The 71,864-nt window shown below is 40.8% G+C and overlaps 3 protein-coding genes, 1 long non-coding RNA gene and 2 pseudogenes across 5 annotated transcripts; 4 read left to right on the top strand and 2 right to left on the bottom strand.

Moving 5' to 3' along the window:
- Positions 1-5,581: 5,581 nt before the first annotated feature.
- LOC146630486 (inositol polyphosphate-4-phosphatase type I A-like) lies at positions 5,582-12,380 on the bottom strand. Its single transcript, XM_085356941.1, has 5 exons — positions 12,258-12,380; positions 11,800-11,885; positions 9,362-9,545; positions 9,086-9,296; positions 5,582-8,038 (listed from the first exon to the last, which is right to left on the bottom strand). Exons 1-4 carry the CDS (start codon positions 12,378-12,380, stop codon positions 9,243-9,245), a joined length of 447 nt encoding a protein of 148 aa, XP_085213067.1. The 3' UTR covers positions 5,582-8,038; positions 9,086-9,242.
- Positions 12,381-14,239: 1,859 nt separating this feature from the next.
- On the top strand, positions 14,240-26,576 carry LOC146630487 (inositol polyphosphate-4-phosphatase type I A-like). Of its 2 annotated transcripts, XR_014906281.1 has the most exons (3): positions 14,240-14,484; positions 14,550-14,760; positions 24,105-26,576. XR_014906281.1 is itself a non-coding variant. In XM_085356942.1 (2 exons), the coding sequence occupies exons 1-2, from the start codon at positions 14,272-14,274 to the stop codon at positions 14,601-14,603; spliced, it is 267 nt and encodes an 88-aa protein (XP_085213068.1). In that variant the 5' UTR covers positions 14,240-14,271; the 3' UTR covers positions 14,604-14,896. The 2 variants fall into 2 exon arrangements, 1 of the variants encoding a protein (XP_085213068.1); XM_085356942.1 differs by lacking the exon at positions 24,105-26,576 and having other exon boundaries at positions 14,550-14,896.
- An 11,180-nt stretch (positions 26,577-37,756) lies between these two features.
- On the top strand, positions 37,757-40,973 carry LOC146630488 (uncharacterized; annotated as a pseudogene).
- Positions 40,974-46,386: 5,413 nt separating this feature from the next.
- LOC146630489 (uncharacterized) lies at positions 46,387-49,051 on the top strand (annotated as a pseudogene).
- A 1,383-nt stretch (positions 49,052-50,434) lies between these two features.
- Positions 50,435-51,996, top strand: LOC146630490 (uncharacterized). The gene is made up of 2 exons (XM_085355887.1): positions 50,435-50,477; positions 51,245-51,996. The coding sequence occupies exons 1-2, from the start codon at positions 50,435-50,437 to the stop codon at positions 51,994-51,996; spliced, it is 795 nt and encodes a 264-aa protein (XP_085212013.1).
- A 16,284-nt stretch (positions 51,997-68,280) lies between these two features.
- On the bottom strand, positions 68,281-71,697 carry LOC146630491 (uncharacterized). Its single transcript, XR_014906255.1, has 3 exons — positions 71,637-71,697; positions 71,361-71,571; positions 68,281-70,318 (listed from the first exon to the last, which is right to left on the bottom strand). It is a non-coding gene; the product is annotated as an uncharacterized LOC146630491 (long non-coding RNA).
- Positions 71,698-71,864: the final 167 nt, after the last annotated feature.

The following is a 71,864-nucleotide window of genomic DNA, read 5'->3' on the forward strand; positions in this document are numbered from 1 at the left end:
AAGTAAAAACACACAGTCCAAGGCCAGAGCCAGCTATGCCACAAAGCCAGTTGCACTCCACACGTTGTTCACTTCAACAGGGGTAGCAATTGTCCTCTGAGACCCACCACCCTGTAAGTAGAAAGCCTGCACAGAGCGACAAAATAAGACAATTCACTATATAATTCACAGCCCATCTATCCCAAACATATCAGATCATTAGAGGTTTTGTCACATTACATACCTGCACTGAGAGACAAAATAACACAGCAGTGTTTGTAATGTGGGCTATAAGTAGACTAGCATATCAGTGCAATCAATTACACCTGCCTCCAATTAGTCCAGCCCTTTTACAGTCATTGACTGGGTGAGAAAACATGAGCAAATCAACCCAAGAGACAAGCAGGAAGACTCTCTGAAGGCTCCTGTGGCTGCACAGGCAGTCTTACAATTACGAGGTTGGAGAGTTGTTGTTTCAAAATGTTCACACTGATTTCACATGCTCATTAACTCACAACCAGCTGACCATATATATTTCTGCTGCTGAGCTGCTTTTTGATGGAGATTTTCTGAATTTATTTTGCTACCATAAGAGCAGACTCCATGCTGAAAGCATGTGCACTGTCACTTGCAATGAGTGGCACTAATGACGCTAAATTTAATTACAGGTCATGGACAGCCTTCATAAATGCTCATATTACTCACCCACACTGAATTCCAGCACAGGTTCATCTGGGTCCTGACTATTTCCTGCAAAGTAACACAAACGTCATCAGAACATTAAGTCAGAGAAACAACATTTGGAGCTTTTGTACATGATAAATTATACTGCAGTAGTAAAACAAAGTCAAGCAGCAGTACATTTATTAAAATCACCTTCAGCTGTAATATTTAAACTGATTTAGTGTCAATTTAGATTATGTTTAGATTAAAATGAAACTAGTACCCTTGTAATGTCTTTTTAAATTAGAGGTAAATATTTGTATATTTTTTACATAATATAATTATATTTACTGGATTTTCTCTCTATTGTAGTTTAGTATTATAGTTATTACTTGTTTTTTATTGACTTGTCTTGTTTTTACAATGATTTGCTCTGAATGCAGCCTTTAAAGAAAAGACTATCTGTTCAGTAACTATCCATCAGACTGGGTCCATGTTACCAGCCAAATGGGTAATACTTAAAGTAAGTTTTGAATTACGTATATTTGGGTGTTTAGGTGACACTTTTGCAAAAAAAAAAATATATAATTAGATTTAAAAGAACTAAACATGTATGTATTTAAAAACAATAAGTGTGTTAGAATTACTACAGCAACAGCTTGTAGCTCACTGTACTATTTTTGAGCACAACTTTGGTGCTTTTGCCTCATTTTTAAATCAGTGATCCCAGTAGCACAGTCTAAGCAGAGACCTCAGTGCTTGGCAAACAATCAATAGAATCAATATAATTATTAAAAAGAAACAAAATAAATGCCAACCATATAAAAAAAAACATAAACTTAAGGAAAAAACTAAACTTGATTTTGTGTCTTTAGGCTATTGTTAACAGCAAGCATGAGGTTAGTGCATATGTATTATTATTGGAAAGATTACTGCAAAGAAAAAAAGGTTGAACCAGGAGGGGGCGATATTGCTCTTCTTACCATGAGTTACATGCAGGCTATTACTTACCATGTCACTCACATTTATTTCACAAAACAGCTGAACCCACTTAATTCGATTTAATTGTATTTATGCAGAGCTGAATCACAACAACAGTCTCCTCGAGGTGGTATAGATTGTAAGGTAGAAAGTCTACAATTAAAAAGAAAAAACCTCAATACAGTGGGAAGGAACAACTCACTTTTAACAGGAAGCACCCTCTGGCAGAACCACGGTCAGGGAGGGGCAGCCCGCTGCGACCCTTTGGGGATGAGGAGACGAAAAAGGGGACAAAAGACACACTGTGGACGAGAGCCAGAGATGAACAAGAACTAATTATTGAATGCAGAGAGGTGTATAAACACATGGTGGGAATCCCCCAGCAGGGTAGTCCCAGGGTAACTAAGGGAGGATTCATGGTCACCTGATTCAGCCCTAGCTATATGCGTTGGCAAAAAGGTAACTTTGAAACTTAATCTTAAAAGTAGAGATAGTGTCCGTCTCCTGCATTCAAACTGGGAGCTGGTTCCACAGAAGGATGATCCCCTTCTACTTCTAAATATCCTAAAAACCACAAGGAAGCCCACAGTCTGAGAGCAAACTATCAAACTACGAGGTCTTTAAAATAAGATGATTATTCAAGACCTCATGTGTGATGGGAAGGATTCTGAATTTGATGCTGGACCCACAAATCATAAAAGAGAAACACTAACTCACACACACCAGAAAGTGCCAAGAATTATAATTATATGTAATTTAGTTTTGCGTTCCTTTATAATGCTTTCAACTATACAAATAAGACACTTCATGGGGGCGCCTGAGCCTTGTAGACACAACAAATACTGAACAAACCTCATGCGCCCTGTTGTTGACAAAACGATAAAAATGAATGTGTACTTCTGTCTTATTTAGGTCATTTTTGTAGTTTTTGTAGACAGACTACTGTAATTTCTCAATAAAATGTCGCTTATTATCGCTCACTCTCAAGAACAAAAACGTGAGTAATTTCCCAGTAGCTCACCATATTTGGGATCTTCTAACATCCACACTTCATGTTTAAACGGTGGTGCGGAGGCGGTGTACCGTCGCAGGCCGGATGTAGCATTCAGCGCGGTGTGCCTTTTTTTCAGTTGCTAAGCAACAGATTTGTCCCGCCCCTTTCGTTATGACGGGGCGGGCCAGTCCTTTGACTGGTGACGTTACAAAGAAACGTCAGGTGACGTTACAAAGAAACCTTAAACCGACCTTATATATAGACCTGGCTGTTCAGTTGAAACGCATTCACACAGCGGGACAGCAGCGCTTTAAACGTTCAAACACGGAGTTTAACACAAAACAACATTTTAGACATAAAAAACAAAAAAGTGAAATGGCAAGCTCGAACTGTAACACAATGACAAATGATGAAACAGTTCAGACCAATGGGGATAATTCTACAGTACATGCTTTGGTATCCCTCTTGGATAACTTGGTCAGTAGTTTTTCGAACAAGCAGTTGTTAGAGCTTACCGCAGGCTATCCGGATTGCGTCACCGCTAAGCGGCTTGTAGGTTTTGTAGAGGACGTAATGGACCTGTGTGAACAGTCACTAGCAGTATCACCGCTGAGGTCTTCCCAGAACTCCCCTGTACATGAAAACTGTTCTGTCCACACCACTACTGGCAAAACGGTTTTGTCACGTGTGAAATTTTTGGACGATTCTGCTGAGCAGGAGTTTGATACAGCACAGAATATAGATGCTAACAGCCAAGAAACAGCTAACACAGAAGAAAGCTGTCAAAATGCTGACCAACACAGTGCTGCAAAACCAGAAAACAATCCAATTCCAGTTCCCCAGCAGCAGAAATCCTGTGTTGAACATGAAGCCAGCATCCCACCGTTAACAAACGTAAGTCAAACAGAGTCATATAAAAAGATACAGCATCACAGATCTTCTGTAGACTGTGAGCCACCTGAAAAAACAGACTTTGAAAGATGGTTAGAGACATTAATTCAGGCTGTGCTTTCAAAGCTTGGTAAACTTTTAAAGTGCCCTCATTCTCACCAAAAACGTTTGTTGGATCTACTCTTGGACAAATTCAAGGGGATGGATTTGCATTTAGACCGAAAAGTGCAGAATTATTTTGACTGCATTGCTAATGCGATTTTCACTGATATTTGTGACAAATTACATAAATTGTCACTAATATCATTGGAAATGGGGAGGAGTGGGGAGGAGGATTCAATGAATTTAATGGAACAACCAATATTTAATATCATAACTACTTCAGTATTCCAAGAACACCTGTTGGCAATAACAGTTACTGATAGACTGGAATCATATGAAAAGAAAGAAAGATGCAGATTTTCAGTGGAAATCTTTGTGGAAGGACTGATTTCCCAGGTTTCAAAAAAATCAGGCACAGTCTTCAGCATTGAAAGTGCTGAAGCTATCTCCAACCGGCTTACCATGAAAATCTGGACTGAAATCAGGGCCAGATACGACAAAATCCCACCAGAGAAGTTCAAGAAACTCAGCGAGAGGGTTTTCAAATCCCTCTGTAAAAGATGGAAGCATGCATCTTTGGTGACATTCTGGCAATTAAACTTCCAAGATCTTGATGAAGATATTGTTAAAACTTTCAAAAGAAAGATATTCACAGAACCAAGTTGCATATCTAAGTGCTTCTCATCGGTGCGGGCATTTTTTGGGAGGTGTAAGGGAAGAAACAAAGTTTCCACTTTATAGTGACATCGTGATATCAACAGCAAAATATTTTCTAAAACTCACTGGACACTTTAAATGAGCTAGTTTTACATTTAGATCAGATCAAGTCATTTTTGAAATCCCCAGGAATGGTCGCGGCAGATGGCCACCCCGCCCTGAGCCTGGTTCTGTCGAAGGTTTCTTCCTCTTAAAAGGGAGTTTTTCCTTCCCACTGTCGCCTCGTGCTTGCTCAGAGGGGTTTGTTCTTTTGGGGTTTTCTTTTTAATACTGTAAGTTGTTACCTTACAGTGTGAAGCACCTTGAAAACACCATTGTTTCCTTTGGTGCTATACAGATTGAAGTGACTTGCACTGATAACATAACTAAGCTGGGACTTTAATTTAACATCAATAAAATTATAAAAATATTACATCTTGATTTCTGCTTGTTTTCATTGTCTGTGACTTAATGAATACAAATGTGTAATTTAACAGATTCTTTCTTTATGTTAGTCTGACCGGTGATTCCACGTTGGCCTTAGGTGTTGGCGCGGATACGCTGCAGCCCCTGAGCCATTAATGGCCCAGCACACTACAGTAAAAACAAAACAACAGCCATCTGTCCAACTAGGAAAGGAAAATAATAAACTGCCTCCTTGGAGGCAACCTGACTCAAAACAGTTGCAGTCCAACTCAGACCGACTGCAATCACTCTCAGGCAGATTGATGAAGATCTGCAAATAACTGTTGTCTAATTTATAAACGCAGACAGATTGCCAACACGTCTGTTCACAATAGAGGACTGTACTTACATGGTTGCAAACTGGTTGTTATCTTGCTTATATGAAAACATTACTTTGGAGCAATGAAACTCAAACACATTCATTTTTAAAATGCCTCAAAATGAAATTTTGAAATATTTGGCTTTATGCTTTGAAAGTGCCGTTGTGAGTGGGAGTGTGAAATCCTTACTTGATGTGTTCCCTTTGCCTTTACTGTTTTCAGTTTTATTTGTCATATGCAAGTTAGCACAGGGTCAACATTGCAATGAAATGTGTTTGACGAGCAGCAGTCACTCAGCAGCATGGTACAGTAGAAGAAAATATAATAAAATATAATAAAATAAAATAAAAAATAGAAAAATAGTAAAGAGCAAAATATTAGAAAGACGTGGTAAAAGAGAAAAGATGACTAAATATATATATATATATGTATCTATAAATATATGTACACTAGTGATTAAATAAGAAAATCTTGAAAAGAAATATGACGGGAGGTCAGATGGGATATTGCACAGGAATGAGCAGCAGAAAATTACAGTATTACTCAGACTTTTAATAGTCATATTGTCAGTTTTGGCCGACGGTCATGGGTCACTTCCACTAAAATAGCACGAGACTGGAGTAAAATGTACTTTATTAATGAGAACACATGGTGATACAGCAAAGAATCCAACCCTTCTGAAAAGCAAATGGCTTCCTGTTATACTCTACCTGATTCAGGTGAGCATCTGGAATAGACCAAGTCTGGGGGTCAGCAAACCAAAGGGAAACAAAACCCTCCCCATAAGAAAACCACTACAATATAACCAACACGTTCTCACTCCCAAAGCGTAACATTTTACGCTAGGTGACAAATCGTCACCATATTACGTTTTTGGCTACCCACCACGTTCCTGAATGACGACCTCGGAAAAAAGAGGAAATATGAGAACTGTCTGGACTGAATCTACACATGTTTGCTCTTTTTCTTCAAATCGCTTAGAAACACGCTATTTAACATCATTAAAGTCCTGGTTAAGGTCAGGAATAAGGTTATGGTCAGGGCTAGGGATAAGGTTAGGTTTAGGGCTGGAATACAGGGCTGGAACGTCTATTACCGCGGGAGCGTCATTGAACTGGATTCCAGCCATAGCCCGCAGCGTACCATAAGAACGCCGAAGGTCTCCTTTCACGTTCCTCAGGAACGCCGCGGGACGTGACAAAACGTCGACATGTTACGCCTCGGGAGTGAGAACGGGCTGATATAACACATCATAGACATATGAAGATTTGTAACAAGTCCTATAAATAACTCCATAACATATAAACTTCAGTCTCTTCTATATACATTAAAACAGCGGTCCCCAACCTTTTTTGCGCCACGGACCGGTTTATGCCCGACAATATTTTCACGGACCGGCCTTTAAGGTGTCACAGATAAATACAACAAAATAAAACTAGTACCGGTACCGGAAAAAAAGAAGATTTATTCATAACACACGTGAAAGACCCAGGAAAACAGAGTTAACGATAAAAACGATAACAAAATAACGATAAAAAACGATAAAAACTCTGAAAACCATACATTTCACACCCGAGCCTCATCTCTCGACCAAACGACGGTCCGTGGCCCGGCGGTTGGGGACCGCTGCATTAAAACACCTTAACCACAGTTAGGTTTCAGCCCTCGCTGACTCAGAACAAAGTAAGACAATCAGAGTTCGATTGGTTTTTACTTGTGCAGGGGAAGCCTGGTCGGATTCTCAGAGTTGCAAGCTCTACACCCAAACTCAGACAACTCCAACTCCAGCCTCCACTCGCAGCCTTTTATTGAATGAAAACAGTTACACAACCGCCCATTGTAAACCCCATATGTTGTGTGGTAAAAGCTAAGGCACTGTGTGTGTGTGTGTGTGTGTGTGTGTGTGTGTGTGTGTGTGTGTGTGTGTGTGTGTGTGTGTGTGAGAGAGAGTGTATGTGTGTCTGTATACGTGACTTCCTGCTTACAAACGTTTTAACCGCATCTCTAGTCATAAAAGGGTCATCTCCCCTCAACCTCGTATATGGCTTAACCTCTCTAACAGTCCACCATTTACATGGTGAGCCCATAAAGGGCAGGAAGTGAACATTCCTTACCAAATAAGGAAACCAGAATCTTATATAGATTGTGCCTGCAGTTGAAAACTATAGCTAGTAACATCCCCAACATCCTACATGTGGGGGAGGAACAGAAAATATCTGAACATACAGTTCAAGACAAGGTCCAAGCACAATAATGACAACTTTTAACAAAATCACTCCAACACACACTCCCCTAGCCTGGCACATTGGTTTTCTCCAGGAGCTCATAAGCAGGTGATTGAGCTGCTTTTACTCTTTACAAAGTGAGTACTGTTAACACTTCTCTTTTTACATATACAACTAATTTAGGTTACAGACAAATGATTAAATGTGAACAGCTCTAACACAGGTTCTTTTCCTGACACAGGTAGGATGGCCAGTCCCCCTGTCTCTTCACCTTTAACGAGTCACTTAAATAACAACCCAAAAAGCCTAATAAAGAATCACAATCAACCAGTGTGTGTTTTTCTTCATTACGGTTTTTAAATACAAATCAGTCAGTCAATTAATAAAAATACAAGTAAGGGTAATGGAACCCCTGGTCTCCATTACACACATAAATACCATAAAGACACTAAGTCGTAGAGCTCTGAACTCCTTGCTTCTATGATATTTACACTTCTTCTTGGCCTTCTCCTTCACTCTGAGTCACTCCAGGATAAACGCATCAGCTCAGACATACAATAATTAAAATATGTGTAGGTGACCGTTTGGCAGAAGACGATGTCGAGGCGGTACTGCAGTGACACGTCCGTGGCTATCGTCGGGGCGGTGTCCTGCATCAGAAGGAAGTCAATAGACTTCTTGGCTTTGTTGCTCATCATGGCGCTGTAGTCTGTGGGCGTGGCCTGCAAAAAGTGTAAATAAACCATCAGAGACCAAACACAAATATGCCTTCCAACCACTAGTTTAGACAACATCTTGCAAAGAGTGTGTATTTCAGAGTGCAGTTGTTTTTAAATTTGACAGAAACAGAAATAAAGACGGAAGAGAAGGACAACAGGGAAAGCAGAAGCACCGACACACTGAAATCTTTTAGGGTCAAGCTCCAGAACTAGCCACAAATCCTGCTGGAAAGAACCTAAAAATACTTAAAAATACTTGCAGAGATCGAATGGAGCCGTTAACTCAAAAGCCTGGTGTCAGGCATGTTCTTTAATAAATAAGAAACGAGCTGATATGTTACAGACCCCAGTCTTTACGTAAAGAAAAAGCTGACATTTAGAGCGGTCTCGCAGCAGATTTTAAAACAGTGACACTGATTTGTGGGGTTTTTGGGCACAAATTTGAACCTTTTTGTTTTATCCATGTCCTTGAACACAGCTCGTGACTTGGGCGCTTTCATATGTACCGATTCATTTAGGTTTGTGCACTGAGGCCAGATTTAGGTATTAAAAACGAGTCAGTCATAACACTTCTTACATTAGTTAAAAAGCTGAGCTTACACTAAACCAACATTTAAATTTCCCCTTGTGGGACTAATAAAGGTATATCATATCATATCATATCATATCATTACTAAAGTATTGCTGCAACATTGTAAAGACAAAGATGACACACAGACCAGACATAAAACACTGAACACTTTTTAAAGACGAGTCATTTAAGAGTATTTTCTCATAGAATAAAGTCGGCTGATATGGTGAAGGAAAAATCTGCTCACGAATCCTCCAACTTCTTAAAAGTAAGGAGTGACCTGAGCTGGAAATCAACATGAGAGGGATGACTCAAGAAGAAGAAGAAGCAACAAGAAAAGAAAAACAGAGTTCAGAGTGTAGTTAAGATATCAAGCTGTATCCACAATGTGTGCCAAGAAACTAAGCTTGTCTGTTGTCATGCTAAAGAAATAAAAAATCTGGAATCAGAAAACAGCCAATAACTGCTGATCAACTCACCCACTCCTCTTCGTGCCAGTCCACGTGCAGTGACGACTGGCTGTTGTGACCGCTGTACTTTGCTCTCAGCGTATCCTGGTCATTGCGGAGCACTACTTGTTCAGACTCAGCGGAAGGAGAAGCTTTGGTTGCGATGTACTCGTACTGCGTTCAGGGCCTAAATAGCTGAAGCTAGCAGCTTGCAGCCGCACACTGCCACCAGCTGACGGGTCTGAAAGGAAGAGGGTATGAATGAAATATGAAGCGTCCCCACGTAACGTCAAACACTTTTAGTACCTTGTCAACCAGACTGGCGAGCGTCCACTCCAGTCCGCTGGCCGATTGGTCTTTGGCAGCTTGAGACAGCCTCTCTGCGTAATAGCTGACCTGAGTCTTCAGCGTGTTGACGTAGGCGATGATCTCTTTGGCTCGGACAGTGTCCTGGGGTATGTGGATGATGACTGAGCTGGAGAGGGCACTACTGCAGGGAACAAAGACACACCGACACATCTGTATCCGAGCTGGGACTGAGGACACTCACCAGCCACTTTATTAGGTACATATGTTCAAAAGCTTGTGGCAGCAATTTAGTGCATTTAGTCAAATAAAGACAATAGAGTGGCCTGCAGGTGTATATTTTTGTAATGTTTCTGTCTTATGCCTGAAATATGCTTCAGCAGGAAATATACGCTGTAACTGGAAACAACAGCATGATGGACCGGTTTAGTGTTAAGAGGTGTTACATCTGAAGTTAGAACGTAAATTTCCTGCAGAAATCTAAATCAAGCTTCAGAGGTACTGTTCCAAAAATATAGGGAGGGACGTTACCCACCAGATGTAAAAACAAACACTGTCTGCATGCACATGCCTGCTCTCAATGAGCCTAATCGTGGCTTAGAAAAAACAACGAGGAGCCGACTTCGATAAATGCGATACCACTCGCTTCACAAATTCAGACCATCTGTGTACAGTGGCGTGTCTAGAAAATTTTTGTTGGGGGGGCCAGGTAGGGGCACAGATTTGGAGAAGGGTGGCAGATTTAATTGGCAGATAATGTTTTAAAAAAAAATTCTACCAACCCTTAACCATAATTCAATAATCCTATAAACCTAATAACCAAATGCACTTTTAACTCTTATTAGAATGAGATTTTAACCACTACGGTGCAAAGTTTTTAGATACTGCGTTGATAAAGTACAAGAGATACAATCAGTGCTTTGTCAGTGTTTACTCAGCAGTCAAGGACAGCAATATTTGCATAGTATTTTTACTGACATGTAGTGCACATATGTTTTGGGCAAAAACATTTTTGAAAATTAAAATACGAACATTTGTAACAAACAATTGACAAATTAGCCAATGCCAATGCAAAACTTTATCTGCCTGTTAAAAAAAGAAGATAATCTTCTCACAAACTGGTGTTTGATTTTGAAACAGGAAAAAAGTGGAGAAACAACTGAAAAGACTAACATTTGAATGAAACCTGAAAGCAAGTAAATACTTTCTATGCTGCCTTATGGTAAACTTTGGTAATATTGATAAAGAACAACACTGGCTGATGATAAAATACAGTCAGCTGGCATGGTGACACTGCCAGTATTAACCTGCAGGGCTGGACTGGGACAAAAAAATTGGGCATTTTTACTACAGACCGACCCACCAGGTAGTAAAGCCATAAAGACTTTGACTGAAAACAAACCCTGTTGTGACAGTGATGTACAGTCTTGTTGGTATATGTATGATTTCTATACATTTTACGTCAGATAAAAACTTTGGTTGTAAGATTTAGATAATTATTTAATAAAAACTAGGTATTTTAAATGAGAATAAGAAAGAAAAGTATTTCTTTGTGCCCACCTTTCCCTGTTAATGCCCTACCTGGCCCCCTGGCAAAACTTTGCTAGACCCGCCCCTGCACAGTTACCAGCTGTCTGCTACATAAAAAAGGATCCTGGTGTTATTTGTCTCTCAGAAACAGTTCATAACTTCCCTTCAACTCATTCATGTCACCTAAAAGGTAAACCTGTTTCTCCATCACCTGTTCAGCTCTGATGGTTCAGTAAGGACATCTCCTGGTTTCATCTTCATGTTTCCCTCTCACCACATATCTAAACAGACATCATGACCAGCAGCTTTACAGCTGTGGCTCCAGCAAACATCAGCTGATACTAGAAATTAATATTAAATACATTCTAACAACAGCTGATCAAGCTTAAACGTGCTGCTGTTGTTTAGCGCAACATCTGCTGGTTTCCTCTTTCTGGCGCAAAGTGGGCGATAAACAAGAGAGAAAAGCCGATCAGCTGATCATTGATCAGTTTCATGATTGAAGTAGCAACAGGAGAGGGAGGGGGAGAGAATGAGAGAAGAGGCAGCTGTGCAGCATAAAGACAGAATAAATCCAGCTTTGTGTCTTTTTTCCATTCTAGCTAAAGTTCGGGACAAACTGCGTCTCTTCTCAGCTCAATACGAAACGTGTAATATTTTCTCTGAATGAGGGACCATTCCATTTTTTTAAGGAGCCGTTGGCAACTCTACTAACCTTATGAATAAAATAAAGTTCACTATCAGTAACATCATAGCACCCACCCAGCTGTATAAAAACTCCGTCAAACTGGCTAGAACGCAGTATGAGTTATTGCAACTGACAGTAAAAAGTCAGCAACATCAAAATAAACTCCACCTAAACTTGGTTTATATCTGACCCAGATAGACTGCAGGTCATAACTTCTTACCTGAAGTTCAGTTCACCTGACACTCGGACTGGTGGCTGCTTCGGGTCTCTCCTCCTGCCTCCCCTTCCCTCATCCACCTGTTGCCTCTGTGGAAGCCCCGTCATAGCCACCACCAAACAACGGAGTTATTTCTACACATCGACCTGCATCTGGCCAATCCACCACCTCTCATTGTTCATGCCATTACAAAAAAAATAAAAAATAAGTCACTGGGGATATGCCCGGTATGCCCGATGGCCAGTCCAGCTATGTTAACCTGCAACCAAATCTGCAGCTCCATACAGCAATGTTACGACTTAGATTATATCTTATAACGCATAACTCTTATGTTAGCTGCCCTCAGTAGCATACTGTCTGAAATAGTCCACAGCTGCAATAATTCTTTAAGTGTTATTTTTTTCCTTGGTATTCTAATTTCACCGAAGTTTACTAAACTCAACAAACTTGATATTACTTACCGGGACATTTATTCTGTCCTCATTTTCTTTCACCGAAAAATTGTTTCCTGCAGTGCCATCTTTCGCGCTTGGCTCTCCTACCTTTGCTAACGTGATGCGCATAGCGCAGAAGCGATGCTGCATTCACTTACACTCGGATATCTGAGCGTCACCGTGAAAACATAATCGGATATTTGATTGAATTTTATTGTTTTGCCTTTGGGGTGGCCAGTCTGGTTTGGGGGGTGGCCTGTGCCCCCCCAGGCCACCCCGCTGGACACGCCATTGTTACCGGGGCACGATCACCGGGGACCCGTTTTTCCAGCACACACGCCCGATACCACGTGACAACAAATACGTCATTTCCTGTTGACTAAAAAAAAAAAAAAAGCACCCTCTCACGGTCCTAGGGACCAAAAAATTGTCCCGCCCGATCAGCGGGCGAAGCCGCTGCTGCACGCCGGAAATGAGGCTTCATTTCCCGCAGGTCTATCTAAGCAGCCCGCTGTTTTCCAGCCCGGGGTCAAATGTGGAGCAAGGGCGCCACCCGGTGGACAAATAAAAAAATTACAACTCTAAGGCCCGTCCTGCAAAATGAAAATGAACGCTAAACATCAACGATCCCTTTGACCGTAATTAATTTGCAGTGAAAAATAGCGTTTATAATGGGTTTCAATGGGGCACAAATCGACCACTAAGCACAATAGTGTAAGTTTGTCTGTAGCTTAGCCACTGAAGCTAATTGAAGGAAGTCAGACTTGAATTTTGAAATAAAATCATATCAAACTTTTTTTTTGGAGAATTTGGCTATAGTCCATTCAACACTGTGCAAATGGCATGTAATCAAAATTTGAAAATAGCCACAAATCGACCCAAGACCCTCCAGGGGTTTTAAGTACACGCAATATTTTCACTCTCACATTTTACTCTGTACTGGAAGACTTGTTCATTTTCAAGATTCATTCATCCATCCATTTTCTTCCACTTTATCCGAAGCCGGGTCGCGTGGGCAGCAGCCCAAGCAGAGAAGCCCAGACCTCTCTCTCCCCAGCTACCTCCTCCAGCTTATCCGGGGGAACACCAAGGCGTTCCCAGGCCAGCCGAGAGATATAATCTCTCCAGCGTGTCCTGGGTCTGCCCGGAAAACCTCGCCCAGGAGGTATCCAGGGGGCATCCTTGTCAGTTGCCCGAACCACCTCATCTGGCTCCTTTCGATGTGGAGGAGCAGCAGCTCTTCAAGATTCTCTCAAATAATTTTTCACCATATAAACTAAGGTTTTTTTATTTAGGCGTCATAGTTCTGAAGAGAGATATGTGTTTTTTAATAGGTGGACATTTCTGCCAGCAGGTTGGGGATTAAAAAGGTCGATCATGCTTGGCTAATTTGAGCAACTGTGCCAACTTTACAAAACTATACGTTTTTATACCACAACTCCCCGTTCAGCCTTAAATGCCAGAAGAAGAAGACTAGTCTCCCTAAATCTGACTCTGTTTATTACCGGAATCTGGAAAATACTGTAAGAAAGCTACATAAAGTATCAGCATTGAGTAACAATTTAAATTCACGTCCTCAGCAACAGCATTTAACAGTATTTCCATGTACTTCTTACCTTTGCAATTAACTGCAGGTTAAACGGCCCGGTGACTTGCAGCCACGATTAGGCTCATTGAGAGCAGGCATGTGCATGCAGACAGTGTTTGTTTTTACATCTGGTGGGTAACGTCCCTCCCTATATTTTTGGAACAGTACCTCTGAAGCTTGATTTAGATTTCTGCAGGAAATTTACGTTCTAACTTCAGATGTAACACCTCTTAACACTAAACCGGTCCATCATGCTGTTGTTTCCAGTTACAGCGTATATTTCCTGCTGAAGCATATTTCAGGCATAAGACAGAAACATTACAAAAATATACACCTGCAGGCCACTCTATTGTCTTTATTTGACTAAATGCACTAAATTGCTGCCACAAGCTTTTGAACACATGTACCTAATAAAGTGGCTGGTGAGTGTCCTCAGTCCCAGCTCGGATACAGATGTGTCGGTGTGTCTTTGTTCCCTGCAGTAGTGCCCTCTCCAGCTCAGTCATCATCCACATACCCCAGGACACTGTCCGAGCCAAAGAGATCATCGCCTACGTCAACACGCTGAAGACTCAGGTCAGCTATTACGCAGAGAGGCTGTCTCAAGCTGCCAAAGACCAATCGGCCAGCGGACTGGAGTGGACGCTCGCCAGTCTGGTTGACAAGGTACTAAAAGTGTTTGACGTTACGTGGGGACGCTTCATATTTCATTCATACCCTCTTCCTTTCAGACCCGTCAGCTGGTGGCAGTGTGCGGCTGCAAGCTGCTAGCTTCAGCTATTTAGGCCCTGAACGCAGTACGAGTACATCGCAACCAAAGCTTCTCCTTCCGCTGAGTCTGAACAAGTAGTGCTCCGCAATGACCAGGATACGCTGAGAGCAAAGTACAGCGGTCACAACAGCCAGTCGTCACTGCACGTGGACTGGCACGAAGAGGAGTGGGTGAGTTGATCAGCAGTTATTGGCTGTTTTCTGATTCCAGATTTTTTATTTCTTTAGCATGACAACAGACAAGCTTAGTTTCTTGGCACACATTGTGGATACAGCTTGATATCTTAACTGAAGGAAATTGCCGTCCCGGGTTTCCTCCGTGGCGTGAGCGATAAGCAGAGTTTTGTCCTTTCCTTCTAAGATTCCTAATTATTTAAAGTAACACTCAGGTATGCCATTCAGCGTGTTAGTACGAGCTCGGGAGCAGCTTGGGAGAACAAGAAAACAGAGACTGCTTTAGGTTGCCTTCCCAATCGACTCAAAGGTTTATTTGATACACAGCAGTTTATATAGAGGAAAAAAAGGTTCGTGTGTCAGCTTTCCCAGTTCAAACCGGTACAGACTAAATAAGGAAACGTCTTCCTGCCTTCTGAGCAAAGTATCCCTTGTGTAGTTTATCAGTTCAGCTATAATTTATGATCATCCCAGCAAAATACACAGAATACAGAGTTCTTTCATTAGTGAATTCTGAAACAAACCACCTGGCCTTTAACGAGCCTTTTTCTAAGAGATAAGGAAGGGAGGATGGGAGTAAGGAAGTGGTCTCGTCTCTGTGGTGTTTTCGACCTTGGGGTACCAGCTTGTGAGTCCTACACATTAATTCTTGGGTCACAGAGAAAGAGAAAAACAACTAGTAGATGGGCCATATTGAGTAACAGTTTTCCTGTATAAAACAATATCCTGTAAATGCTTACCGTGGTATCAAAATATCATAACAGTTCTCCCCTTTTATCATGAAATGATAACATAGTATAAAGACAGAATGTAATAACATAATATAAAGATAAATCATAAATGTGAAACAAATCATAAATGTAACTAGTCCTTCGAGTGAGCTTAATATCAAAATTTTAAAAAGAAGAAAAGAAAGAGAAGAAAACGTCATCCTCTTCTTGAACAATCGAGTAATTCACAATCTAATGCTCAATACATACATCAGGATCATCATCGATGACATCTGACACATAATCTGGGTCAATTTGTGCCAATTGCAAATACATTGAAGTAGCTGTACTAGTAGCTATACGGGTCATCATTGAACGTACACAGGGTACCACACAACAGACAATAATCATCAAAAACATGCTGCAACGGTTACAAAGGCTACAATTAGTTCCTTCCATCTTCCAAACGTGTCCTGTAGCCACTTATGTAGCCACTGACCGTGACCTGTATTGGCAATTAGTTCTATCTTCAATGCTTCAAGTTTATTCATAGCTTGTGTGAATGAACCGTTAGGGGCGGTATTATTGGGAATGAAAGTACAGCATACATCAACGGTTACTAGACCACAGGTACCGGTCCAATTAACAGGTAAAGCTAATCTAAGAGTATTATTGCACAACCAATAAGCATGTGGGATTGGTCTGGTCAGGCGCGTGACCATGTGTGATTTAACTAACTCCCCCCAGTCAGTATCATTTAAGACACCGTCTGGGGGAACAATGATCGAGTCTCTGCTCGAACTTGAACTGTGTGTGTGTTCCTCCAGATATGATACAACTTCAGCCATAGAGACAGCTAGCCATGTCTCATTACAGCGTGCACCTGGGGAGTCAGAGAAGAATGTATAGTTATCCTTTGTATAATCTATGTGTGTGTCTGGGCCAGTTAACTTTAGTCTGCGCAGACATATCATACTAGTATTAAAATGGAGAGGGATCTGTCCTAAGGGCAGTGAGGGTTTTAACCTATTCTTAGGGCGTTTCATTGGGGCGCAGGTCCCTGCGGTGTCATTAGATAACTTCAATAATTCGCCTAATGGAGTCTCAGGGTTAGTTGGTGTGTGTGTGTGTCTAAGTAGGCAGTCGAGAGGGCTCAGAGTCAACTGTAAAGTGTCTTTAAAGAGAGCATTATCTCCGCCGATTTTCTCTAGTCCCTCAGTGAGGGGGAAACCGGATATGGGGTATCCTACTATTACCTGTTCTGGATTAGCCTTTGAACAGACATAACAGTTACTGTTTCCTAAGTCACGAGCGGCTGTTCTGGCATTTTCATACCAGGAGTTGACTCCTGTTCTAGAGGGCGCATAAGATGGTTTATTAGTGGCGTCTATGTTGCTATTTACTGATTTTAGGGAACGTAATGAGTGCATTAAGTAGGTGTCTTGCAAAATAGAGCATGAGGTATAGTCAGCAAAATATGACCTGCAGAAATGTGAACATGGTTGCAGTTTACAATACAAAATAGCAAAGAGAAATCCTAAGGTTACTGCGATAGATGTGATAAATAACCTAAATATATAAGAAAAACAGTTCTTCAGTCGTCTCCTGGCCTGGTCCCAGGTTCGAGAGACATAGAATAAGCGTCGTATGATGACAATGGGCATTTCATTTTCTCCATTATCAGGATGGAATGAGTCTAGCTTTATCAGGTTAGACATCATGTGGTACTTTTGGCTTTCTGTTCCTGCTGGATGTTTGAGTACCTTGTTGTTGTTCTTTCAGGCATTGTGTGTTAATCAGTGATTGTGTGTGTATGTACATTGGATCCTGGCGCTGGCTCGCCGGAGATGTCGTCTGCTTGATCCGACGCCTGAGATGGTCCGATTGGGCTGGTCTTAACCCTGCTGGCATGAATCCACTGAGGTTGTCCGTCCGTAAGGATGCTGGTTCTTCGTCACTGCCAGTACAGTCTGGGGCTGGAACACGCGCGGCCTCCCAGAGAGTCCTTGGTTTTAGTGGCTTCTCCAACATGCATCTCCTTGTCTCCACTGGTGGAACTGTGGAGGGGAAAAGCTGAGAGAGACAAACTTTCTGATAGTTATTATTCAGTTTTTCTACCAGGTTGTGAACATCAGTGGACAATGCAATATACATCACCTTCTACTAGCGGTGCCCCTCTGGAAGCTGACCATGGTGTTGGAAATAGTCTTATTTCAAATGGAAATAATTTGGTTACTGTAGATTGAGTCATTCTAATCTCACACAGGACTTGAGTAAGTAATTTGACCCAGGTCATTAAAGTTTTAGTACACTTTTGAATTACTTCTAATGTGAATGAAGATCCTCTATCACTGTTAATCTGGTGAGGTATTCCGAATCTGGGTATTATTTCATTGCTCAACTTTTGACAGACTACTTCTGCAGTTTCTTTTGAGGTTGGATAAGCTTCTACTCATTTACTAAATTGATCCACTATTACCAGTAAGTACTTGATGCTTCCTTGCGCTGGCATGTGTGTAAAATCAATTTGTAATGTATGAAATGGAAAATCTGGTTGTGGTAAATGCTGATGTTTTGCTTTTGAGCTACCTACATTAGTTCGTGCACATGTTAAACAGGTTGCTAATATGCTTTTTACTGCATGTGATGTTTTCTCAATTACAAATCTTGATTTTATTGCCCCTATTACCCCTCTTTGTCCGACATGACTCACACAGTGAAAATGTCGGGCAAGGACTGGCATCAGGGAATATGGGAGGGCAATCAAACCCTTAAGATTTTGTATAGGCCATCTCTGTCATCTAAGGTACAGTCATTATTCTCCCAATAGGTGTAATCACATGCACAGGCTTGCTCTTGTATGAATTTTAAATCAACATTTGTGTCTAAATAGTCTGGGAGTGTAACAAGTGGCAGCTGTAGGGGCACAGATAATACTTCCTGCGGAGGTGGGAGCTGTGATGCAGCTGCAGCCTTGGCTGTCACGTCTGCTAAGGCATTACCTGTTGCTTCGTCTGTGTCAGCTGTACTGTGTCCTTTCGTTTTTACAACTGCAACGGCCGATGGCAGCTGTATAGCCTGAAAAAGTCTTTGAACAAAATCAGAATTTAGCAATTTATTTTCCATCAGCAGATCTAAATCCTCTCTGTCTCCACAATGTGCCAAAGTCATGCACAACGCCAAATGCATAGCGGTTGTCTACGTAAATTGTCACATGCTTATCCAAATGTAGCTCACAGGCGCGTATTAAAGCCATGAGCTCTGCTTTTTGTGCTGAGTGAAATGGTAATGAGTGAGCCTCTAGTATGATGTCAGGCACTGTTACCACTGAATAGCCACAAAGAAATGAGTTGTCATTCGGCCTTGAACAGGACCCGTCCACATAAACCGTGGCTGAGTCTGGGATAGGTGTCTGCTCTAAATCTGGACGTGGTGCTGTCGATTCCTGTATACGTGTCATGCAGTCATGATCGTCAAGCCTGTCTGAGCCATCCTGTCGGTCAGAAGAACACAGCATAGGATCAATAAATGTGCTGGCGAATCAGGTGTGCTGCTCGCTTTTATAGTGAGATTTGCATATGTTGTTTAGTTATGTTTGCTACAATGGTCGTGACCTGGTGATTGGTGTGTAGAATAGTGTCATGTGAGAGTGTGAGCTTCTCGCAGTCCCTTATCATGATAGAGCAAGCTGCTACTGCCCTCAGGCAGGCCGGCAGTCCCTGAACAATTCAGGCAGCACCTTTGAGTGGCGGAGGTCAGCACTCCCTGTAATGCATTGAAAGAGGCAGTCATTTCTGTGGACCACAGTATTCGAGGAGGCTTGTCTTTTTTACAACAGTCACGCAGAATGTGGTCATGAAAAGAACAGTCTGGTATCCACTGTCTGCAATAGTTCACCATGCCCAGGAAGGACAACATTTCCTTCTGTGTAGTGGGACGAGGGACAGAGGTCACAGCTTTGACCCTGTCTGCAGTCATGGAACGTTTTCCGTGAGACAGTGTGAATCCCAAATATTGAACAGAAGTCTGACAGTACTGCATTTTCTTTGCTGATGCTTTGTGGCCAGTCTTTTGGAGGTGCTGGAGAAGCATGTGTGTAGCAGTTTGACATAGTTTTTCACTCGGAGCACAGAGGAGGAGGTCATCCACATGTGGATCAGGGTGCAGCCCTGGAGGAGTGAAGCACCATTGAGAAAGCAGCAGAGCTGTCTATCATGCCTTGGGGCAAACGAGTCCAAGTGTACTGCTTATTTCTATGTGTGAATACAAATAACGGCTGTGTGTCTTACTGAGAAAAAGGAGCGGAGCATAAATCCACCACGGTAAAATGTGTATGCAAAGCATGTCAATATGCTGTGAACATCTGAAACGAGAGGTGGCAGAGGAATGTTGACTGCATTAATTTGCCTTAAGTCTTGTATGAAACGCCATACGCCAGGTTTGTTAGGCTTTGGCACAGGATTGACAGGAGTGTGGGCTTTATTGCTCCTGTAGTCAATAAATCTCCTGTCATGACATCTAGGGCTGCGGCTTTTTCGGCAGAAATGGGATGTTGCTTGACATATACTGGCTTGTTGTGTTTTAATAGGTGTACGTGATAAAGTGTACAGTCAATAAATCCTATATCATTCTCACTTTTAGACCACAATGTCATATTCTGGTATTCAGCTGGCAATGTAACTGCAGAAATAGTACAGTGGATAGGTTAGGTTAGATCTATGTGACGACATATTTCGTAACCTATGTCTGAGTTATGTAACAAAATCACTGTTTGACCTTCACTTGTGTGAGCAGTTATCATGTTGTTGAAAAGTGTGAGAGAAACAAAAGTGTGGCTCCCAGTCATGGGATTACCTGGTAGTGGCGTCTGTACACGTTTTTTTGGCACAGTGTGTGACATAGAGTACCGGACAAAAAGGATGTTGAGTTCATTCTCTGCTGAGGGTCCAGCTGACACAGAGGATGTTCCTTCTCCATCATGTCGGTACATAGGGCAGAGAAAACATAAGCTGTTATCAGTGTCAGCAAACATTTCACACTTTGTGTTAAATTAAATACACAAATTCATTTTTGCTTTGGGTGTCTGCGGCTGCTGGAAAACTGAGCTAAATTTGCACCTCTAGCTTGTCCAACAGTGCATAAAGCGTTTTATGAATACTAGGATAGATTCATCAGGCTTCTGTTTACACATAGTTACTGCATTTAAGTCAATTTTGTCTCTGGACATTGTTAGCAGGAATTTCTTTAGATTCTTAAAGAAATTGGTGATTTTGTCATTATTTACCCACAAAAACTCTGCAGTTGTGGATGCTTTATCATGCTTTGGGTCTGTTTGTTTACTACCGCGAGTGTTGGCGTGAGGACCTTTGTCATTCCGGCTTTGTTTTTCCTTTTTTCCTTTTAGATAAGTCTTTATTAAAGTTCGGGTAACAGGTATTTCTTTAGCTACCTCTAAACCTCTAGCTACGATATCGTGGCGTTTCATGTGGGTGTCTATTGTGGACACTGCCTGATGCAAAAGTTTTTCTTCATAGTCGTCTAAATTGTTTTTCATAAGTTCCTCACATTCTTCTTTCAAAAGTTTTTCTCTTTTTTTTTATGTTCTGCTAATTCTTCCTTGCGGCGTATATATTGTTTTTCCTGATCCTGTTTAAAGAGATGGCTGAGACCCGTTGCATGTGATTCAGGTTTTTTGTCACTGTCTTTTAAGCTGGTTGGATCAAAGCGCTGACGTTGTTTGCATGCGGCTGCGGCAGCAACTATTAATTCAGTCTCATCTTCGTAAGGCGGTGGGGCTGTGGGCTGAATGGCTGAACATGCAAGACTAGTTTTTCCTGCGGTAGGTTTATGTTCTTTGCTAGAGCCTGCACTAGTTTTATTTAATGTTAAAGTATCTACGCCTGGTTCCGGTCCTTTTTTCCATAGCGGTAACATTTGATGCATCACGTCGCGGCATTCTATCATATTTTCTACAGGACTTTTTAAGCAGACTACTTTTCTTATCACAAATGATATTCAACATTTCTACTGACCTGGTTTCTGGCGATAATCGTTCGGGATAAGGCTCCAGAAATAAATTAGAATGCATTGAACTTCTTAAGTTGTAAACAAAGTCAGTCACATAAGCACTCCCGCATGTTCTGGATACGTGATCATGGACGTCTTCACCGATTCGCGGACGTAGGTTACACGTAACCGGAAATGGGAGTTGTACTGAGCCGTTATTTGAGACTTTATTTTGTATTTTATTAATTTTTGGTTTTACAGGTACTTTAGATTTTTTATCGGACCTGTCTGTGGTCTTTGAATAATTCTGACTCATGTTCAGTGATTTCCAGAGGGGTTTACACGCTAGGAGGATTTAGGTTAGTATTTTCGCTGCGGCACAGCTGAGGTCACTTTAAATTTATTGCTAGCAATTTTTTGTTTGTGTGAGCAACTCTCACTTAGCGAGCAACTTCTCGCTTAACGAGCAACTTCTCGTAAAACAACAGGCAACTTCCTGTGTCTTTCTGCTTTTAATTTACTGCTTTTAACCCTTGTATGGTAATCGGGTCTGTGAGACCCGTTTTCAGTTTTCTTTCGTTTTTTTTTTTTTTGTTTTTTTTTAACAAAATTAAATTTAATTATTTACTAGCTTTCTGTGAGTGAGCAACTTCTCACTTTTTAACGTACGTTTCAAGACAACAGGCAACTTCCTGTGTCACTCTTTGGTGAGCAACTTCTCACTTAACGAGAAGTATTTAAGACAACAGGCAACTTCCTATGTCACTTTTTCTGAGTGAGCAACTTCTCACTTTTTAACGTACGTTTCAAGACAACAGGCAACTTCCTGTGTCCACCAACACCACACAAGGGTTAATTTACTTTATTCGGGGACTGAGGAAGTCGTCAGTGTATCTCTCTGGATCACTAAGTGAAACTTCGTCAGCATATCCCGTTTCTTTATGGATCGATCACTGAGAGAGGTATAATAGGTCTTTATATAAATATGAAAGACGCATATTTACCTTCTGTCAGTAATCCCACTTCTGACACCAAAATTGAAGGAAATTGCCGTCCCGGGTTTCCTCCGTGGCGTGAGCGATAAGCAGAGTTTTGTCCTTTCCTTCTAAGATTCCTAATTATTTAAAGTAACACTCAGGTATGCCATTCAGCGTGTTAGTACGAGCTCGGGAGCAGCTTGGGAGAACAAGAAAACAGAGACTGCTTTAGGTTGCCTTCCCAATCGACTCAAAGGTTTATTTGATACACAGCAGTTTATATAGAGGAAAAAAAGGTTCGTGTGTCAGCTTTCCCAGTTCAAACCGGTACAGACTAAATAAGGAAACGTCTTCCTGCCTTCTGAGCAAAGTATCCCTTGTGTAGTTTATCAGTTCAGCTATAATTTATGATCATCCCAGCAAAATACACAGAATACAGAGTTCTTTCATTAGTGAATTCTGAAACAAACCACCTGGCCTTTAACGAGCCTTTTTCTAAGAGATAAGGAAGGGAGGATGGGAGTAAGGAAGTGGTCTCGTCTCTGTGGTGTTTTCGACCTTGGGGTACCAGCTTGTGAGTCCTACACATTAATTCTTGGGTCACAGAGAAAGAGAAAAACAACTAGTAGATGGGCCATATTGAGTAACAGTTTTCCTGTATAAAACAATATCCTGTAAATGCTTACCGTGGTATCAAAATATCATAACATTAACTACACTCTGAACTCTGTTTTTCTTTTCTTGTTGCTTCTTCTTCTTCTTGAGTCATCCCTCTCATGTTGATTTCCAGCTCAGGTCACTCCTTACTTTTAAGAAGTTGGAGGATTCGTGAGCAGATTTTTCCTTCACCATATCAGCCGACTTTATTCTATGAGAAAATACTCTTAAATGACTCGTCTTTAAAAAGTGTTCAGTGTTTTATGTCTGGTCTGTGTGTCATCTTTGTCTTTACAATGTTGCAGCAATACTTTAGTAATGATATGATATGATATGATATGATATGATATACCTTTATTAGTCCCACAAGGGGAAATTTAAATGTTGGTTTAGTGTAAGCTCAGCTTTTTAACTAATGTAAGAAGTGTTATGACTGACTCGTTTTTAATACCTAAATCTGGCCTCAGTGCACAAACCTAAATGAATCGGTACATATGAAAGCGCCCAAGTCACGAGCTGTGTTCAAGGACATGGATAAAACAAAAAGGTTCAAATTTGTGCCCAAAAACCCCACAAATCAGTGTCACTGTTTTAAAATCTGCTGCGAGACCGCTCTAAATGTCAGCTTTTTCTTTACGTAAAGACTGGGGTCTGTAACATATCAGCTCGTTTCTTATTTATTAAAGAACATGCCTGACACCAGGCTTTTGAGTTAACGGCTCCATTCGATCTCTGCAAGTATTTTTAAGTATTTTTAGGTTCTTTCCAGCAGGATTTGTGGCTAGTTCTGGAGCTTGACCCTAAAAGATTTCAGTGTGTCGGTGCTTCTGCTTTCCCTGTTGTCCTTCTCTTCCGTCTTTATTTCTGTTTCTGTCAAATTTAAAAACAACTGCACTCTGAAATACACACTCTTTGCAAGATGTTGTCTAAACTAGTGGTTGGAAGGCATATTTGTGTTTGGTCTCTGATGGTTTATTTACACTTTTTGCAGGCCACGCCCACAGACTACAGCGCCATGATGAGCAACAAAGCCAAGAAGTCTATTGACTTCCTTCTGATGCAGGACACCGCCCCGACGATAGCCACGGACGTGTCACTGCAGTACCGCCTCGACATCGTCTTCTGCCAAACGGTCACCTACACATATTTTAATTATTGTATGTCTGAGCTGATGCGTTTATCCTGGAGTGACTCAGAGTGAAGGAGAAGGCCAAGAAGAAGTGTAAATATCATAGAAGCAAGGAGTTCAGAGCTCTACGACTTAGTGTCTTTATGGTATTTATGTGTGTAATGGAGACCAGGGGTTCCATTACCCTTACTTGTATTTTTATTAATTGACTGACTGATTTGTATTTAAAAACCGTAATGAAGAAAAACACACACTGGTTGATTGTGATTCTTTATTAGGCTTTTTGGGTTGTTATTTAAGTGACTCGTTAAAGGTGAAGAGACAGGGGGACTGGCCATCCTACCTGTGTCAGGAAAAGAACCTGTGTTAGAGCTGTTCACATTTAATCATTTGTCTGTAACCTAAATTAGTTGTATATGTAAAAAGAGAAGTGTTAACAGTACTCACTTTGTAAAGAGTAAAAGCAGCTCAATCACCTGCTTATGAGCTCCTGGAGAAAACCAATGTGCCAGGCTAGGGGAGTGTGTGTTGGAGTGATTTTGTTAAAAGTTGTCATTATTGTGCTTGGACCTTGTCTTGAACTGTATGTTCAGATATTTTCTGTTCCTCCCCCACATGTAGGATGTTGGGGATGTTACTAGCTATAGTTTTCAACTGCAGGCACAATCTATATAAGATTCTGGTTTCCTTATTTGGTAAGGAATGTTCACTTCCTGCCCTTTATGGGCTCACCATGTAAATGGTGGACTGTTAGAGAGGTTAAGCCATATACGAGGTTGAGGGGAGATGACCCTTTTATGACTAGAGATGCGGTTAAAACGTTTGTAAGCAGGAAGTCACGTATACAGACACACATACACTCTCTCTCACACACACACACACACACACACACACACACACACACACACACACAGTGCCTTAGCTTTTACCACACAACATATGGGGTTTACAATGGGCGGTTGTGTAACTGTTTTCATTCAATAAAAGGCTGCGAGTGGAGGCTGGAGTTGGAGTTGTCTGAGTTTGGGTGTAGAGCTTGCAACTCTGAGAATCCGACCAGGCTTCCCCTGCACAAGTAAAAACCAATCGAACTCTGATTGTCTTACTTTGTTCTGAGTCAGCGAGGGCTGAAACCTAACTGTGGTTAAGGTGTTTTAATGCAGCGGTCCCCAACCGCCGGGCCACGGACCGTCGTTTGGTCGAGAGATGAGGCTCGGGTGTGAAATGTATGGTTTTCAGAGTTTTTATCGTTTTTTATCGTTATTTTGTTATCGTTTTTATCGTTAACTCTGTTTTCCTGGGTCTTTCACGTGTGTTATGAATAAATCTTCTTTTTTTCCGGTACCGGTACTAGTTTTATTTTGTTGTATTTATCTGTGACACCTTAAAGGCCGGTCCGTGAAAATATTGTCGGGCATAAACCGGTCCGTGGCGCAAAAAAGGTTGGGGACCGCTGTTTTAATGTATATAGAAGAGACTGAAGTTTATATGTTATGGAGTTATTTATAGGACTTGTTACAAATCTTCATATGTCTATGATGTGTTATATCAGCCCGTTCTCACTCCCGAGGCGTAACATGTCGACGTTTTGTCACGTCCCGCGGCGTTCCTGAGGAACGTGAAAGGAGACCTTCGGCGTTCTTATGGTACGCTGCGGGCTATGGCTGGAATCCAGTTCAATGACGCTCCCGCGGTAATAGACGTTCCAGCCCTGTATTCCAGCCCTAAACCTAACCTTATCCCTAGCCCTGACCATAACCTTATTCCTGACCTTAACCAGGACTTTAATGATGTTAAATAGCGTGTTTCTAAGCGATTTGAAGAAAAAGAGCAAACATGTGTAGATTCAGTCCAGACAGTTCTCATATTTCCTCTTTTTTCCGAGGTCGTCATTCAGGAACGTGGTGGGTAGCCAAAAACGTAATATGGTGACGATTTGTCACCTAGCGTAAAATGTTACGCTTTGGGAGTGAGAACGTGTTGGTTATATTGTAGTGGTTTTCTTATGGGGAGGGTTTTGTTTCCCTTTGGTTTGCTGACCCCCAGACTTGGTCTATTCCAGATGCTCACCTGAATCAGGTAGAGTATAACAGGAAGCCATTTGCTTTTCAGAAGGGTTGGATTCTTTGCTGTATCACCATGTGTTCTCATTAATAAAGTACATTTTACTCCAGTCTCGTGCTATTTTAGTGGAAGTGACCCATGACCGTCGGCCAAAACTGACAATATGACTATTAAAAGTCTGAGTAATACTGTAATTTTCTGCTGCTCATTCCTGTGCAATATCCCATCTGACCTCCCGTCATATTTCTTTTCAAGATTTTCTTATTTAATCACTAGTGTACATATATTTATAGATACATATATATATATATATATTTAGTCATCTTTTCTCTTTTACCACGTCTTTCTAATATTTTGCTCTTTACTATTTTTCTATTTTTTATTTTATTTTATTATATTTTATTATATTTTCTTCTACTGTACCATGCTGCTGAGTGACTGCTGCTCGTCAAACACATTTCATTGCAATGTTGACCCTGTGCTAACTTGCATATGACAAATAAAACTGAAAACAGTAAAGGCAAAGGGAACACATCAAGTAAGGATTTCACACTCCCACTCACAACGGCACTTTCAAAGCATAAAGCCAAATATTTCAAAATTTCATTTTGAGGCATTTTAAAAATGAATGTGTTTGAGTTTCATTGCTCCAAAGTAATGTTTTCATATAAGCAAGATAACAACCAGTTTGCAACCATGTAAGTACAGTCCTCTATTGTGAACAGACGTGTTGGCAATCTGTCTGCGTTTATAAATTAGACAACAGTTATTTGCAGATCTTCATCAATCTGCCTGAGAGTGATTGCAGTCGGTCTGAGTTGGACTGCAACTGTTTTGAGTCAGGTTGCCTCCAAGGAGGCAGTTTATTATTTTCCTTTCCTAGTTGGACAGATGGCTGTTGTTTTGTTTTTACTGTAGTGTGCTGGGCCATTAATGGCTCAGGGGCTGCAGCGTATCTGCGCCAACACCTAAGGCCAACGTGGAATCACCGGTCAGACTAACATAAAGAAAGAATCTGTTAAATTACACATTTGTATTCATTAAGTCACAGACAATGAAAACAAGCAGAAATCAAGATGTAATATTTTTATAATTTTATTGATGTTAAATTAAAGTCCCAGCTTAGTTATGTTATCAGTGCAAGTCACTTCAATCTGTATAGCACCAAAGGAAACAATGGTGTTTTCAAGGTGCTTCACACTGTAAGGTAACAACTTACAGTATTAAAAAGAAAACCCCAAAAGAACAAACCCCTCTGAGCAAGCACGAGGCGACAGTGGGAAGGAAAAACTCCCTTTTAAGAGGAAGAAACCTTCGACAGAACCAGGCTCAGGGCGGGGTGGCCATCTGCCGCGACCATTCCTGGGGATTTCAAAAATGACTTGATCTGATCTAAATGTAAAACTAGCTCATTTAAAGTGTCCAGTGAGTTTTAGAAAATATTTTGCTGTTGATATCACGATGTCACTATAAAGTGGAAACTTTGTTTCTTCCCTTACACCTCCCAAAAAATGCCCGCACCGATGAGAAGCACTTAGATATGCAACTTGGTTCTGTGAATATCTTTCTTTTGAAAGTTTTAACAATATCTTCATCAAGATCTTGGAAGTTTAATTGCCAGAATGTCACCAAAGATGCATGCTTCCATCTTTTACAGAGGGATTTGAAAACCCTCTCGCTGAGTTTCTTGAACTTCTCTGGTGGGATTTTGTCGTATCTGGCCCTGATTTCAGTCCAGATTTTCATGGTAAGCCGGTTGGAGATAGCTTCAGCACTTTCAATGCTGAAGACTGTGCCTGATTTTTTTGAAACCTGGGAAATCAGTCCTTCCACAAAGATTTCCACTGAAAATCTGCATCTTTCTTTCTTTTCATATGATTCCAGTCTATCAGTAACTGTTATTGCCAACAGGTGTTCTTGGAATACTGAAGTAGTTATGATATTAAATATTGGTTGTTCCATTAAATTCATTGAATCCTCCTCCCCACTCCTCCCCATTTCCAATGATATTAGTGACAATTTATGTAATTTGTCACAAATATCAGTGAAAATGGCATTAGCAATGCAGTCAAAATAATTCTGCACTTTTCGGTCTAAATGCAAATCCATCCCCTTGAATTTGTCCAAGAGTAGATCCAACAAACGTTTTTGGTGAGAATGAGGGCACTTTAAAAGTTTACCAAGCTTTGAAAGCACAGCCTGAATTAATGTCTCTAACCATCTTTCAAAGTCTGTTTTTTCAGGTGGCTCACAGTCTACAGAAGATCTGTGATGCTGTATCTTTTTATATGACTCCGTTTGACTTACGTTTGTTAACGGTGGGATGCTGGCTTCATGTTCAACACAGGATTTCTGCTGCTGGGGATCTGGAATTGGATTGTTTTCTGGTTTTGCAGCACTGTGTTGGTCAGCATTTTGACAGCTTTCTTCTGTGTTAGCTGTTTCTTGGCTGTTAGCATCTATATTCTGTGCTGTATCAAACTCCTGCTCAGCAGAATCGTCCAAAAATTTCACACGTGACAAAACCGTTTTGCCAGTAGTGGTGTGGACAGAACAGTTTTCATGTACAGGGGAGTTCTGGGAAGACCTCAGCGGTGATACTGCTAGTGACTGTTCACACAGGTCCATTACGTCCTCTACAAAACCTACAAGCCGCTTAGCGGTGACGCAATCCGGATAGCCTGCGGTAAGCTCTAACAACTGCTTGTTCGAAAAACTACTGACCAAGTTATCCAAGAGGGATACCAAAGCATGTACTGTAGAATTATCCCCATTGGTCTGAACTGTTTCATCATTTGTCATTGTGTTACAGTTCGAGCTTGCCATTTCACTTTTTTGTTTTTTATGTCTAAAATGTTGTTTTGTGTTAAACTCCGTGTTTGAACGTTTAAAGCGCTGCTGTCCCGCTGTGTGAATGCGTTTCAACTGAACAGCCAGGTCTATATATAAGGTCGGTTTAAGGTTTCTTTGTAACGTCACCTGACGTTTCTTTGTAACGTCACCAGTCAAAGGACTGGCCCGCCCCGTCATAACGAAAGGGGCGGGACAAATCTGTTGCTTAGCAACTGAAAAAAAGGCACACCGCGCTGAATGCTACATCCGGCCTGCGACGGTACACCGCCTCCGCACCACCGTTTAAACATGAAGTGTGGATGTTAGAAGATCCCAAATATGGTGAGCTACTGGGAAATTACTCACGTTTTTGTTCTTGAGAGTGAGCGATAATAAGCGACATTTTATTGAGAAATTACAGTAGTCTGTCTACAAAAACTACAAAAATGACCTAAATAAGACAGAAGTACACATTCATTTTTATCGTTTTGTCAACAACAGGGCGCATGAGGTTTGTTCAGTATTTGTTGTGTCTACAAGGCTCAGGCGCCCCCATGAAGTGTCTTATTTGTATAGTTGAAAGCATTATAAAGGAACGCAAAACTAAATTACATATAATTATAATTCTTGGCACTTTCTGGTGTGTGTGAGTTAGTGTTTCTCTTTTATGATTTGTGGGTCCAGCATCAAATTCAGAATCCTTCCCATCACACATGAGGTCTTGAATAATCATCTTATTTTAAAGACCTCGTAGTTTGATAGTTTGCTCTCAGACTGTGGGCTTCCTTGTGGTTTTTAGGATATTTAGAAGTAGAAGGGGATCATCCTTCTGTGGAACCAGCTCCCAGTTTGAATGCAGGAGACGGACACTATCTCTACTTTTAAGATTAAGTTTCAAAGTTACCTTTTTGCCAACGCATATAGCTAGGGCTGAATCAGGTGACCATGAATCCTCCCTTAGTTACCCTGGGACTACCCTGCTGGGGGATTCCCACCATGTGTTTATACACCTCTCTGCATTCAATAATTAGTTCTTGTTCATCTCTGGCTCTCGTCCACAGTGTGTCTTTTGTCCCCTTTTTCGTCTCCTCATCCCCAAAGGGTCGCAGCGGGCTGCCCCTCCCTGACCGTGGTTCTGCCAGAGGGTGCTTCCTGTTAAAAGTGAGTTGTTCCTTCCCACTGTATTGAGGTTTTTTCTTTTTAATTGTAGACTTTCTACCTTACAATCTATACCACCTCGAGGAGACTGTTGTTGTGATTCAGCTCTGCATAAATACAATTAAATCGAATTAAGTGGGTTCAGCTGTTTTGTGAAATAAATGTGAGTGACATGGTAAGTAATAGCCTGCATGTAACTCATGGTAAGAAGAGCAATATCGCCCCCTCCTGGTTCAACCTTTTTTTCTTTGCAGTAATCTTTCCAATAATAATACATATGCACTAACCTCATGCTTGCTGTTAACAATAGCCTAAAGACACAAAATCAAGTTTAGTTTTTTCCTTAAGTTTATGTTTTTTTTTATATGGTTGGCATTTATTTTGTTTCTTTTTAATAATTATATTGATTCTATTGATTGTTTGCCAAGCACTGAGGTCTCTGCTTAGACTGTGCTACTGGGATCACTGATTTAAAAATGAGGCAAAAGCACCAAAGTTGTGCTCAAAAATAGTACAGTGAGCTACAAGCTGTTGCTGTAGTAATTCTAACACACTTATTGTTTTTAAATACATACATGTTTAGTTCTTTTAAATCTAATTATATATATTTTTTTTTGCAAAAGTGTCACCTAAACACCCAAATATACGTAATTCAAAACTTACTTTAAGTATTACCCATTTGGCTGGTAACATGGACCCAGTCTGATGGATAGTTACTGAACAGATAGTCTTTTCTTTAAAGGCTGCATTCAGAGCAAATCATTGTAAAAACAAGACAAGTCAATAAAAAACAAGTAATAACTATAATACTAAACTACAATAGAGAGAAAATCCAGTAAATATAATTATATTATGTAAAAAATATACAAATATTTACCTCTAATTTAAAAAGACATTACAAGGGTACTAGTTTCATTTTAATCTAAACATAATCTAAATTGACACTAAATCAGTTTAAATATTACAGCTGAAGGTGATTTTAATAAATGTACTGCTGCTTGACTTTGTTTTACTACTGCAGTATAATTTATCATGTACAAAAGCTCCAAATGTTGTTTCTCTGACTTAATGTTCTGATGACGTTTGTGTTACTTTGCAGGAAATAGTCAGGACCCAGATGAACCTGTGCTGGAATTCAGTGTGGGTGAGTAATATGAGCATTTATGAAGGCTGTCCATGACCTGTAATTAAATTTAGCGTCATTAGTGCCACTCATTGCAAGTGACAGTGCACATGCTTTCAGCATGGAGTCTGCTCTTATGGTAGCAAAATAAATTCAGAAAATCTCCATCAAAAAGCAGCTCAGCAGCAGAAATATATATGGTCAGCTGGTTGTGAGTTAATGAGCATGTGAAATCAGTGTGAACATTTTGAAACAACAACTCTCCAACCTCGTAATTGTAAGACTGCCTGTGCAGCCACAGGAGCCTTCAGAGAGTCTTCCTGCTTGTCTCTTGGGTTGATTTGCTCATGTTTTCTCACCCAGTCAATGACTGTAAAAGGGCTGGACTAATTGGAGGCAGGTGTAATTGATTGCACTGATATGCTAGTCTACTTATAGCCCACATTACAAACACTGCTGTGTTATTTTGTCTCTCAGTGCAGGTATGTAATGTGACAAAACTTCTAATGATCTGATATGTTTGGGATGGATGGGCTGTGAATTATATAGTGAATTGTCTTATTTTGTCGCTCTGTGCAGGCTTTCTACTTACAGGGTGGTGGGTCTCAGAGGACAATTGCTACCCCTGTTGAAGTGAACAACGTGTGGAGTGCAACTGGCTTTGTGGCATAGCTGGCTCTGGCCTTGGACTGTGTGTTTTTACTTTGTACCTAAATGGGACACTGGACTTTTAACTACTATTCATTGTGTTTATAAATAAAATTTTAGAATTTTATTGACTGTCATCTTTTTGCCCACGGTTGGTCAGACCTAGAATCTCTTTGTGTGTGTGTGTGTGTGTGTGTGTGTGTAACATCAACAGGGTTTTGCATAAAAGAGTGTGAGCAGGTCAAAAGGTCAATTCATTTATTGTAGTTTTATGGCAGCACCCTCTAGTGGCCTTGAAGCAAACAGTCTCCTAACTAAGCCATGGCATCTCTGGTCTCTCCTACTTTTGTGTGCTCTGCTGGAGGAGCAGCATTGGATCTAGTGATACTGAGTAAGCTGATTAGGACAGGCCTGGAGAAATGTGGTTTGCATGAAGTATCAGGAAAAAAACAACCTTGTATTGTAAAATAATAATACACGAATAATAAATACTTTTCATGACATTCAGATTTCTGGACTCACGAGTTCATAGAACATTAATGTTACGAAACATTGAGAAGTCTTAAAACTACATTGTATACTTATTATTTATTTACTTTAATCAGATTTGACTGGTATTTTTAAACATTACGTTTTTGTTCCTTCAACTATTGTATTTAAGCTTATGACTCACTCACAGTATGTTTATATAACTGCCTAAAAAACGGTGAGGATGTGGCCGCAGTGGCTGAGAAGCAAGAACTTTGCTTTGTCTTTTTTTTTTTTTTTTTTTTTTAAATTGGGAAGCATAAATGAACATACCAGAAAACCCTGCACGAAGGAGCCATATTTGTTTTTTGTGTGTGCATAAGATGAAGCTTTAGTATTATTACACATATGATAAGGATGTTAGCATGCAACACACAAACTCAAGTGGTGTTGCCAAGATAGTTGCTGACTGGCAAGAAACTTCTAGAAGAAATCTGGTGACAGTCCAAAGCACAAATGAACATGTTTAATACTCGTGCAAGACCCTGTGGGAAGGTGCCAGATTGCTGTATTTTGTGTGAATCAGGAAAAGTGCACGGTGATGACTAAAGCTTATAAAACATCTCTCTCCTTATGTGTGCATATATGAGAAAGAAAATTCTGCCAAAGCAACTTTAGCTTCTTGCAAGCATCAGTACACAAAGGATGCTAACACAAAGCTAGCCAAGAACCAAGAGTGATTTTAAAGTTGAACGTATGCCGACCCCAGCAGCCAAAGGGAGCTCCGGGGAGAGCTTCTTGGGGTCCAGTGATGTGTCCTGAAGAGACGACATGAGCTCTCCCTCCTGTAGGCCCACCCCAGCAGTAGGTGCTGTCTGTCTCATTCCGAGTTAACTGCTACTCCTCTACATCTAAACGAGCCAGTTGAGGAGGTTCAGGCATCTGACAAGGGTGCCTCTTGAACGCCTCCTGGGTGAGATGTTCCAGGCATGTCCCACCAGGACAGACAGGACACACCCAGGACATGTTGGGGAGATCACAGCACTCAGCAGAGAATGCCTCAGTGTCCCCCAAATAATGGAGGAGCTGGCTCGGGAGAGTAAGGTCTGGGTCTTCTCTGCTTATGCTACTGCCACCGAAACTGGACACCAGATAAGCTCAGAAAAATGAACAACCTGTTTAAATAAAGGTTAATTTAAAAAAAAATGTTTGTCATTAGCTAGTCTGTGTACATGTACTTCTTCTCCAGTGTTGAAAATGTTAAACTCACAACCTGCACATTTTCTGGTTGCATCATCAAATAAATACCCCCAAAAGTAGTCTGAGTACTTTTACACTGGTTTTATGCTGCGATATTTTCAAAGTCTTTCACTGAACACATTCAGTCACACATTGTTCATAATTTATTGGAAGTTTATTGTTTAATGTCCTGTCTAAATAACTTCAGTCACCATTTGTATTCATTAATGAATAACTGACTTCCAATATTAAAAGAAATAGAAACTGTTGTGCTGTTGTTCACGTAGAAGGGCCTGCTGCTGGATGTCCAGACTTTGTGCGTCAGCAGGAGGGTCAGGGTACAGGGTTCGAACCTCCTCATGAGATGTCGTATCTGCTGGATAAAAGCAAGCTACATCACATCAGGGATTGTCCTAGAGCTGCCCTACAGTAACAATCAACTGACTAATATATGAAATACTTGCAGTAGCACAATAATAAACACAAAGCAAAAAAGTGTTTAGTGAAGATAAAAAACCTCATCAAAGTTTTAGTTTGGATAAAGGGAGACAGAGCACCAATCTAAACAAGTCTAAACCATCTGGCACCTCCACACTTGTAAGAACAGCATGACCAAAGTGATTGTAGGAGGAAACAACCTTGACTTCCTTTACATAGCTTAGTACTGAGAATAAAAGAAAAGCATGATTAGAATTATTTGTGCTTCTTCTTCTTTCGGCTGCTCCCTTTAGAGGTCGCTACAGTGGATCATCCGCCTCCATCTCTCTATTTCTAGCATCCTCCTCAGTCACACCAACCCCCTGCATGTCCACCTTCACTACATCCACAAATCCTTTCTGTGGTTGTCTGAAAACATCATCCACGGAGACTCTTGCCTGATCTCATCTGTCAGCCTCTCCATCACCAGTGCAAACAAGAAGGGGCTCAGAGCCTCTCTCTGATGTAATCTCAACCCATCACATACTTCTCTGCCCCTCAGGACTTTCTTATGCAGCACCACAGTTACTCTCTTCGCACCTTATCATAGCCTTCACTCCTACCCTCTCTATGCCTCCCGTCTCCATCCTCTTCAGAGTTGCCTCACTTCCTTCTCTAATTCAATTTTCGTCCAAAGTACTCCTTCTCCCTTCTCAACACACTTTCTTCACATTAGCACATTTCCATCTCTATACTTGGTTACTCTCTTCCAGCACAATTTATGTGCCTTGCCATTCATTAAAAATCATTTTCTCCTTAGTGTCCAGCCTCACATACAACTCACTACAAGCCTTTTCCTGTGCCAGTGACACCTCTCTCTTTGCTGTGCACCTAGCCTTTTAGTACTCCTTCCTTCAGCTCCCTGACTATCCCACTCTTTCTTTGCCAGTCTCTTCCTTGAATACATTCCTGAATCTGTTATTATTTGTGCAATGAAAATTAAATCAAGAAAGATTTTGCTTTTACAGTCTCACTGCAGGTTGATACATTATAAGCACGCCTGTGGTTCACATAAGCATTAAAAGCTTGTATTACTCCCTGATGTTTTGCCTGTTAGCATGTGCAGCAGCTGGAGAAGGACTCCTAGCTGAAGACAGGACAGCTTCTCGATGTGCAGATTGGTCGTCTTCTACGAAGAAGCAAAGGAGAAAAACCCCAAATTAAACAGAACAACTACTTCTAATAACAAACAGACGTCTCTCTAAAACCGTGGCAGCAGTTCACCATGTCAAATGCTTTCTTGTCGTGCACAGTGACTATAACAATCAGCCCCACTGGCTGCACTGTCCTGCAGTGACATAAGTTAATTCAGCATTGCTATAAAACAATGAGGCTATTACGTTTGACCTGTACTTGCAGAATACATTCCAAAGCTTTTGTTTCCTAAAGCATTCGTCCTTCTTTGTGAGCAGTTTGTGACAAAAGAAAAGCCCAGAAACAGGCACCAGTTCAAAGGCATTTCTCAGATGATTTGCTGTAAACTTGAATACAAGCACAGATGAATAAATGTCTTGTAAAACATTGTACTGAATACATTCTTCACTACGAATATCAAATTAAGATCACACGTTAACAGCCCAGAGTTAGTATCGTGTCTTTGCCTCACCACATCTGGGGGTTAACTGGGTTAAATTCAACATAGCAGCGTCTCTAAATGACTGATTCTAAGCCTGGCACAAAAGATAGAAATCCCTGTTGTTCTGGCATCTTATTCCTGCACACATTACCCTGCTGTTCAGTGGTGCCTGACTGCAATACCTGTTTACCAGATTGTAGTGGGTCTCGTGTGAATCTGTGCAACCCATCTGAACCTCCAGTTGTCACCGCTCTTTCCTCAGACACCAACGTAAGGCTGACAGCAAACTGAACACTTCCTGTTGATCATCTGAAGCACGACAGGGGACTGAAGGCAGGGCAGGGATCAGGAAAATAAAGGTTTATAATTTGCACAAATCTTATCCTGCTGGCTGGGAATTTCATTGGGTGGTGGGTGGTTTGGTGCTGACACTGAGCAATTCTGTGAATGCATTTTTATTTATTTATAGAGTTGTCATACAGGGCAAAATGTGAAAAAATTTGCAGTCTTTGCAATGAGTTACTCAGAGTTCTAGACGAGCGCTGGCTAAAAACAGAGGAGGGCCTAGATGGCGCAAGATTTGCCAGCTTTTTCTGCAAGGTTGGGATGGGCGGAGAGGGCTGCCTCTGCAGGACGACAACTAGATTCTTTCTTTGTCATTCTTTGACAACGACACAGCGAGCTGAAGCACTCCTGTCTTTTCAGGCTTACTGTACCTCATAATTCAACCGTGAGTCTCTCTCCACCCTGGTGGCCTGAGGTACCTTCTTAGTCTCTTTTTCCTGCCTCACCACCTTTTCCTCCTTCTGCTGACGTGTTTCAGCTTCATGGATCCTGCCTTGGTTTTTCAGCTTATGCTGCAGAGTAGATAAAACTATCTCTCAAAGTCCACTCCATTGTGATACATATATATTTAACATTACTGTTTCTCATTTTCTAAAGCTTAAAACAACACTAATTTGCTTTAAGACCAAGAGTGCAGCAGGTCAACTATCACAGTAAATATAAGGACTTTTTGTTAATAGGTTGTTGCATTTGCTTTGTAATGCTGACTTCACACAAACTGGACGGCAACACGTTTTTCAACTCGAGCAATCTAAACATCACCACAGTTAAATCAAACCAGTCGTCGTCTGATTTTTGTTATGTTTAAAAACTATAGTGTCACCGTCTGCCTGAGAAATATTCTGCTACAAGTGGGCTTTGGTATTGTTTTTCTCTCCCTCTATCGCCTGGGCGGAGGCCATTGTGGGCTCCCGCCTTTGGCCTACATACCTGGGAGATGGTGAACACCTGCGTCTCATTAACCAGCCTCTACTTACGGGAAGAAGTTAGACTGCTCTTTGCTGGATTGTTGCTTGACTCATGTTAGTGAAGTCCTGGCTAGGACACTAGTAATCTAGTTCTCTTGGATTTTGAATCTTGTGCTAACACGTCGTTTCCCTGTGTACAGACACCCTGGACCTGCCCTTGTTCCTTACAGAAATTCTGGTACGAGAGAGGAGTGAGAGACTGGTGAGACGCCAAGAGAGACAGAAGGAGAGTGAGTGTGTTCCCCCTGCTTTTCCCTGCAGATTCCCTGGAGACCTGATCCCTGCATCCTTGTCTATAGCACTTTGACACTGTCGCACATTTAACTTGGTCTAACACAGGGCCATATAGGTTTTTCCCCTCTTAATAATAAACAACTTCATTTAGGAATTGCATTTTGTGTTTATTTGTGTCATCTTTGTTTAATATTTAAATGTATTCATCAATTTCAGAGAAAGCTCACATACTCAATACCAACAAGAAGAAAGAACTACAAATGACTAAAGTTGCAGTGAGGAAGTGAGATCTGACTAATGACAGGAAGTAAAAAGAGTCATCAGTTCAGAGACTGTGACGGTTGAGATCGACAACAAGAAAGACGTGAGGCAGAGAAGCACGATGGATGAATTCAGATGGATTCAAATGTTTTTATCTCTGATGCTGATGATTCTGATTCCAGGTAAGGATACAGGAAACATTTTATTAGCAACAAAACTAAATATTATCAGTATTACTATGGTCAATAAACTTTACAGTAAATAAGAAAGCTGAGCATGTACTGTTGTTTTAGGGAAATATGGGACATGTTTACAGACCCGAGTCTAAAATCTTCGCTCTGATTGTAAAACTGCTGCATTCTAATTTATCTTTCATATTTCTCATCAATCTTCTCAACAGTATCTGAAACTGAAATATCCATTTTTATGAAAGTTGGAGATGACGTCACTCTGCCTTGTCTAAATGTGATAGATGAGCAGAATAACTGTGACAGTACTGAATGGACCTTTGTTTCAAGACACAAAACAACAGTAGAGCTGATCACACTTGGACAGACAAAGTCAAATCAGACAGACTGAGTGTTACAGCGAACTGTTCTCTGGTTATTAAGAAGCTCACATTTGAGGAAGTTGGTCTTTATTCATGCCTACAGTACAAATTAGGAGAAATACAAACTCTAAACGCTCTGGTTCATCTGTCTCAGGTTAATCTTTTTATTATTAGTCATTGGGAAGCACCTACAAAGAAATCCGTCACAATGAGAACCTGTTCAAACCATTTGATTTTGTGACCAAAGGTGCTGGTGTAATGACTTGTAATTGTGACAGCCCTGACACTTTGATATAAGTACTTGCTTTTGATGAATATATTATCTGTTTTGATTAAGGGACTTGCTTTTGAAGCATTGACTACTTATTTTGAGCAACTGACTTTTCTTTTTGATGAGGTGACTCACTTTTGCGAGTTATCCACCATGTTTTGCAGTTTGCACCAATTGTTTTGAGAAGAGCCTTAGTAGTGGTGCAGAGATCAATTTTGTTGTGAGAAATGCACCAAAGCAACTGATAAAAACTGTAAACTGCTCTGTGGTGACATATGGACAGTGTCATCACACCGTGAATTGGCTGATTAAACGTCAAGATATGAACAAAGATGACAAAGAAATACTGACCTCACAGACTGACTGCTCCACTACTGTGACCCTTTGGAAGTCTCACTATATCTATCCATCAAGATATGAGAAAATGAAGTGTGACGTGACTGATGCTAACACAGGAAGTGTGCAGCTGTTTACCTTTAGCTGTCAGACCTCAGATGAGGAAACAGGTGAGCTCACGATCAGCTGTTTAAAACAACTAAAAATAGCTAAAATATTAATTAGATGTATTTCAGGTGTTTGGGCAAAATAGCTTTTGTTGTGTTTATAATTTTGGGGCGATCGTGGCTCAAGAGTTGGCAGTTTGTCTTGTAATCGGAAGGTTGCCGGTTCGAGCCCCGGCTCCGTCAGTCTCGGTCGTTGTGTCCTTGGGCAAGACACTTCACCTGTTGCCTACTGGTGGTGGTCAGAGGGCCCGGTGGCGCCAGTGTCCGGCAGCCTCGCCTCTGTCAGCTTGTGGGGATAGGTTAATTGATTAATCCAAAGTGCCCATAGGTGTGAATGCGGGAGTGAATGTGAGCGCGAATGATGTCTTTGTGTGTTGGCCCTGCGACAGACTGGCAACCTGTCCAGGGTGTACCCCGCCTCTCGCCCTATGACAGCTGGGAGAGGCTCCAGCACCCCCCGCGACCCTAAGAAGGATAAGCGGAAGCGAATGGATGGATGTATTTCTAACACGCGAACAATGTGAAAAAACTTTTGATTGTTCTTTTTTCATTTATTCAGATGACAAAAAAACAACACAGAAACCAACAAGAAAAACCAAGAGATACACAACTGAAGCAGAAGCAACCACAACAACAATGAAGGATGATTCACAAGGTACTTACATAACACATCCTTATGTCATGTAAACTCTTGTAATCCTTTTTAATGATAATATTTAGTGGAACATAATAATTTCGATTTAAATGTGCCCGATTAAATAAATGAAGAACCTAAATAAGGACGACATAAGAAGAAAAAATGAAAATGTTTCATGAGATATAATCACATTTATTTTAAAATATTTGTTTGATATAAAGTTATTGATTTTTTTTATTATGTAATGCCAAGTTTGGATGTTTTCTTTTATTCAGATGTTTCTGTATCTTCGAGGTTCATTATTGTCTCAGTGGGTTTAGCAGCACTTTTAATCACTGCTGTGACAGTCAACACATGGAGCAGAACTAAAGGTAAATTTAATATTGAGGAATTTGAATGATTTTTAAGTTTGATTTGAAACAGAAAAAATGTCTTATCTCATTTTAGGTCAGAAAACACAGATGGATCAAACCACAGTAAGTAACTCAGCAAGTTAAAAGTCTTTTGGTTGTTTTTCTCATCCTTGTTATTTTCTAATAACTGCAGATGATGTTCATGAGATTATTTTGGATTTCCTGAGTTTAAGTGGTTCAGCAGATAATCGAGAGTCAGATGTCTACAACTGGGAGGATATGAAAAACCATACGTGAGAGTTTTGGAAAATTAAATTAACACTGCTTATAAATTAACGGTGAAGTTATGTTTATCTCGCATGCAAACACAGAGAAAAGTAAAAAACACAGACACAATACAAAATCCAGTAAATCCAGCAGGAGAAAGGGACAAGGAAAACTCTGGAATATTTACAAAACAGGGAGAAAGATGAAAAGCACAGATAAGGTCAGTTAAAGTAGGAAGCAATAACACAAAAAGCCATGTGACAAACCTTCAAAATAAAAGTGAAAATAACTGCATAAAAAACCTCAGATTATATCGTTTGTTTTGTTGGACGTCATTGTGGTGCATTTTCTCCTCTCAGTAAAATAAAGAGAGAAAAGAAACACTCAATGTTGGGTCTGCGCTTCAGCAGGCCCGCTAGTTCAGACTTGTTCCCGTGAACAAAGCAAGACGAACAGCTTTAACCGGGTTTTTACTTGCTAGGAAGGGGAGACCTTGGCAGTACAATAATGGTAACATTTAACAATTTCAACCTAACACTCAAAAACACAAAAGAAAAGAAAACTAAGAACTAATGGAAAGAATATAACTGAAACCACAGGTAATAATAAACACAATGCCAATTTATTTGTCTCACAATCTGATACATTTGGTTTTGGGTTTTTTGCTTGTTTTTCACAGGTACATTATGATAAAGTTGATGTTTCAATAAAGTATGAAAGCACTGGAGGCTCTGGTGTTTCTGTCAGATACCACTGATCCACAACATCAGCTCAGCAGAAAAAAACTGCTGTTGTATTATCAGTATAATCTTATCTAGTTTAATAGATTTAATCCTATTGTTACGGCTCTGGCCATCTTTTGAATCACAGTGGCTGGATTTTGCTGGCAGCTGCTGATTGGTTCCATCATCAAGTGGCTGTTTTAAAAATCCTCTCCAGCAGTCTCCCCGGCAGTAGCTGACAGCAGCAGCAGGCCCGTCCTTGGCCTCCAAACCATCTATGACAGATCTGGGTGTGTGATTTCAGAGAACTGCCAAGTTTTGTATTTAGTGTGTTGATACTTTGACTTTTAACTAAGCACTGAAGCAGAAAGAGAGAACTGCCTTATTATTTTCTATCATTTTTTTCTTGTTTATTCAATTAGTGAGTTGGGGGTAGCGCTCGGCTTTTGTTTGTTTTAGATTTCTAAATGACCGTTATGGGTTTTGTAGCATGAGTTTATTGACCGTTAAATACCATTAAATCTGTATCAGTTTCTTCCTTTTTATTGCTTACAATAATGTCATCTGGAGATAAAATGTTTTTCTATTCATTTGTTATCTGCCCACAACTAGTTTTGCTCTAAATGAATGCCTGAAAAAACTGAAAAAGCCAAGTTTGAAAACTGTAAAAAGCATCCAAAAGATAAGAAAGTTAGGCCAAAAATAAAATCAGTAGACCACACCATGAATCGTAAAACCTGAAGTAAGAGGTCAAAACACAAATGCAATATCTTGAGACATCATTTCTGAGAAATTAAAGTGATGAATGAAGAGTTGTTTATGTTGCATTACAGTGAGACATATTTTCAAGGATAGCTGTTGGCAAAGTAGGATCCAAGTGCAGAACTCAAATCCATGTTAAACTCAAAAAGCAGCTTTATTGCTGACCTTAGCAGGCCAAAATGCAAAACACAAAATAATTCAGGCAACACTAAAAACCTGGAAGTCACAAACTAGCCTCTAAGGAACATAGAACATAACAAAGAACAGAAGCAAACTGGGGCTTTAAATACACATGAGGAGATTAGGCCATAGTGGAGACTAGCAACTCAGTTGTACGGTGGCCCTGAGAGGCCACTGCAACTTAAGAAAACACCAGCAATAAGAAAAATGCTGCAAAAGCACACAAAACACAACGAAAAGAGGAAAAACGACAACGGAAATAGGAAAAAACTGATTTCCAAAAGCACAACGTGTTTCTGGGGAGACAATAACCCGACGGACCAGTTGCAGGAACCAAATATGCTAAGAATTGCGCTGGGAGACACTTAAAAGAAGTGGAGGATTTATCGGTTTTGTGAGGAAAGAAAAGATGAGTGGTATATGTGTTAGCCTAACTATTAGCCTAAAAATCCATCATCAGTATTATATGAATCATGATAAAACACACCTAGCATGTTTTGCGTTGTGAGTGCGAATGGTTGTCTGTCTCTGTGTGTTGGCCCTGCGACAGACTGGCGACCTGTCCAGGGTGAACCCCACCTCTCGCCTTATGACAGCTGGGATAGGCTCCAGCAACCCCGCGACACTAAAAAGGATAAGTGGATGGATGGATATTACTGAGGAGTCAGCATGTTTTTCTCTTCATTGTTTAGGTGGATCCTGAAGTTTCCTATGTCACCATCAGCAACACCTAGAAAACCAAGATAAGGTGTTTTGTTTAGTGATATGTTTGTTTGTTTGTTATTATTTTATCTATATATCAGACAGCTTTTTTCAGGTCGTGTTGATGATGAAATGATGCAGTGACTTCTGCTCTAGTGTCAATTTTAAAATAACATAGTTCAAGCTGTTGAAAAAAATGAATTTGCATTTAATGGAAAGACAATTCTTGAATATTGTTTATGGGTCCAACAGATTTAAAGAAACACCAGTTTTTGGGACAGTGCCCAGCTACATTATAATACACTTATTTTTCCTTTTTTTAAATGAAAATATAATTGGTACCAGGAGTTCTTTGCTATGGATATGAGCAGTTGCTCTAAGAGAAGGCTGGATAGAAAACATACAACTAAAACTATTGCTATTGCTAGACTATTGAACAGCACACAGGATTCAGTGCCATGGTCCTAGAGTTTTGAGTTGTATTTGAGTTTCAAATTTGTGTTCTGAAGATCTTCCTTAGCTTCTATTTTTATTATTTATTACCTGTTTTTACTGTTCATCTTATTTTGAATTTTTCCTCTGTCAAAAGAAAAGAAATCCAAAGTATTGAAAGGAATCTATGCTCTTTATTTTGTTCTCATTTTTATGATGATGGGTAGGTTGACAGTTGAGGTCAGGCAGGAGTCTCTGGTCTATTATGTTTGTGGACAACATTAAGAAACAGGTGAAAGACGGCCTGTAGCGGTGGAGGAGTGTTCTGGAGAGAAGTTGTGTGAATGAGAGGGAGACAGGTTTAACAGAGATGCTGCAGGGAGTAGAGGTAATATAGGTGGAGAAATTCAAATACCTGAGGTCAATGAGCCAAAGCAACATTTATGATGTTATTATCATTGTGTAACCACATCATTTCTTTAGGGATTAATACATTTTTCTGATTCTGATTATGTTTTGTTTTTGTCATCCAGCCACTGATCAGCAACATCAACTCAGCAGAGAAAACTGCTGTTATATTATCAATGTCATCTCATCTGGTTTTATAGGTAAATATAAACTAGATGAGAACTTTAAAGCAATGTTAATAGTTTTTGTGTTTCACGCTGTTGTTATTTTAATCTGATAGAAGATGTGTATTCAAGTCTTAATCCTCTCTTATAATATGACTGTTGTTAAATGCCTTTAATGCCTTTATAGTTTGTGTAAGTGAAATATGTGCAGTGTCAAAAGTCCAGTATGAGTTTTATAACATGTCTTTCATGATGATTAAATAGAATCTGAATCAATATCTTGAATATTCTTTTTTATAGTAATGTAATCTGGAAAATATGCATTTCTATTAATTTGGTGAAATTCTATTCTCACAGTTTATGTCTGAGCACTTTTTTGTGTATTATTCCTTTTATCCGCCAGAGGTCCTCAGTTTTCCAGTATTTGCACAGTCACCTGTTAGAGACTTAGAAACTTAGACTTAGAGCTTTTTATTGTCATTGTGCAGTTTCTTGCACAGCGAAATTGGGTAGCTGAACCACAAAGGTGCTAAAGTAAGAAGAGAAACCAATATACAACGAAGGCGGAAAATAAATAAATAATTAAATAAATAGAATAAAATAAAAAACAGTGTATATGTATACATATGTGAGTGGAACTATATACATGGTGTATGTGTAGGAAACATTGAAACAGACTGGGACCAAAATAATTGCACATGAGCCAAAAATATTGCACAGAACATGGAAAGACTGAGATATTGCACATAGATGATCAACAGCAGTGTCAGGGTGGATGATCGCTGGTTGCCAACCTTGACTGACTGTGAACGGTCTGTGAGGAAGTTTTTGATCCATGCACATGTGGAGGGGGGGAGTCCAAGTTTACCAGCTTGTCTATAAGAATGTCTTGGATGATAGTATTGAGCTGAAATCAACGAAGAGCATCCTTACTGATGTCCCAGGATTCTCCAGGTGATGCAGAGCGGAGTGGAGAGCAGTGGAAATTGCATCCTCTGTGGACCTATTTGCCTTGTAGGCAAACTGGTGGGGGTCAAAGCTGGGTGGGAGGCAGTCCTTTATGTGTTTTAGGACGAGCTTCTCAAAGCACTTTGCAACCACTGGAGTCAGTGCGATGGGTCTGTAGTCACTGAGGCTACTGATGGTGGTGGACTTGGGGACTGGGACTATTGTTGACAATTTCAGGCAGTGAGGGACAGAGGCATGTGTCAGGGAGAGGTTGAATAGTCTGGTGAACACAGGAGCCAGCTGGTCGGCGCAGGCTTTGAGCACTCTACCAGCAGCTTTAATGACACCACTCCCAAGACTTGTCTCAATTTTCAATTTTGTGCCTCCTCATCTCCTGTGTCCTCCTGCTCATGAGCTGCAAATCATTTTCAGTAAACCAAGTAAACCATGTTAAAGGATGTTTTAACTCAGAGGAAAGAGAGGAGAGGAGACTTGCTGCAGGAGTTATAATCAAGGATGCACAGATGTGTCCAGAAACTTTTGCTTCACAACCCTGGTACACATCTTCTGCTTGCTTGGTCACAATTTCTGTTTTAAATATATCAATAAAACACCAACAGATAGTTTGAGTCTGTCCTGCCTCCTTCCTGCTCTCCTCACACAACTGTGAAAGACTGAACACAAACTCTCTAAACCCTTAAACCGATTTCATACTGTCAGCGTTCAACAATTGTGATAATAGTTTGTGTTTCTGATGTTTAACTGTCCGTTATTATAAAGTCAAACCTCATGAGCTCTGCTGCTGTTGTAGCCACACTCTCACCAAAACACTTTCAGTTCTCAGAAACGTCTTCAGTTCAACAATGAGGAAGAGGAGCGTCTCAGACCTGCTTTATGTTCTGTAGCTGCAGCTGTGTAATCAAATGATCTATTAGACATCAAAAGTCCAACTGTGGTGGCGGAGGTGTTTGACCCTTCAACAGAACCTTGTTATGTGCTTTCATTTTCTTACATTTTAAAGAAAGAGAAGCTGCATTAATAGAAACATTTATCTTAAACTTCACACACTCAACTTCCTCAGTCGTCTGTTTATTTTCAGGGAGTGAAACACATGAAGCTTAAGTTCAGCCTTCACGAGTACAATGAGGAAGACTTATAATCACACTTCTGTCTACTTCCTGGGTGTTTAGTGGCCAGAGCTTTTCATCACTTCCACTTTCGAACACTGTCCAGCTGATTGCTGACATCACTGGTCAAGTCCAATCGTCTTTCTCCCGGCCTTCTTCAAGACAATCAGCCTCCACTTCATGTACTTTAAATCTCCCTGCTCATCTTTCAATCTCCCTTCCAGACATGTTACTCAGCGCTCCATCCAATTCTCCATCTTAACCACCACCATGTCTGGACTGTGGGGGGTCCTGCCTAAATTCTTTCATCAGCTGGAATCCAATCAGCCGTGAAGGCCATCAGAGTCCAATCACCAAATAGCTTGACTGGATTCTGTTTATCAGTTAATCATCTTCAATTCATCCTAACAATCAGTATTTAAATCACTGTCAGTCTGTCACAAATGCTCTGTGGGAATAGACACAAAGTGCACCTGCTGAATGTGATTTCTCATTACAATAAATTATGTTTATAAAAATCATGAATTTCAGACACATGAAAAGCTGACATACTCAACCTATGAAACATTATCATCAGCAAAAATAACAACTGGGTCCCTAAAGCTGTGATGAGGAAGTGACATCTCACTGATGACAGGAAGTACAAACAGTCTTACAGAGTCATCAGTTCAGAGGGTGTGACAGTCGAGATCAAGAACAAGAAAGAAGTGAGACAGAGAAGCACGATGGATGAATTCAGATGGATTCAAATGTTTTCATGTCTGATGCTCATGATTCAGATCGCAGGTAAGAATACAGGAAACACTTAAATAGCAGTCAAACTAAATATTGTTCATATTATTACAGTCAACAACCTTTACAGTAAATAAGAGAGCTGAGCATGCTCTGTTTATGAACTTGTGTCTAAAATATCTTCACTCTAACTGTAAAAGTGCTGTATTCTAATGTCTATCATATTTCTCTTCAATCTTCTCAACAGTATCTGTAACTGAAGCCTCCATGTTTATTAAAGTTGGAGATGACGTCACTCTGCCTTGTGTGAATGTGATAGATGAGCAGAATAACTGTGATGGGACTACGTAGAGCTGATCACACTTGGACAGATTGGTGAACAAGCTAAAACTAAATCAGACAGACTGAGTTACAGTGAACTGTTCTCTGCTCATAAAGAAGCTCACAGTCGGGGATGTTGGTTGTTATTATTGTCGACAATACAAATTAGACAAAATACAATCTACACATACTCTGGTTCATCAGTCTTTGGTTGATCTCTCTGTTATTACCTGTGAGTATTTACATCAAAATATTTTCAGTTCAAATCTTTTCTGTCATGGTCCTGGGCCATGAGGGCCCAGTATTCTTAGTTCCTTGTATTTTTGTATTTCGTTCCTTATTTAGGCCATGTTTTCTGAGTTGCCCTGTTGTGTTGTTCCCTAAGTGTTTTCCCTTCATGGCTTTTACCCCCTGTGTGCCCCTCTGTGTATCTGTGAGCCCTCGTCTCTCCTTATGTTTTATTCCATGTTTCCCCTGCCCATTATGTCTAAGTTCTCCCCGTGCTCTCTCTCCCCCCTGTGTGCCCTCTATGTATTTATGAGCCCTCGTCTCCCTTTGTGGTTGTTTCATGTTTCCCCAGCCCGTTATGTCTGTGTTTTCCCCGTGCTCTCTCTCCTCCTGCCTGAACCTCTGTGCCTGTACATGTCATGTTCAGTTCACCCCGCCCTGTCTCGTTATGATTATCAGTGTCACCTGTGTTCCCCGTGTGTGCCCACTTTCCTCGTTTACCCTCTGTGTATTTCTGTCTGAGTCTCCCTCTGTTCGGCGTCGCGTTCTCCCTCGTGCCGTGTGTGGTTCTCCCCGTGTCTTCCGGTATATGTTACTTTAGCTTTTCCCAGTTTAGTGTAGTTTTGCATTGCTTTTGTATCATCGTTATTGTTTATCACCTGTCAGCAATAAAGCTGCATTTTGAGTTTATCCCCCGTGTCTGTGAGTTTGCAATTTGGGTCCTCATCCTGCCTGCCACACGGCCGAATCATGACATTTTCAGGACATAAAATGCTCAATAATCATACTGAAACTGATTAAGATAACTTGACTAATTTCCGCTCTGTTTGTCTCACTTTGTTACATTATGTTCACCAGTGACTGAACATAAGGACACTGATACGGTGACGTTAAGCTGCTCTGTGCTGACATATGAACAGTGTCATCACGCAGTGAAGTGGCTGCTTGAAGGTCGAGATGTGGACAAAGAGAACAAAGAAATAGTGACTTCACAGACTCACTGCGCTGCCACTGTGTCTTTTCTGAAGAATAATTATTTATACTCATCACGTCATAAAATATTGAAATGTGAAGTGACTGACACTAACACAAGAAGAGTGCAGCTGTTTACTTTCGACCGTCAGCCATCAGGTGAGGAAACAGGTGAGATCAGGATCAGCTGTTAATATAAGTAAAATCACATCAAACATTTACTTAAATATTTCAAGTGTGAAAGTAGAATATTGTTTCTCATGTTTACATCAGATGAGAAACATGAAAAACTTTTGTGCTTTTACTTTTTCATTTATTCAGGTGACACAAAAACAACAAAGAATCCAGCCAGAAAAACTGAAATAAGCACAAAATCAGAAACAACCCCAACAATGAAGAGTCCTTCAAAAGCAGGACTGAAGATTAAGCTGGTTGCATAAATATCTGTTTATTTTAAATTTATTTGAGCTTTTGAAATGATATGCAAATGAAAACTCACTTTAACTTTGTATATAAATACTTTTAAATACAAATCATATCACAGAAATTTGCACATTTATTAATAAAATGCTGTTACATTTTTAAAAGAAAGGAATTTACACGGAACAGAAAACTGCAACCAAATAATTTTAATAATCACATTTTTTGTGTTTGACAGATTTTTTGTTTCTTTGAGGTTCATTGTTGTCTCTGTGGGATTAGCAGCGCTTTTAATAACTGCTGCAACAGTCAATATAAGGACAAGACATAAAGGTACATTTAAGATTGAATGATTTTGAATTTTAAAACAAAACTGAAATTGACTTTCTTCTCTCATTTTAGGGAACAAAACTCAGATGGATGAAACCACAGTAAGTACAAATCTCAATAATCCTAAGGTTGTTATTCTGATCTTGTTATTTGATATTGTCATTGACCCATAACTGTGGATGATGATGTAGAAGTGTCTTTGGATAATGGGATTAAATAAACATGAACCAGCTGTCCCTCTCTGAGGGAGTGTTAACAAAAACAAAACTGCCTTCACAGAGACAGTTTTCATCCAGATATAACTGGACTGTGTCTGTTTTCCAGGGACTGAGTTTAAACCCTGCAGAGACTCAGTCTGCTCCTCAAACCAGCTGGGACTCGGTGTGATCACACACTTCACCCAGAGTTTAGACTACTTGTCAAAGTGTGCTCTGTAAATACAAATGTGTGTGACTCACTGTGAGAGCAGACGAGAGATAAGAAAGTTGGACAATGCAAAAATGTGTTTTAGTGCAACTGCAATTTTGTATTTACAGCTCACTTGTTTCAAAATTCCATTTTTTGAATAAATTGTTTGGATGATTGATGTTTGTTTTTTTTAAATAGCCTCATATTTAAATTTGTTTATTGATCTGAAACTTTCACATGTGAAAAACATACAAAAAAAGGAAATAAGGAAGAAGCCAAAGACTTTTTCACTCCACTGTAAATCAAGTAGTTGTAATCTTGAAGGAAGATTTCATGAATGCTGTTTCAGGGTGAAGAGAGTGTCCGTCATTATCACGAGTTTGAAGCTGGAAATCAAATGGATTATGTTGAAAGTTGTCAGTTTGTCGGCCCCGAAGGAAAAGACTATTTGTGGAGTAAGATGGATAAAGATGGAAATGTGCTAAACAGTGAAAAGAGTGTGTTGGGAAGATGGAACGAGTACTCTGAGGACCTGATGAATGTAAAAAATGAGAGAAAGAGGAGGATGAATGGTCAGTTAAAAGTGTCCAATGTTGGGGAAGTCCTGACGTGAAGGGAGCTTAGGAGCAGTTACAGCAAAGGCAGCATTAATCTGTTTATCAAACATTAGATTAGAGTAAAAAAAAACACTCCTAGGTTCCTTGCAAAGGTTTTTATTATTATTATTATGAATTCCTAAAGGGCCAAAGTCACAGCGGTCACAGGGACCAAACACAATCACCTCTGTTTTCTGTTCATTTAGGTTAAGGAAGTTAAAAGCCATCCATGCCATCCTCAACATCCTCCAAACAATCTAGCAAACCCTTCAGACGACTCACAGATTCACGTTTCAGTGGCAGGTAAATCTGTGAGTTGTCTGCATAGCAATGGAATGAGATCCCATGTTTTTCAAAAAATTGAACCCATGGGGAGCATATAAATAGAAAAGAGAACTGGACCAAGATTGGACTCCTTGAGGACCCCACAAGAAAGTGAGGCTTCTGAGGACGATGTTGTCATTGCTAACATATAGCTGTTTAACAGCATAGTGAGTAGCGAGAACGCTAAGTTATTGTTAGCTTTTAAAAGAAAACTGTTGGCAACCGTAACCATGGCCTGCGGAGGGTATATAAATGCTGCACAAGGTTCCATTCGTCCCTTTACACTTGCTATTGGACTTGTTTTGACCTGCTCCAACCTCAGCCTGTGGAAAGTTAAGTTTTCGGGAAAATATTTACTGAAAGCGGATTTGACTTGCTCGCCACAACAAGTATTTCATCTTTGGATTGTTTGTACTTGTTTTTCATACAGCAAAGCCTGAAGATGGCTCGTCGTGGACTCGACAGCCCCCTGGACTTAGCTGCAGGTACTTTTAACATTTCTTCAGTTATTTTAAGAGCTACTAAATGACTGTAATAATTTAATAAGTTCCAGTGTGAATATCAAGTTTTAATGTTATCAAAATATGCTTATTCCAATATTTTTCCCCGTAAATTGTTTGTATGCTTTAAATTTTCCGGGAGAGGTGTAGAAATTATTAACGACTGGTGTATGAATTTGAAAAAAAAGGTGTTACTTTGATTTGAAGGCTTCAAATTTGACACTTTTTTAATGATTTGGTTAAAAATAGCTTAACGGACTAAAATTTGTAAAATGCCCCAAAATCAGTCTCTGTGGTAACAGCATCTTCAGCATGTCATGACGTCAGAACACACAGGTGTAAACACACCAGATCCCGGTCCCCTCCTAACATCCTGTTCTTCTTGGATCAAAGGCTTTATTGAAATAAACTATAACTTTTCCCCTGCTACAAAACATGATAATAAAAAATAACAAAAATAAATGAATATAAAAAAGAATATGAAAACAGTAATCATAGTACAGTAGTAATAATGGTATCCTTATGTTATGCCACTACTATATCTTATTATATAGCAGTTAATGATGTGAACTTAGTTGACTTAGCTGTTTTTTGCTTGCATGAACAAGTAGAAGTGTCATTCAGTCTGACATAAATGTAGCCTAAAATGCTTTTCTCTCATCGTCTGCTCAAACTAACAGATGTAGCTCTGTTCCTTTAGCACTTGATGTTTATTACATTCTTAATGTTATTTTAAACTTGTTTCCTCACAGGTCGTCTCGACTACGTGGTTGAGCGTCCTGCAGAAGAAGGCCTTCCAGAGGTCATCAGGATCCTGGATGACTCTGATACCGAGCGTGTCAGTGAAGGTGAGTATGGTGAGTATATCCCTCTCCCATCCTCACCCTCTTCTCCTGAAGCACAGGATCCTGATGACAGTGAAGAGGAAGGTGAGTACCCTCCCTACATACCTGAGGACGTCGAAGAGGTGAGTGAAGACACTGACAATTCCTCTGACTGGAACAACTCAGAAGAGTGGGCCGATTGGCCTAGTGACGACTCGGGGTATGACACCATGGATGAGAGAGCTGATTCCCCTCTCATCCAGGAGCTCCCTCCAGAGCCGTTTTGGCACGATTGGCAACATCCTATTGCTCCAGGTGCTGCCCCGTTCGCCATGCCGCCTTTCGGCCAGGCCAACGCCCCACTCTTCCCGGTTGGTGATCCTTTAGCTTCTCCTGCTTCCTCTCCTGCTCCCTTAGCTGCTTCCTCCCCTGCTCCCTCAGCTCCTTCCTCTCCTGCTCCTTCTTCCGCTACTCTCTCAGCTTCTCCTTCAACCTCAGCTCTCACCTCCTCAGCAAAGAGAAGCGGAGACGACACCTGCACTGATGAGGTAAGTGCAAAGAGGTGCAAGGTAAGTGATGACACGTTTTATGGCCCTTCAACATCCTCGGGTTCTGTTGGTGTCAGACGCTTCTGGGAAAGGCCTTTTAACCTTTCACTTGATGACAGCGACTCTGACTAGATTATGTTAGAACTTGTTTTTAAGCTTTAAATGTTTAAGTTGGCCTTTGCAGTGTTTGTAAATGACTAACATTTTTTTCTCAAGCTCTAGCTCACCATGCAGGACAAAGGTAAGTCCGTACTTAATGTCAACACAAATAAGTAGAAAAGGTTTAAAATGATGTCGTGAACTGACTGTAGTCTCTTGTTTTTACATAAGGTATAGCCTGTGGCTCAGGGATCAGAGGTAAGGTAAAAACACATAACAGAAGAAAAGTAAAGTGAACAACTCTGTGATCTGTGAATTCATGCTTTTCTCTTTGTCTTTTTGTCTTCAGGTGCTTTACACTTGTCCTCTCCCAGCATTCAGCACTTCAGACACTCAACGCCCAGGACCGAGCTAACACAGAGAGATACTCCACCCAGAAGACAGCCTTACCCCAACCCGATGAGAAGGATGGATGACCAAATGACAAACTGGAGAGTGGTGCTGTGTTCCAGCTATGTAAGTTATCACCTCACATTGGCTACAAACTGTCTTGAAGACTAAATCCTTCCAATAGCTGGTGTAAATCATCGTCCTACAGTACTGTAGGTTTAAGTTTAGTTATAGTTATTGTGTGTATATGTTGAGTTTAAAATTGCATTTTAACAACATGCTGCAGCTACCAACAATGGAAATGCTGTTTTGTGTTAAAATGACGTCTTTCTCGTGTTATTGCTTTGCAGGGCAGCTGAGAGTGGACAGAGCTGCACAGAGGACCAAAGATCCACTCTCAGCACTTCATACCTGACTGGCCACAGCACCACCCCTCTTCACCCAGGGTGAGGAGGGCCCTGACCCCACCTGCACAGAGGGAGTTGTGAACATGCACTTCTGTGTCGGTGGGTTTAGGAGCCTCCTCACACTCACACGGATGAAGACTGTCACTGGAAGATGTCTCCATTGCATCAGCAGGACGTAAGCATTTGTATAATATTACAGTTTGTGATGTTTTATACATGTTTTTATTGCTTCACTTCAAACTAGGAGATATAAAATAAACCAGTTTTCATAATATTTTCTGTGTATTTAGTTGTTTTCTTAATAAGTTATTTGGAACATCATTGCAACCTGTCAGCTTTTTATTGGGGATTTATAAAGTTGCTGGTGGCTCAAGTGTGTACAGTGGGGTGTTGTTTTTGTCACATGGTAAAAGTGACCTCATAGGGAGCAAAAAGAACAACTGAACAATTTGGGGATTCACAGACTTTGGTAATCATTAAAAGATGAAGAAAAATAGTTTTATGTGATCAGTTTTAAGTAGTGAGCAGCAATTTAATCAAATGCTGGGATGAAATGGGACAAAAGGGTCATGTGACAGCCACATTAGTTCCCTTCCCTCGTTTAACAATGTGTAAGCAGACTGCTTTAACCTGCAATTTACTGCATGTTATTAGGCTGCATGGTACAACCACAGTCTGCTAACCACCTGTGGTGAGCGAAGGTTTTGAGGCATTGTTCGAACTACTGATGAAGCTTTATCAATGCTTGTTAAGTTTCCCAACCACATTTCATCCCGATGGTCCAAGGCTTACATCTTTATGCTCACAAACGTGCTTCTGTAATTAACCAGTAACAAATGTATTACTTTAAGTTACAGTGTGAGGGGCACTGATGAACATAAATTAGATTTAACTTGATTATGTGTTTAGGTCAAGAGACACAGACCTTCATCTGTAAGAGGCTTTTCTTAAATGTCTGATCACGATGTTTGTGTTTGTCTGCAGCATCACTGCAGCAGAGAGGGTATAACACAAGGCCACAGTCACGTGGTATTCTGTCCTGCTATTAAGTGAATAAAATACTGAAACTCTGGCAGTAGACTGGAGCGAGGCAAAGAGTATGTAAAGGGACAATAAGAGGAAATGATGGGAGAAAAAAAAAAAAAAACATACATGTCTGAGAAACAAAGGAAGAAGAAAAATAAAAAAAATGGTGGAAAAAAGGATTAGAGCCTAAATTCTAAAGCTGCAGCTTTGCATGCTGGCAGCTCCAAGATCTCACTGACATGTAATCATAGACTGAATAAACATAGGCCAGTGTGATGTCATTGATTTGTAGACTTTAATTTGTAACAAAGGGCAACCTCTGGGTACACACGACACAACACTGGGAAATATACCATTCACATCTGTGCCAAATTGAAACTCTCAAAACCTAAACTCTGCTGTCAAAACCTAACATTCCTTTGTCAAAATGTAACTGTTGACAAAATGACACATACTTGCATCATATGCAAACACTTACAGATCAGGGGGAGCACACTAGTCTACTTTATATAAAACACTGCAGTCTTTCATTGTTTATTCAGAAGGCATATTTTCAGGAGACACATTTTCAAACAACCAAAACAACAAATAGGCCTACTCAGTATTGTACATTGCAGTACCATGAGAATGGGTGAATGACTGAATGTAGTGTAAAGCACTTTGGGGTCCTTAGGGACTGAGTAAAGCGCTATACAAATGCAGGCCATTTACCATGAATTCAGAGAAAGCAAAAAAAACCCAAAAAACACCATAATACAGTAATAGAAAAAACACCATACTGTAAACACAAAAAATCATGACAATTGTGCATACGTGGGCTCATGGATCCCGCCGTCTGTTGGGGTCTGGCCACAGGACCTCATCGACATCGCAAGCAATGTCTTCTCTCGCTAGGCACCGGGGAAAATATCCTCTTGCATGTCGAAACCATCCATGGATTGCTGTCACCTGAATGTCGCCGCAGGCCTGTTCCATTGCCTGCAGAAGAGGCATGCGGGCATGTGGTTGGCGGTCATATACACGCCATCTCCAAGCCGAAAAAAATTCCTGTATAGGGTTTAAAAATGGTGAGTAAGGGGCAAGTATACCACTTCAAGTTGGTTGTGGTTGGAGAACCAGGCCTGGACCAGAGCAGCCTGATGGAAACAAACCTGGGCTGATCTGGTCTGTTCTGTACAACTATGTTATGGAGAGCATCTAGAAATGTGAGTATATGTTGGCTATTGTATGGACCTAGTTTTGCATGATGATGCAGAAGCCCTCGAAGGCTTATGGCGGCACACAATGTGACATTTCCCCTGCGCTGCCCTGGGACGTGCACAATTGCCTTTGACCAATGACATTACGACCCCGTCGTCTTGTTTTGCACAGGTCGAATCCAGCTTCATCAATGAAAATGAATTCATGAGGCTGTGCAACTCCATCCATGGCCAAGAGAACATATTACTGTACTACAGTGCTACACATACAGAACCCCATCACACAGGTACCTGTGTAGCTCTCAGAATGGATCCATGTGGTACTGATATGGTACATATTCAGCTGCTACTGGATTTCACCAATACTGTATTGTACATTTAAAGGACAGTTACACTTACCCGTACATATTCAGCTCGAAGTCCTTTGACCCTGTCACTGTTCCTCTCGAATGGGACTCTGTAGAGCTGCTTCATGGTGATGCTGTGTTTTCCCAAGATGCGTCTGATGGTGGTGATGCTCACATGGTTTATGCTGTTGAACACTTGCCTGTCTGCAAGTATTTGCTTTCGTAGCTGGTGGAGACGGATGGCATTGTCTGCCCTCACTAGGTCCACAACGGCAAGTTCCTGCTGTTGTGTGAACAGGCGTTGGCGTCCTCCCCCAGAAGGTCTTCGAGTCAGTCTAGAGAAATACAACCACATATTGTCATCGCTTTGCTTATTTTTCTTACAGTACTTTACTGTATGTACTGTGTCATCCACTGTACTTCAATATAAGTAATCATGCTATGTTTCACAGAAACTACCACTTTGGCTGCAAAAGGAGCATTAGCACCCTGCAATACCCTGTACACTTGATATGGTAATGGTATATACTGTAGAACAGTGCTATAAAAACCATCTGAGTGGAGTAGAAGGTAGAGAGGTGAAGACAGACCTGTTTTCTAGTCGGAATGTTCTTATTACAGATGCCACTGTGAAGCGGCTTAGATGTGGGTGGACTCTCTGCCCAGCTTCCCTCATAGTCAGGCCATGGTTGATGACATGGTCCACCAAAGTTGCTCTTATATCATCAGAAATATGGGTCCGTGCATGGCCTCTTCAACTTCGACCTCGACCTCCTCCTCCTCCTCTTCCTCATCCTCCTCCTCCTCCTCCTCTTGCTCTCCCTCCATCCATGCTTGCAAAGTTCTTGAATTGGCTAAACTGAGGGCTTTTTGTAGTTGGCTAATTGGTGTTCATTTTTACAAGTAAGTGCCTTCAGGTGTGTATTTGAGTGGTTGCAATTACCCGATGTGTTTTGTATTTTGGGTACATGTGTTTTCCAAATGGCACCCTGAAATTTCATTTTGTGAACAAAGTGTCTTATGTATGAAATAGAGTGTAGCATGCAGGACCATGTGTGTTGCATAAAGGAGTAAGTGTGTTGCATAATTGCAACTAGGGTGCAAAGCAGCGCTTTTGTTTAAGGTAGGGGTACATGTGTTTGAGGTATGGTAACAAAAGCTTCAAGTTGTGTTACTTTAGTCTAAGCATGGGTTTGTAGTGTTCAAGCAACGGGCAAAAACTGTAATATCTCAAAAAGTATGAAAGGTATGACCACCAAAAGATACAGCTGGCATTAGCACAGGGAGCAGAACAGATTCAAGTTTAAATGGTGGAAATCAGCTGAAAACGGAGGGAGTAGTTAACCAGCAAAGGTCGGAGCAACTAGAATAAGGTAGAATAAAGTTTAAAGAGAAACAGGATCTCAATAGTGTGAATTCACATAATAAACAGAGGAGACAGTTTTCTGGTTGTATGAATCTCAAACATACTGGTTCCAGTCTGAGTACATATACTGGGTAAGTGACCTGGAAACTTACTGGAAGGTGACTCTAACGCATGATAGGTGGAGCAACATGTGAAACCACAGCCCCTAAATGTTTGTTTACACTGTCTTCTTGAAATATCTACTTGTGTGATTGTGTCTTAAAAATGTTCTGTGTCTTTAAAACAGAGAAACCTCTGCTTTTATATGAACTTTTCAGACGACTAAAAAGGACGATAACTAAAAGGTGTTTCTCGTAGTTCTGTCAGTCTGTGATAAATATCTTATAAAAATCATTGATGTGTCACAGCTGTGGCTGTCAAAAATGATCTTAAATAAATACAATGAACTTTGCAAATTCTTCTTTAAGCTGACTGTCCAGAGATAAGCTATCAAACCTGTGATCGATCAATATGCCAGATCTACAAGTTTTTTAACTGAAGGAAAAAAGTGTGTGACTGAGGAAAGTTAGTTTTGCAAAACACCCCAAAAACACATTTTCAAGAAAATGATAAAATGAATCTTGAGTCTATGTAAACCTGTTTAGAGCAGATGGTTTACTTTATTTTTACAAACATATAAACTTCATAGAAAAAGTAAGGAAACTTATATTTGGACAATCAGTTCTTTGCTGTCGCACTTCTTGGCAAAAAATCTTATGCTACTGGAAAGTGTTGGGTCTGCGCTTCCACAGGCCCCGCTGCTTTAGAGACTTATTCCCGTTAATGAAACAAGACGAACAGCTCAACCGGTTTTTCACATGCTAGCAAGGGAAGGATCTCAGAGCAGCCCCTCTGCCCTCGGTGTCAGACCACTACGAAGAACCATCACGCCACAGCAGCCTTTTATTTCTGTGACACACAGTTTACACAAACACCCATTATAAAAAAAAACCTGTGGTTATAAAAGATAAGGCACTTTCATGTATACTTTCAGTTATCTCCTAAAAGCAGGAAAAGTTGATTTCAATCAATAAGAGACCCTCTGACTGAACTGTGCTTTATTTTAGGTCCCCTTCAGATATGCGATAACATGCTAAATGAAATATAACTCTCCAAATGATGCTATAATTGACTCTTGCACACAGGATGTAGGGAAGAAAAGTATTTAAACTTCAGTTTCACGTGGTTATTGCTTCAAGAACGTAAAATATGATTTTGTGAGTTTGAAAACACATAACATTGTGTGCTAAAATCCTTCAATTCAGAGCCTGGAGACATGCTTACAGCTGAGTTTTACTAAAGACATTGCCCATATTAGGAAAGAGACATGTGTTTGGCTTCACTGATTATGTAATTTTCTGGCCCTCTTTCAATGTGACAAATCAAATACAGTCCACTCCGGAGCTGCAGACATTTCACAACTCAGAAACCACAACCGAAAAAAAATCTGCTTGATTTATTTATGCACTTTGTAAAAGACATGATCCACTTTGTCTGACTTTCATTATCTGTATCATTATTATATTATATGTAAACAAGGAAAGCTTTCCCCTCATAGACATAGAAGTACTCCTGATAATTTTATCACAGCTGTGGTAATGTAAGCCACAGCTAGCCAAACAACATGCTAACATGTGAAAAGGAGAATCCACGTCTTCATACACTGAACAAAAATATAAACGCAACACTTTTTTTTTTGCTCCTATTCCCCATGGGATGGACGTAGAGACCTAAAATTCATTCCAGATACACAATATAACCATCCCTCCCAAACAGTGGTCACAAATCAGTCCAAATGTGTGGTAGTGGGCACATCTGCTATATTGAGATAATCCATCCCACCTCACAGGTGTGCCACATCAGGATGCTGATCTGACATCATGAGTAGTGCACAGGTGTACCTCAGACTGCCCACAACAAAAGGCCACCCTGGAATGTGCAGTTTTGTCTCACAGCAAAATGCCACAGATGCCACAAGCAATGAGGGAGCGTGCAATTGGCATGCTGACAGCAGGAATGTCAACCAGATCTGTCGCCCGTGCATTGAATGTTCATTTCTCAACCATAAGCCGTCTCCACAGGCGTTTCAGAGAATATGGCAGCACATCCAACCGGCCTCACAACCGCAGACCTCGTGTAACCACACCAGCCCAGGACCTCCACATCCAGCAGGTTCACCTCGAAGATCGTCTGAGACCAGCCACCCAGACAGCTGCTGGAACAATTGGTTTGCACAACCAAACAATTTCTGCACAAACTGTCAGAAACCGTCTCAGGGACGCTCAACTGCATGCCCGTCGTCCTCATCGGGGTCTTGACCTGACTCCAGCTCGTCGCCGTAGCAGACTTGTGTGGGCAAATGCTCACATTCGATGGCGTCTGGCACGTTGGAGAGGTGTGCGCTTCACGGATGAATCATGGTTCACATTGTTCAGGGCAGATGGCAGCTGAGAATGTCCCAGTTCTTGCATGGCCAGCATACTCACCGGACATGTCACCCATTGAGCATGTTCGGGATGTGCTTGACCGGCGTATACGACAGCGTGTACCAGTTCCCACGAATATCCAACAACCTCGCACAGCCATTGAAGTGGAGTGGACCAACATTCCACAGGCCACAATTGACAATCTGATAGACTCCATGCGACGATGTGTTGCACTGCATGAGGCAAATGGTGGTCACACCAGATACTGACCGGTTCTGGGTCCCCAGACCCCCAATAGCGCAAAAAACTGCACATTCCAGGGTGGCCTTTTGTTGTGGGCAGTCTGAGGTACACCTGTGCACTACTCATGATGTCAGATCAGCATCCTGATGTGGCACACCTGCGAGGTGGGGTGGATTATCTCAATATAGCAGATGTGCCCACTACCACACATTTGGACTGATTTGTGACCACTGTTTGGGAGGGATGGTTATATTGTGTATCTGGAATGAATTTTAGGTCTCTACGTCCATCCCATGGGGAATGGGAGCAGTAACAAAGGTGTTGCGTTTATATTTTTGTTGAGTGTATATAAATTAAAGTTGAAAATAAAATAACTGTACAACAAAATACACAATACACAATATAGAACTATATAAGAATGTATGAAGAAATCTAAATATAAATAAATATATACACAATAACAGCAGCTGTACAAGTATTAACCGGAAATGAAGAATATAGTGACCAGTGTTGTGCAAAACCAAAGTCCAGAAAGTCCAGTGTGTGTGTAAGAACCACATGTGTGGGTCAGTACTGTGTGGTGGTGTGATTGAGAGACCGTATCGCCTGCGGGAAGAAGCTCCTCCTCAGTCTCTCTGTGTTGGTCTTCAGGGAGCGGAATCGCTTTCCTGACCTCAGCAGAGAGAACAGTCTGTTGTTGGGATGGCTGAGGTCCTTCACGATCTTCCTGGCCTTGGTCCAGCACCGCCTGCTGTAGATTGAGTGCAGGTCAGGGAGCTCGGAGCGGATGGTGCGCTCAGCTGACCGCACAACCCTCTGTAGAGCTCGTCTGTCCTGCATGGTGCTGTTCCCGAACCAGGTTAAGATGTTTCCCGCCAGGATGCTCTCTATGGTGCACGAGTAAAAGTTCCTGAGCACCTTGGAGGGCAGTTGGAAGTCTCTCAAGCGTCTGAGGTGGTAGAGACGCTGTCGGGCCTTTTTCACCACGGTGTTGATGTGACAGGACCATGACAGGTCCTGCGTGATGTGAACTCCGAGGTATTTGAAGCTGTCCACTCTCTCCACTGGGCACTCGTTGATGACGGGGGTCTGGTAGTTCCTCTCCTGCTTAGTGCTGAAGTCCACTATCAGCTCCTTTGTCTTACTGACGTTTAGAAGGAGGTTGTTCCTCTGGCACCAGTTCTCCAGATTCCTAATCTCCTTCAGGTAGGCCGTCTCGTTGTTATCAGAGATCAGGCCCACCACGACGGTGTCGTCAGCAAACTTGATGATGGTGGTGGAGCTGGTAGTGGCCACACAGTCATATGTGTACAAAGAGTACAGCAGGGGGCTCAGAACACACCCCTGGGGGGCTCCAGTGCTGAGAGTGGTGGAGGCTGAGACATGTCCGCCCATCCTTACTGCCTGTGGTCTGCCAGTTAGGAAGTTGGAGATCCACTGACACATAGATGAGCTGAGTCCCAGATGCTCCAGCTTGGTGGTGAGTGTGGAGGGAATTATGGTGTTAAATGCAGAGCTGTAGTCTATGAAGAGCATTTTAACATAATTCCCCCTTCTAGTGTCCAAGTGAGTGAGTGATGTGTGGAGGAGATGAGAGATGGCATCGTCTGTGGAACGATTTGGACGGTAAGCGAACTGTAGTGGGTCCAGTGTGTCTGGTAGTGAAGAAATGATGAAGTCTCTGACCAGGCGTTCAAAGCACTTCATCACTACTGAGGTGAGGGCTACAGGGCGATAGTCATTGAGAGAAGCAGGGTGGGGTTTCTTCGGGACAGGAACAATGATGGACTCTTTGAAGCATGTGGGGATCACCGACTGAGATAAAGAGATGTTGAATATCTCAGTGAATATCTAATTTGTGCTTTGGACTGTCACCAGATTTCTTCTAGAAGTTTCTTGCCAGTCAGCAACTATCTTGGCAACACCACTTGAGTTTGTGTGTTGCATGCTAACATCCTTATCATATGTGTAATAATACTAAAGCGTCATCTTATGCACACACAAAAAACAAATATGGCTCCTTCGTGCAGGGTTTTCTGGTATGTTCATTTATGCTTCCCAATTTAAAAAAAAAGAAAAAGCAAAGTTCTTGCTTCTCAGCCACTGCGGCCACATCCTCACCGTTTTTTAGGCAGTTATATAAACATACTGTGAGTGAGTCATAAGCTTAAATACAATAGTTGAAGGAACAAAAACGTAATGTTTAAAAATACCAGTCAAATCTGATTAAAGTAAATAAATAATAAGTATACAATGTAGTTTTAAGACTTCTCAATGTTTCGTAACATTAATGTTCTATGAACTCGTGAGTCCAGAAATCTGAATGTCATGAAAAGTATTTATTATTCGTGTATTATTATTTTACAATACAAGGTTGTTTTTTTCCTGATACTTCATGCAAACCACATTTCTCCAGGCCTGTCCTAATCAGCTTACTCAGTATCACTAGATCCAATGCTGCTCCTCCAGCAGAGCACACAAAAGTAGGAGAGACCAGAGATGCCATGGCTTAGTTAGGAGACTGTTTGCTTCAAGGCCACTAGAGGGTGCTGCCATAAAACTACAATAAATGAATTGACCTTTTGACCTGCTCACACTCTTTTATGCAAAACCCTGCTGATGACACACACACACACACACACACACAGATTCTAGGTCTGACCAACTGTCTCCACCGTGGGCAAAAAGATGACAGTCAATAAAATTCTAAAATTTTATTTATAAACACAATGAATAGTAGTTAAAAGTCCAGTGTCCCATTTAGGTACAAAGTAAAAACACACAGTCCAAGGCCAGAGCCAGCTATGCCACAAAGCCAGTTGCACTCCACACGTTGTTCACTTCAACAGGGGTAGCAATTGTCCTCTGAGACCCACCACCCTGTAAGTAGAAAGCCTGCACAGAGCGACAAAATAAGACAATTCACTATATAATTCACAGCCCATCCATCCCAAACATATCAGATCATTAGAGGTTTTGTCACATTACATACCTGCACTGAGAGACAAAATAACACAGCAGTGTTTGTAATGTGGGCTATAAGTAGACTAGCATATCAGTGCAATCAATTACACCTGCCTCCAATTAGTCCAGCCCTTTTACAGTCATTGACTGGGTGAGAAAACACGAGCAAATCAACCCAAGAGACAAGCAGGAAGACTCTCTGAAGGCTCCTGTGGCTGCACAGGCAGTCTTACAATTACGAGGTTGGAGAGTTGTTGTTTCAAAATGTTCACACTGATTTCACATGCTCATTAACTCACAACCAGCTGACCATATATATTTCTGCTGCTGAGCTGCTTTTTGATGGAGATTTTCTGAATTTATTTTGCTACCATAAGAGCAGACTCCATGCTGAAAGCATGTGCACTGTCACTTGCAATGAGTGGCACTAATGACGCTAAATTTAATTACAGGTCATGGACAGCCTTCATAAATGCTCATATTACTCACCCACACTGAATTCCAGCACAGGTTCATCTGGGTCCTGACTATTTCCTGCAAAGTAACACAAACGTCATCAGAACATTAAGTCAGAGAAACAACATTTGGAGCTTTTGTACATGATAAATTATACTGCAGTAGTAAAACAAAGTCAAGCAGCAGTACATTTATTAAAATCACCTTCAGCTGTAATATTTAAACTGATTTAGTGTCAATTTAGATTATGTTTAGATTAAAATGAAACTAGTACCCTTGTAATGTCTTTTTAAATTAGAGGTAAATATTTGTATATTTTTTACATAATATAATTATATTTACTGGATTTTCTCTCTATTGTAGTTTAGTATTATAGTTATTACTTGTTTTTTATTGACTTGTCTTGTTTTTACAATGATTTGCTCTGAATGCAGCCTTTAAAGAAAAGACTATCTGTTCAGTAACTATCCATCAGACTGGGTCCATGTTACCAGCCAAATGGGTAATAATTAAAGTAAGTTTTGAATTACGTATATTTGGGTGTTTAGGTGACACTTTTGCAAAAAAATATATATATAATTAGGTTTAAAAGAACTAAACATGTATGTATTTAAAAACAATAAGTGTGTTAGAATTACTACAGCAACAGGTCGTAGCTCACTGTACTATTTTTGAGCACAACTTTGGTGCTTTTGCCTCATTTTTAAATCAGTGATCCCAGTAGCACAGTCTAAGCGGAGACCTCAGTGCTTGGCAAACAATCAATAGAATCAATATAATTATTAAAAAGAAACAAAATAAATGCCAACCATATAAAAAAAACATAAACTTAAGGAAAAAACTAAACTTGATTTTGTGTCTTTAGGCTATTGTTAACAGCAAGCATGAGGTTAGTGCATATGTATTATTATTGGAAAGATTACTGCAAAGAAAAAAAGGTTGAACCAGGAGGGGGCGATATTGCTCTTCTTACCACGAGTTACATGCAGGCTATTACTTACCATGTCACTCACATTTATTTCACAAAACAGCTGAACCCACTTAATTCGATTTAATTGTATTTATGCAGAGCTGAATCACAACAACAGTCTCCTCGAGGTGGTATAGATTGTAAGGTAGAAAGTCTACAATTAAAAAGAAAAAACCTCAATACAGTGGGAAGGAACAACTCACTTTTAACAGGAAGCACCCTCTGGCAGAACCACGGTCAGGGAGGGGCAGCCCGCTGCGACCCTTTGGGGATGAGGAGACGAAAAAGGGGACAAAAGACACACTGTGGACGAGAGCCAGAGATGAACAAGAACTAATTATTGAATGCAGAGAGGTGTATAAACACATGGTGGGAATCCCCCAGCAGGGTAGTCCCAGGGTAACTAAGGGAGGATTCATGGTCACCTGATTCAGCCCTAGCTATATGCGTTGGCAAAAAGGTAACTTTGAAACTTAATCTTAAAAGTAGAGATAGTGTCCGTCTCCTGCATTCAAACTGGGAGCTGGTTCCACAGAAGGATGATCCCCTTCTACTTCTAAATATCCTAAAAACCACAAGGAAGCCCACAGTCTGAGAGCAAACTATCAAACTACGAGGTCTTTAAAATAAGATGATTATTCAAGACCTCATGTGTGATGGGAAGGATTCTGAATTTGATGCTGGACCCACAAATCATAAAAGAGAAACACTAACTCACACACACCAGAAAGTGCCAAGAATTATAATTATATGTAATTTAGTTTTGCGTTCCTTTATAATGCTTTCAACTATACAAATAAGACACTTCATGGGGGCGCCTGAGCCTTGTAGACACAACAAATACTGAACAAACCTCATGCGCCCTGTTGTTGACAAAACGATAAAAATGAATGTGTACTTCTGTCTTATTTAGGTCATTTTTGTAGTTTTTGTAGACAGACTACTGTAATTTCTCAATAAAATGTCGCTTATTATCGCTCACTCTCAAGAACAAAAACGTGAGTAATTTCCCAGTAGCTCACCATATTTGGGATCTTCTAACATCCACACTTCATGTTTAAACGGTGGTGCGGAGGCGGTGTACCGTCGCAGGCCGGATGTAGCATTCAGCGCGGTGTGCCTTTTTTTCAGTTGCTAAGCAACAGATTTGTCCCGCCCCTTTCGTTATGACGAGCCGGGCCAGTCCTTTGACTGGTGACGTTTCTTTGTAACGTCACCTGACGTTACAAAGAAACCTTAAACCGACCTTATATATAGACCTGGCTGTTCAGTTGAAACGCATTCACACAGCGGGACAGCAGCGCTTTAAACGTTCAAACACGGAGTTTAACACAAAACAACATTTTAGACATAAAAAACAAAAAAGTGAAATGGCAAGCTCGAACTGTAACACAATGACAAATGATGAAACAGTTCAGACCAATGGGGATAATTCTACAGTACATGCTTTGGTATCCCTCTTGGATAACTTGGTCAGTAGTTTTTCGAACAAGCAGTTGTTAGAGCTTATCTCAGGCTATCCGGATTGCGTCACCGCTAAGCGGCTTGTAGGTTTTGTAGAGGACGTAATGGACCTGTGTGAACAGTCACTAGCAGTATCACCGCTGAGGTCTTCCCAGAACTCCCCTGTACATGAAAACTGTTCTGTCCACACCACTACTGGCAAAACGGTTTTGTCACGTGTGAAATTTTTGGACGATTCTGCTGAGCAGGAGTTTGATACAGCACAGAATATAGATGCTAACAGCCAAGAAACAGCTAACACAGAAGAAAGCTGTCAAAATGCTGACCAACACAGTGCTGCAAAACCCAAAACGGTTTTGTCACGTGTGAAATTTTTGGACGATTCTGCTGAGCAGGAGTTTGATACAGCACAGAATATAGATGCTAACAGCCAAGAAACAGCTAACACAGAAGAAAGCTGTCAAAATGCTGACCAACACAGTGCTGCAAAACCAGAAAACAATCCAATTCCAGATCCCCAGCAGCAGAAATCCTGTATTGAACATGAAGCCAGCATCCCACCGTTAACAAACGTAAGTCAAACGGAGTCATATAAAAAGATACAGCATCACAGATCTTCTGTAGACTGTGAGCCACCTGAAAAAACAGACTTTGAAAGATGGTTAGAGACATTAATTCAGGCTGTGCTTTCAAAGCTTGGTAAACTTTTAAAGTGCCCTCATTCTCACCAAAAACGTTTGTTGGATCTACTCTTGGACAAATTCAAGGGGATGGATTTGCATTTAGACCGAAAAGTGCAGAATTATTTTGACTGCATTGCTAATGCGATTTTCACTGATATTTGTGACAAATTACATAAATGGTCACTAATATCATTGGAAATGGGGAGGAGTGGGGAGGAGGATTCAATGAATTTAATGGAACAACCAATATTTAATATCATAACTACTTCAGTATTCCAAGAACACCTGTTGGCAGTAACAGTTACTGATAGACTGGAATCATATGAAAAGAAAGAAAGATGCAGATTTTCAGTGGAAATCTTTGTGGAAGGACTGATTTCCCAGGTTGCAAAAAAATCAGGCACAGTCTTCAGCATTGAAAGTGCTGAAGCTATCTCCAACCGGCTTACCATGAAAATCTGGACTGAAATCAGGGCCAGATACGACAAAATCCCACCAGAGAAGTTCAAGAAACTCAGCGAGAGGGTTTTCAAATCCCTCTGTAAAAGATGGAAGCATGCATCTTTGGTGACATTCTGGCAATTAAACTTCCAAAATCTTGATGAAGATATTGTTAAAACTTTCAAAAGAAAGATATTCACAGAACCAAGTTGCATATCTAAGTGCTTCTCATCGGTGCGGGCATTTTTTGGGAGGTGTAAGGGAAGAAACAAAGTTTCCACTTTATAGTGACATCGTGATATCAACAGCAAAATATTTTCTAAAACTCACTGGACACTTTAAATGAGCTAGTTTTACATTTAGATCAGATCAAGTCATTTTTGAAATCCCCAGGAATGGTCGCGGCAGATGGCCACCCCGCCCTGAGCCTGGTTCTGTCGAAGGTTTCTTCCTCTTAAAAGGGAGTTTTTCCTTCCCACTGTCGCCTCGTGCTTGCTCAGAGGGGTTTGTTCTTTTGGGGTTTTCTTTTTAATACTGTAAGTTGTTACCTTACAGTGTGAAGCACCTTGAAAACACCATTGTTTCCTTTGGTGCTATACAGATTGAAGTGACTTGCACTGATAACATAACTAAGCTGGGACTTTAATTTAACATCAATAAAATTATAAAAATATTACATCTTGATTTCTGCTTGTTTTCATTGTCTGTGACTTAATGAATACAAATGTGTAATTTAACAGATTCTTTCTTTATGTTAGTCTGACCGGTGATTCCACGTTGGCCTTAGGTGTTGGCGCAGATACGCTGCAGCCCCTGAGCCATTAATGGCCCAGCACACTACAGTAAAAACAAAACAACAGCCATCTGTCCAACTAGGAAAGAAAAATAATAAACTGCCTCCTTGGAGGCAACCTGACCGACTGCAATCACTCTCAGGCAGATTGATGAAGATCTGCAAATAACTGTTGTCTAATTTATAAACGCAGACAGATTGCCAACACGTCTGTTCACAATAGAGGACTGTACTTACATGGTTGCAAACTGGTTGTTATCTTGCTTATATGAAAACATTGCTTTGGAGCAATGAAACTCAAACACATTCATTTTTAAAATGCTTCAAAATGAAATTTTGAAGCATTTGGCTTTATGCTTTGAAAGTGCCGTTGTGAGTGGGAGTGTGAAATCCTTACTTGATGTGTTCCCTTTGCCTTTACTGTTTTCAGTTTTATTTGTCATATGCAAGTTAGCACAGGGTCAACATTGCAATGAAATGTGTTTGACGAGCAGCAGTCACTCAGCAGCATGGTACAGTAGAAGAAAATATAATAAAATATAATAAAATAAAATAAAAAATAGAAAAATAGTAAAGAGCAAAATATTTGAAAGACGTGGTAAAAGAGAAAAGATGACTAAATATATATATATATATATATATATGTATCTATAAATATATGTACACTAGTGATTAAATAAGAAAATCTTGAAAAGAAATATGACGGGAGGTCAGATGGGATATTGCACAGGAATGAGCAGCAGAAAATTACAGTATTACTCAGACTTTTAATAGTCATATTGTCAGTTTTGGCCGACGGTCATGGGTCACTTCCACTAAAATAGCACGAGACTGGAGTAAAATGTACTTTATTAATGAGAACACATGGTGATACAGCAAAGAATCCAACCCTTCTGAAAAGCAAATGGCTTCCTGTTATACTCTACCTGATTCAGGTGAGCATCTGGAATAGACCAAGTCTGGGGGTCAGCAAACCAAAGGGAAACAAAACCCTCCCCATAAGAAAACCACTACAATATAACCAACACGTTCTCACTCCCAAAGCGTAACATTTTACGCTAGGTGACAAATCGTCACCATATTACGTTTTTGGCTACCCACCACGTTCCTGAATGACGACCTCGGAAAAAAGAGGAAATATGAGAACTGTCTGGACTGAATCTACACATGTTTGCTCTTTTTCTTCAAATCGCTTAGAAACACGCTATTTAACATCATTAAAGTCCTGGTTAAGGTCAGGAATAAGGTTATGGTCAGGGCTAGGGATAAGGTTAGGTTTAGGGCTGGAATACAGGGCTGGAACGTCTATTACCGCGGGAGCGTCATTGAACTGGATTCCAGCCATAGCCCGCCGCGTACCATAAGAACGCCGAAGGTCTCCTTTCACGTTCCTCAGGAACGCCGCGGGACGTGACAAAACGTCGACATGTTACGCCTCGGGAGTGAGAACGGGCTGATATAACACATCATAGACATATGAAGATTTGTAACAAGTCCTATAAATAACTCCATAACATATAAACTTCAGTCTCTTCTATATACATTAAAACAGCGGTCCCCAACCTTTTTTGCGCCACGGACCGGTTTATGCCCGACAATATTTTCACGGACCGGCCTTTAAGGTGTCACAGATAAATACAACAAAATAAAACTAGTACCGGTACCGGAAAAAAAGAAGATTTATTCATAACACACGTGAAAGACCCAGGAAAACAGAGTTAACGATAAAAACGATAACAAAATAACGATAAAAAACGATAAAAACTCTGAAAACCATACATTTCACACCCGAGCCTCATCTCTCGACCAAACGACGGTCCGTGGCCCGGCGGTTGGGGACCGCTGCATTAAAACACCTTAACCACAGTTAGGTTTCAGCCCTCGCTGACTCAGAACAAAGTAAGACAATCAGAGTTCGATTGGTTTTTACTTGTGCAGGGGAAGCCTGGTCGGATTCTCAGAGTTGCAAGCTCTACACCCAAACTCAGACAACTCCAACTCCAGCCTCCACTCGCAGCCTTTTATTGAATGAAAACAGTTACACAACCGCCCATTGTAAACCCCATATGTTGTGTGGTAAAAGCTAAGGCACTGTGTGTGTGTGTGTGTGTGTGTGTGTGTGTGTGTGTGTGAGTGAGAGAGAGTGTATGTGTGTCTGTATACGTGACTTCCTGCTTACAAACGTTTTAACCGCATCTCTAGTCATAAAAGGGTCATCTCCCCTCAACCTCGTATATGGCTTAACCTCTCTAACAGTCCACCATTTACATGGTGAGCCCATAAAGGGCAGGAAGTGAACATTCCTTACCAAATAAGGAAACCAGAATCTTATATAGATTGTGCCTGCAGTTGAAAACTATAGCTAGTAACATCCCCAACATCCTACATGTGGGGGAGGAACAGAAAATATCTGAACATACAGTTCAAGACAAGGTCCAAGCACAATAATGACAACTTTTAACAAAATCACTCCAACACACACTCCCCTAGCCTGGCACATTGGTTTTCTCCAGGAGCTCATAAGCAGGTGATTGAGCTGCTTTTACTCTTTACAAAGTGAGTACTGTTAACACTTCTCTTTTTACATATACAACTAATTTAGGTTACAGACAAATGATTAAATGTGAACAGCTCTAACACAGGTTCTTTTCCTGACACAGGTAGGATGGCCAGTCCCCCTGTCTCTTCACCTTTAACGAGTCACTTAAATAACAACCCAAAAAGCCTAATAAAGAATCACAATCAACCAGTGTGTGTTTTTCTTCATTACGGTTTTTAAATACAAATCAGTCAGTCAATTAATAAAAATACAAGTAAGGGTAATGGAACCCCTGGTCTCCATTACACACATAAATACCATAAAGACACTAAGTCGTAGAGCTCTGAACTCCTTGCTTCTATGATATTTACACTTCTTCTTGGCCTTCTCCTTCACTCTGAGTCACTCCAGGATAAACGCATCAGCTCAGACATACAATAATTAAAATATGTGTAGGTGACCGTTTGGCAGAAGACGATGTCGAGGCGGTACTGCAGTGACACGTCCGTGGCTATCGTCGGGGCGGTGTCCTGCATCAGAAGGAAGTCAATAGACTTCTTGGCTTTGTTGCTCATCATGGCGCTGTAGTCTGTGGGCGTGGCCTGCAAAAAGTGTAAATAAACCATCAGAGACCAAACACAAATATGCCTTCCAACCACTAGTTTAGACAACATCTTGCAAAGAGTGTGTATTTCAGAGTGCAGTTGTTTTTAAATTTGACAGAAACAGAAATAAAGACGGAACAGAAGGACAACAGGGAAAGCAGAAGCACCGACACACTGAAATCTTTTAGGGTCAAGCTCCAGAACTAGCCACAAATCCTGCTGGAAAGAACCTAAAAATACTTAAAAATACTTGCAGAGATCGAATGGAGCCGTTAACTCAAAAGCCTGGTGTCAGGCCTGTTCTTTAATAAATAAGAAACGAGCTGATATGTTACAGACCCCAGTCTTTACGTAAAGAAAAAGCTGACATTTAGAGCGGTCTCGCAGCAGATTTTAAAACAGTGACACTGATTTGTGGGGTTTTTGGGCACAAATTTGAACCTTTTTGTTTTATCCATGTCCTTGAACACAGCTCGTGACTTGGGCGCTTTCATATGTACCGATTCATTTAGGTTTGTGCACTGAGGCCAGATTTAGGTATTAAAAACGAGTCAGTCATAACACTTCTTACATTAGTTAAAAAGCTGAGCTTACACTAAACCAACATTTAAATTTCCCCTTGTGGGACTAATAAAGGTATATCATATCATATCATATCATTACTAAAGTATTGCTGCAACATTGTAAAGACAAAGATGACACACAGACCAGACATAAAACACTGAACACTTTTTAAAGACGAGTCATTTAAGAGTATTTTCTCATAGAATAAAGTCGGCTGATATGGTGAAGGAAAAATCTGCTCACGAATCCTCCAACTTCTTAAAAGTAAGGAGTGACCTGAGCTGGAAATCAACATGAGAGGGATGACTCAAGAAGAAGAAGAAGCAACAAGAAAAGAAAAACAGAGTTCAGAGTGTAGTTAAGATATCAAGCTGTATCCACAATGTGTGCCAAGAAACTAAGCTTGTCTGTTGTCATGCTAAAGAAATAAAAAATCTGGAATCAGAAAACAGCCAATAACTGCTGATCAACTCACCCACTCCTCTTCGTGCCAGTCCACGTGCAGTGACGACTGGCTGTTGTGATCGCTGTACTTTGCTCTCAGCGTATCCTGGTCATTGCGGAGCACTACTTGTTCAGACTCAGCGGAAGGAGAAGCTTTGGTTGCGATGTACTCGTACTGCGTTCAGGGCCTAAATAGCTGAAGCTAGCAGCTTGCAGCCGCACACTGCCACCAGCTGACGGGTCTGAAAGGAAGAGGGTATGAATGAAATATGAAGCGTCCCCACGTAACGTCAAACACTTTTAGTACCTTGTCAACCAGACTGGCGAGCGTCCACTCCAGTCCGCTGGCCGATTGGTCTTTGGCAGCTTGAGACAGCCTCTCTGCGTAATAGCTGACCTGAGTCTTCAGCGTGTTGACGTAGGCGATGATCTCTTTAGCTCGGACAGTGTCCTGGGGTATGTGGATGATGACCAATGGCGTGTCCAGCGGGGTGGCCTGGGGGGGCACAGGCCACCCCCCAAACCAGACTGGCCA

This window comes from Diplotaxodon limnothrissa, linkage group LG6 (genome assembly GCF_057381915.1).
Source record: "Diplotaxodon limnothrissa isolate DT_005_m linkage group LG6, D_limnothrissa_male_GT1.1, whole genome shotgun sequence".
In the NCBI taxonomy this organism is placed as follows: domain Eukaryota; kingdom Metazoa; phylum Chordata; class Actinopteri; order Cichliformes; family Cichlidae; genus Diplotaxodon; species Diplotaxodon limnothrissa.

What these genes read in the sequence shown, in the direction of transcription:
- LOC146630486 (XM_085356941.1), bottom strand. Translation starts at nt 12,380, where the DNA reads ATGCAGCATCGCTTCTGCGCTATGCGCATCACGTTAGCAAAGGTAGGA. An exon ending in AGGACAGAATAAATGTCCCG is followed by an intron (nt 11,886 to 12,257) that starts GTAAGTAATATC and finishes GGGCTTCCACAG; the next exon opens with AGGCAACAGGTGGATGAGGG. An exon ending in TCGCCAGTCTGGTTGACAAG is followed by an intron (nt 9,297 to 9,361) that starts GTACTAAAAGTG and finishes TCTTCCTTTCAG; the next exon opens with ACCCGTCAGCTGGTGGCAGT.
- LOC146630487 (XM_085356942.1), top strand. Translation starts at nt 14,272, where the DNA reads ATGTGTCGGTGTGTCTTTGTTCCCTGCAGTAGTGCCCTCTCCAGCTCA. An exon ending in TCGCCAGTCTGGTTGACAAG is followed by an intron (nt 14,485 to 14,549) that starts GTACTAAAAGTG and finishes TCTTCCTTTCAG; the next exon opens with ACCCGTCAGCTGGTGGCAGT.
- LOC146630490 (XM_085355887.1), top strand. Translation starts at nt 50,435, where the DNA reads ATGGCTCGTCGTGGACTCGACAGCCCCCTGGACTTAGCTGCAG. An exon ending in CCCCCTGGACTTAGCTGCAG is followed by an intron (nt 50,478 to 51,244) that starts GTACTTTTAACA and finishes GTTTCCTCACAG; the next exon opens with GTCGTCTCGACTACGTGGTT.